The following is a 72089-nucleotide window of genomic DNA, read 5'->3' as shown; positions in this document are numbered from 1 at the left end:
CACAGCAGGTTAACATCAATACCTCTCTGGAGGCTGAGATATGTGACCTTTATCTCCTAAACAGACTTTGTAACACTGAGTGCATCTCTCTGACAGAAGACAATGCCTATTGCAGCGGGCATTGATCCACTGACTGTGAGATGGTTTATATGGAGGTGAGGGCTGGGACGTGATAACACATGTAGCCACAGGCAAAGACTCTGCTTGTTAATAAACAGGGGAGAAAGACAGAGAGACAGAGAGCCTTTGAAAAGGGCATTGTCTCCTGAGTGAAGCTGTATATGGGCTCTGGCAGAACTAACATGCCACATCCACATCACGCAAAGCCACACAGAGGCATCAGTATTCAGGGTCCATTGCACCCCCTTGCACCCTTCACTCCCCCTGAATCCCCTCCTGACTTCAGTAGTGAGCAGAGCACGCTGCCGCTGGGTGGATCAGCAGAGGCGCTCATTACTTTGGTAATATTATCTTTTTCAGTTAACCTCGGGCATTTGTGGGCTTTGCTGTCCTCACTGGGTTTGGCAGTGCCAGGGCTGGATTAAGATGCACTGTTCAGCCTCTGGACCTGGCGATGGAAACAAGACAAATGGGTCTGCAGGCATTCTGTGCTGCAGGACAAAACAAACAGATAATTGTTGTGTATTGATGTGACGTACTGAGATAGGACATACCACATCAGTAAAGTAATGTGGGTGTCACGTCCTGACCATAGAAAGATGTTCTTTTCTATGGTAGAGTAGGTCAGGGCGTGACAGGTTTTTTTTCCTTTTTTCTATGTTTTCTATTTCTATGTTTAGGTTCTAGTTTTGTATTTCTATGTTGGGGTTTTGTTTGGGATGATCTCCAATTAGAGGCAGCTGGTCCTCGTTGTCTCTAATTGGATATCATACTTAAGTAGGGGTTTTTCCACCTGGGTTTTGTGGGTGATTAATTTTGAGTAGTGTATGTTTCACCTCTGCGTCACAGTTTGTTGTTTTGTTTATTCAGTTTATTTATGTATTGCATAGTTTCACAGAGTAAATAAAATGTGGAACGACACACACGCTGCACTTTGGTCCGCTCATTCCTACGACGACCGTGACAATGGGTGATTACATGGATAGTGATGGAGTAAAGACATGCTGAAGTTTACCTCTGAGTCAGGTTGATTTAATTCAGTATAATATCTTAACTTAGCACGAGTTGTAAGTATAAGATTGAACAATAATCATATGACCTTTTTTTCCCAAGGTGAGTTGACGTTCCTGTGTTTGTCATGACAACCGAAGACAGGGCACACACCGTGTAGAACAGATAGCACACAGGGCCAACACACACTGTGTAGAACAGATAGCATACAGGGCCAACACACACTGGGTAGAACAGATAGCATACAGGGCCAACACACACTGGGTAGAACAGATAGCACACAGGTCCAACACACACTGGGTAGAACAGATAGCATACAGGGCCAACACACACTGGGTAGAACAGATAGCACACAGGGCCAACACACACTGGGTAGAACAGATAGCATACAGGGCCAACACACACTGGGTAGAACAGATAGCACACAGGGCCAACACACACTGGGTAGAACAGATAGCACACAGGGCCAACACACACTGGGTAGAACAGATAGCACACAGGGCCAACACACACTGGGTAGAACAGATAGCACACAGGGCCAACACACACTGTGAAGAACAGATAGCACACAGGGCCAACACACACTGTGAAGAACAGATAGCACACAGGGCCAACACACACTGTGAAGAACAGATAGCACACAGGGCCAACACACACTGGGTAGAACAGATAGCACACAGGGCCAACACACACTGTGAAGAACAGATAGCACACAGGGCCAACACACACTGTGGGTCATCAAAAAGCTGTTACTCTCCTTTGCTCATCATGCTGATGAGGTGCTGGGGCACATTGCCCCTATGACTCTGTCTGACCAGGCTAAATGAATGTCTCCTCTGGCTGAGGTTGGCAGTGGGCACTATGTTTTATATGTTGAGGGAATGTTAATACTACAGTCGCACGGACTGGCCTCTGTCTCTCTCAACAAGGTTTGCTGGATCTGTTCTAGGAACCCTGCACGGTTGTGAGAACTTCAGGACTCAATTTCTTAATGACCCAAATGTTTACACCTTTTGATATTCTCCCCCAAAAATTGCACCGCGGTTTAGCAGATGAAACACAAGGTGTCATTTGCCTGCTGAATCATGATGTGGTTGTTCAGGAAGAGAGAAGTGCTACCAGCAAATGCATCCAATTAATTAGACAATTAAACTAATTGAGTTAATGCAGAGCTGTCAGGACTGGCTTTAGAGATGCACGATGAAGCTAGGCTTCTGAATCTGCTCCTTTCACACAGAAAAAGAAGCAAAACTGTTTTTGTAAGCACACAGTCTTCGTGATTTACAGTGCTTCCAATACCAGAGACCCTGTCAGAAATGGATATTGAACCTAATGGAGAGAGAAATTACAGATGCTTACGCATACAGAGGTGCTAACTAATACATCTGGACCGATGGATCCAGGCTCACTAAGCTGGGGAAATGGAAGTATGCACAAGGCAAATAAACAACCTCATGCATGGAAAAACAGCCTGAAAATTGTCACACCTGGCTGCAACGTATATCTTATTTCCCTTGTTTCCTCACATACAACACTCATTTCAGTTCTTAACTCCATCTATCATTCCTGACTTAGCCTGTTTACTTGCTTGTCCTTTCTATGACTGTCTGGCATATCTTTTTTAACAGGGTGTTTTAAAAGCTCTCCTCTCCAGTCGGGCCTAAGCTAACTGTCACCGTTCAGGTTGAAGGAAGCAGCAGGGACTTCCACTGACGTGAACAATGAGGCCATCCTGTTACTCTGCTGTAAGCTCTGACAGCGAACACACTGTATCGACCACTGAGAGACAACGCTAACCGGACTGAAAACCACTTCCCCACTTAAAAGGGGTCCAAAACTGCAGCTAGCCTATTCCTAAACCCCTGAATGATGACCGGTGTTGTGTTCTCATCGGGGTTGAAAACTGGGTTAATTACGAGATGGCATCCCCTCTGGAGAGGCACAGAGAAAGTTCAGCTCAACATTTATCAAAGTAGGCACTAACTCGCTGCGACAGGGACCATACAACACTTGCCAGATTGGGTCTGCAGGGAGATGGCAGACAAAATGGGCCTATAAAATATTTGTCGGTGCCAGTTAGTGTTGTAGTCATTGTCTAAACATTTAGCTGTTGATTTACCCTAAAAAAGCTCTAGCATCCTCTTAATTTAAAACCAATGTGTTTCATTCAGTCCTCTTAACAAGAAGCCCTGAGCCAGTCATTTTGACACATTTACATTTAAAATGGAAATATCACTGCAATTTTTCCAGTCAATAAATCTATTTAACACACATGTTGTTAGAATTTCGATATCACAATAGAATTTCGTTATTATACTGAATACAAATATAAACGCAACATGCAACAATTTCAAAGATTTTACTGAGTAACAGTTCATATAAGTTAATCAGTCAATTGAAATAAATTAATTAGGCCCTAATCTATGGATTTCACATGACTGGGAATACAGTAATGCATCTGTTGGTCACAGATACTTTAGGGGGCATGGGTCAGAAAACCAGTCAGTATCTGGTGTGACCACCATTTGCATCATGCAGTGCAACACATCTCCTTCACATGGAGTTGATCAGGCTGTTGATTGTGGCCTGTGGAATGTTTTACTCCTCTTAAAAAGCTGTGCAAAGTTGCTGGATATAGGCGGGAACTGGGACACGCTGTTGTACATATCGATCCAGAGCATCCCAAACTTGCTCAATGGTGAAAATGCAGGCCATCTGGTGAGTATGCAGGCCATCTGGTGAGTATGCAGGCCATCTGGTGAGTATGCAGGCCATGGAAGAACAGGGACATTTTCAGCTTCCAGGAATTGTGTACAGGTCCTTGCGACATGGGGCTGTGCATTATAATGCTGAAACATGAGGTGATGGCATGACAATGGGCCTCAGGATCTTGTTACGGTATCTCTCTGCATTCAAATTGCCATCAATAAAATGCAATTGTGTTCATTGTCCGTAGCTTATGCCTGCCCATACCATAATCCCACCACCACCATGGGGCACTCTGTTCACAACATTGACATCAGCAAACCACTTGCCACACAACGCCATACACGTAGTCTGCGGTTGTGAGGCCTGTTGGACATACTGCCAAATTCTCTAAAGCAACATTGGAGGCGGTTTATGGTAGAGAAATGAACATTCAATTCTCTGACAACAGCTCTGTTGGACATTCCTGCAGTCAGCATATAGTGTAATGTTCATGCTGTTTAATCATCTTCTTGATATGCCACACCTGTCAGGTTGATGGATTCTTTTGGCAAAGGAGAAATGCTCACTTACAGGCATGTAAACAAATTTGTGCACAAAATGTTCCAAGAATAACCGCTGTGCCTTTGCGCTCCAGATGTGAGCACTCAGCAGGAGATCGCCTACAGTAACATAAACTAACAAAAATTCTATTGTGTTCTTTGAAAAACATAAACTAAAGGATTATTTTTCAGATAGCATATATGAAATCAAATGTATTTATTACACTGTTAGAATGTTGCAGTTAAAATGGCTGCTCATTGGCGTGGTGAGGGGGTAGCTAGGCCCGGCAGTTTAAGTGTTAAAGATTATTTTGCGTTGCATCTACTGCTTCCATGGACTCCACACTGGCTTGCCAAATGCTGCTGTTCACATGTCTAGACTAACTCAGGGCCTCATGCATAGCCCAAGCTTTGGAGCATTTATCTTCCTTACAGGAGTCGACCAAAATGCTCACGACAAGCAGACTTTAATACGCTCTCTGAATAATTCATTTCTTACACTCAATAATTTACTGTTCTCAGTTACATTAGGAGAGTTTGGTAGAATCAGAAACAGGCGATGTGATATCTGACTATATACTTGCCCTAGATCATAGACCATCCAAGATACATGACTTTCATTGTTGTTATAACTGAAAAGTATAGCCATATGAACCTTGCTTAAAAACTACAGCAGTCCCACACCACCATTGCTCCCTGTCTCAGCAGTGGTGGCAAGCTTACAATAGAACACTGCCTATATATTCTTCTCAAGGCCTGTTTTCTAGTGGGATGGAGAGAAATGACATATAGTCCAATAGTGTCAAATCGAAAGCACATGTAATGACACTACACAATACCGTCAATCCAGAGGTGTTAGATGGCCATGGGGCATGAAAGGGAGATCAGAGAATGGGGCTTATTGATGTGACTATGTCATTATGCTTTGAACATTGACACAATAGAAGTCACAGTCACAGTGGGTCGACAAGGCTTCCTCCACTTCAAAAGCAATCTCGTTCCTCTTAATGTAAAAAATGAGCAACGGGTCAGGGATGCTGGCCACATATGCACGCACGCACGCACGCACACACACACACACGCACGCACGCACGCACGCACGCACGCACGCACGCACGCACACACACACACACACACACACACACACACACACACACACACATACCCAGAGAGAGCGATAGAGAGACAGAGAGAGAGAGAGAGAGAGAGAGAGACACAGAGCGAGAAAGAGAAAGAGAGAGAGAGAGAGATGAAAAAGTGGACATTCATTCAGAAGTGACCTCAAACCTGATCCATTTAGATTTGTGTGGATTGGAAAACAGCTCTGGTGGCATTTTATACATTTATATTGGGCCGCTAGCATACCGCTATTGTGATTCTATCGCTCTAGCATACCGCTATTGTGATTCTATCGCTCTAGCATACCGCTATTGTGATTCTATCCCTCTAGCATAGCGCTATTGTGATTCTATCCCTCTAGCATACCGCTATTGTGATTCTATCCCTCTAGCATTATAATTAACAATGATATTTATTGATATTGAAAACCTGTGTGGCAATTCTCTGACAGTCTATGACTCCCACATTCTTATGCTTCATAAACATGGTATAAGGACTCTATTCAATCTATATCACTGAAGCATTAGAGATTTGGGATTCTATCCCTCTAGCTTACCGCTATTGGGATTCTATCCCACTAGCATACCACTATTGGGATTCTATCCCACTAGCATACCGCTATTGGGATTATTTTCCTCTAGCATACCGCTATTGGGATTCTATCCCGCCAGCAGAAAACCAATAGAACAGTCCAGTCCAGTCCTACCATCCCTACATTCTATTGAAGCTGTTTTTCTATTCATGGGTTGCACCGCCGCCACTCATCGCATTGCTGCCATTGTTATCAACGTTCAACACAGCCATATTGATGCCCAAAAGTAGGCTGATGGCCAATCATTCTGAACTGGGGCTAATGACTGTTTTGTCTAAATTACACTACACTAAAAAAATGTGCTATCTAGAACCTAAAAGGTTTCTTCGGCTATACCCATAGGAGAACCCTTTGAAGAACCCTGTTTGGTTCCAGGTAGAACCATTTTGGTTCCAGCTAGAACCTTCTGAGTTCCATGTAGAACCCTTTCCACAAAGGAGTCTACATGGAACCAAAAGAGTTCTACCTGGAACCAAAAAGGGTTCTCCTATGGGGACAGCCGAAATAACCCTTTTTTCTAAGAGTGGATTGGAAATACAATGACAATGCTAAAGTAGGCAAATCATTTGTAGGAAATAATTTTGCCATCATTATGATGTGGTCAAATGACTTTGGAGAGACAGCAATGTTGTCATTAGCTAGCAAAGTTAGTCAAAATAGTTATCAATTCTAATGTTAGCTAGCTCAAATTTAGTGCTGTCCCCTCAATCTTAGCTAGCTTAGCTAAATCAATCTGGTGACATCACAAGGATGACAAAAGGTTTTCCTAAATATTATTTGCCGCCTTCTGATACGCCATCGTTTATAAGCCACTGTGATGATTTTTTTATTAAATGTTCTTCAGCATCAGTCCAAAATTGAATGTTCAAAACAATATTGTGACGAAACATGCAACCAACGAATAGGCATTACAGAACATGATTCATGAGCAACAATGACAAAAGCTCTGACAATGGACCTGACGGTTTCATTTATGGAACTAAGCGAGGCTCACTTGGCTGGGTCGTGTCTGGCATTCTAACACACCAGCCTTAATTATTTCACTTATCATTTAAAGACAGCTCTGGGCTGCTTGGCTATTTACACAATCCAGTAGAGAAAGAGAATGCATACATTACACTAGTGTTTCAGTGGCAAACTTATTTCAAACATGATTAAACAAACCATCCATGTGGGATGTTGAGGAACACTTAATGAATGCAGGGACAGGGCTCTGTTATTTTCTCCCCAGAAAGATCTATATCTGTATTCTCCTAAAAAACATTCAGAAATACCCTAGAGTCATTCTCAAATCTAGCTATGGTGAAGGTGGTAATGTGGCAGTTTGGTGGAGTCAAATTATGAAAGTTCTAAATACTTCACTATTAAGTACTCTAACCGGACATGGACCATTCTCCTCACACTTCTGCTATGCTATGTAACACCAGCCCCCTGATTCCCCCCAGCCTAACCTCACAGTGCAGGGCAGACTGGCTTGTGCCCCAGACCTGCCCTAACCAGTAGCCTTGCCCATAAACAGCCAGAGTGACTCAGGTGCCAGACAGTTCTGAGCAACCAGTGAGTCAGGTGCCAGCAGAGCTGTGTGAAACCACAGAGAGAGACTGGCGCCTCCGTCTCAACACAGAACACGCTATTATGGACGTGTGTGTGTGTGTGTGTGTGTGTGTGTGTGTGTGTGTGTGTGTGTGTGTGTGTGTGTGTGTGTGTGTGTGTGTGTGTGTGTGTGTGTGTGCAAATGTGGACCAGCTCAATTAAATGCAATCCAATAATAAGTTACGCTTTATTAAGTTATTTACTCTCACTAACAGATTTGACTTTCCAAATAGCTTTCAAAGATCAACTGCTGTGCTTTCTATACCGAGATACACAAATGTATAAATGCTGTCTCGATGCAATATGTAAAACCGATGAGGACTTCATTTGCCTTTTAACCTCAAAGGCAAAAAAAATGCTAGTAGCTTCTGATGTCTCTTTCTGAAACAGCCAAGAGAAAATGAAACATTTAAATGAAGAAAAAGCACAAGATCACTGAATTTGGGATTCTAAAAAGTTTAACATTACATTTTTTGAGAGGACATTCACATCAAATGCACATCAAGTTAGTATTCAAAATTTGTGCATGCAAAGGGAAATGTGCTGACTTAATTCTGAGTGAAACAAGTTAGGGCGGAAGTTCAGCTTTAGAGCGTGATTGAAATTTAAAGGCAATTTCACACATTAGGGGAGACTACATTCACGGTTAACACTGCATATGTCGGCTCAATCAGAAATGATCTATACATTTCTATTCGCGCAATCTGTAATGCTTCAGTGATATAGATTGAATAGAGTCCTTATACCATGTTTATGAAGCGTAAGAATGTGGGAGTCATAGACTGTCAGAGAATTGCCACACAGGTTTTCAATATCAATAAATATCATTGTTAATTATAATTCTAAACCCCTTTCTCTGAGTAATGTTCTTGTCACAAGCTTCCCCAGAACAAAAGAGTAAGGGAGATTAAGAGGGAGAGTAGGTCTCTCAGGAGGATCATGCATGTTTTCATGGACAGTGTGTTGGAGTTCCTTGTACACTGTAATTCATTATTTAATAAATAAGGCATGAGCTACCTGATCGTGGTTAATATGCTCTCAACACACACTCAGTTCTGAGAGATTGGCCAGGGTAGGTCTGTCCTCTTGTGCACTGATGATAGAATTCAAATAATATTTCAAAAGTCCCTTCTTCAAAAGAGCCATCTCCCCCAACATCCTGTGTTCTTTTTATTGTTTCACTCTCAACAGATCCAAGTTTCCTGCCAACATATGTTCACTGATTTATGTCATTATTTCAATTTTTTGGGATGGCCTTCCTACAAGCTTCCTAGATAGCGAGCTCTGAGTCTGAATGACATCTTTAATGGCCAAACTGCTGGCCTTGCTGGAGTGGAAAGAGAGAGAGCGAGAAAGAAAGAGAGAGACTTTAAGTCGCCGGTTTTAAGTGACATGGCCACACCAACAGAAATGTTTTCTGGCTGCTCTATCCCTGCCTGCTGCTGCCACCAGTACCTACTACCTACTCCAACCTGACAGCCATAAAGAGAAGCGGACAGCGTGCCAGCAAGGAGACCTGTAAAATTGGACTGAAAACTAATTTGCCCCATGACTGGGTTGCTTATGAGCAAAGCAAAAAAAATAAAAAAGCAAAAAAAAAATAATCAAAGCCAGGAGCTGTAGCATTTAGGCTAATTACTATTGCAACAAGCCAGAAGATAGAACACAGCGTTCGATAGGTAGGAACATGAATGCACTCTTCTGACCAGAGGGATATGATTTATTCCTGTGTAGTACAGTCTGCTGTGCTTTAAATGACCTCCAGTCAATCTCAGAAGACAGAGAGGCAGGACAAGGTCACTGGGCATAAAGACTGGTTGTCAGATTAGGACTCCATTAATGTGCCTGACTGTCTTTTCCCAGGAGAGGTCCGAGACTGTATCATGTTTCAGGCATCAGAGCCAGCCCATAACCAATCTTCACACCGATTCACATTATGGTTTAATGTGTTTGTGTGAAAAAAAATAATAGCTTTTTATTCCAATCTCTAGCCATGATCCAGTCTTATGCCCATCTCTGTCTTGCAGCAACAGATCCTTGGCGTTGTCTAAAGAAATGTGGTAATGACCGTAAACAGTGTTATCTCAACAGTTATTAATGATATTGATTTTCTTAGAAGCGGTTTGACACGAGAGAAAAGTGCATGAACCACAAATGCCATTAAAGAGCAACTGAAGGCAATATACAACTTCTCTGGTACGGCCTATGTGGCATCAATACTAGACAGTAAGTTCAGACCCCTTTACGGTTCTGGCTCCATCTGTCTTTCCATGCACAGTAACACCCGAATGACTGAAGCCCAGATCCAATTTCGTCAGCAGAGAGATACAGTATGTCCAACCAGATAACTGCTGCCTCCTCTCCTAGTCTTACTCAGAGAGCAGAGCACGCTTCTATTCTTTGTGTGTAGAGTTATTCTTATAAGAACAGCACAACATAAATATACCCTACAACATCTGTTATGTCTTTGTGTGTGTGGTGGTGGCAGAGTGCTGGTATGGTAATGGTAACGGTGTGGTGGTGGTGTATGTGGTGTGTGAGCGCATCGGCTAGCTGGAAGGGGTGGTGTGTTTTTGTGAATGTTAAATCAGTGGTAATGTGTGTGAGGTGGTGTGTGTGCGGGCTAGCATATAGGGCAGCAACAAAGGCTCTCTACTTCTGGCAGTCTTATGCCATCTTCTCCACTGTGCGGCGTGCCCCAGCTCTGCTGATGTTGTTGGAGCTCAGTTTCGACGGTTCTGTGTCACATTGTCTTGGGCCTCCCCCTCTTCCCACAGGGACCGATACAAATAGGACAGATTACAAGATTTGTGAAATGCAGACAACCTTAAAAAGGAGTTGACTTTTTTTAATTGGTAGAACCCAACTTTAAAAAGTTAAGCACCAAACAGTATTAAGGAGCACCAGAATATACATGTATTTAAATCTACAGTATCAGTCAAAAGATTTGGACACACCTACTCATTCAAGGGTTTTTCTTTATTTTTACTATTTTCTACATTGTAGAATAATATTGAATAGATCAGAACTATGAAATAACACATATTGAATCATGTAGTAACCATGTTATATTTGAGATTCTTCAAAGTAGCCACCCTTTGCCTTGATGACCGCTTTGCACACTCTTGGCATTCTCTCAACCAGCTTCACCTGGAATGCTTTTCCAACAGTTTTGAAGGAGTTCCCACATATGCTGAGCCCTTGTTGGCTGCTTTTCCTTCACTCTGCGGTCCAACTCATCCCAAACCATCTCAATTGGTTTGAGGTCAGGTAACTGTGGAGGCCAGGTCATCTGATGCAGCACTTCATCACTCTCCTTCTTGGCTACTTTGAAGAATCTCAAATATAAAATGTATTTTGCTTGGTTTAACACTTTTTTGATTACTACAGGATTCCATATGTGTTATTTCAAAGTTTTGATTTCTTCAGTATTATTCGACAATGTAGAAAATAGTAAAAATAAAGAAAAACCCTTGAATGAGTAGGTGTGTCCAAATGTTTGACTAGTACTGAAGGTTTTTCAAACATTTTCCATTCTAAACATTAGGAATAAGCACACATATGGAAAATGGGTCTTGAAAAACTACTTAAATAAAATCAAACATTAATTTTGTTTAGCATATTTTATCATCTCAACCAATGCCATTTAGTAAAATGATCATGTGGTTTTCTATCAGGAATCAAGGTAAGACCCAGATGCAGACTGTCGAAGTAACAATGTTGATTATAACAACAGGGGCGGGCAACGACATGTCAAGGCAGGCAGGGGTCGATAATCCAGAGTATAGGGGCAAAGGTACAGGACGGCAGGCAGGCTCAGGGTCAGGTCAGGCAGAGGTCGGTAATCCAGAGATGGGGCAAGAGTGCAGGACGGCAGGCGGGCTCAGGGTCAGGACAGGCTGAGTAGTCGGGCAGGCGGGGTTAGAGACAGGACAGGGAAGGGTTAAAACCAGGGGGGCGAGAAAAAGAGAGACTGGGAAAAAGCAGGAGCTGAGAAAAACGCTGGTTGACTTGACAAACAAGATGAACTGGCAACGGACAAACAGAGAGCACATGTATAAATACACAGGGGATAATGGGGAAGATGGACGACACCTGGAGGGGGGTGGAGACAATTACAAGGACACGTGAAACAGATCAGGGTGTGACAAACGCGGCGACATCCGGAACCATCGTAGGCCACCAAAAGCATTGTCGCACAAAGGCCAGGGTCCGATGGAAGCCTGGGTGGCAGGCAAGCCTGGAGGAATGGGCCCACTCCAGGACCGCAGAGCGGACAGCGTCAGGCACAAACATCCGATTATCAGGGCTCCCCCCAGGGTTCGGCTGGGACCGCTGCGCCTCCCGGACCTGTTTCTCCATTCCTCAGTTGACTGGTTGACTTGACAAACAAGACGATCTGGCAACGGACAGAGAGCACAGGTATAAATACACAGGGGATAATGGGGAAGATGGACGACACCTGGAGGGGGGTGAAGACAATCACAAGGACAGGTGAAACAGATCAGGGTGTGACAGTTTTCATTATCGGACACACATTCAAAGATGGTTGAAAACCAGGAATGTTAGCAAAACCGAACATCATTAATCACACATTTTCAGTACTAATTGTGTATAAACTGGGAAATAGCAAGACCATAAAATATTGTTTACCTCTAAAACATAATTTTGGAATATTATTGTTTTATATTTTTAAGAACTCTTGGAAAATATACTCTACCAGCAGTTGAGTTGCCCATTAAAGGAATGCAATTTAGTCAAAGCTAGCTATTATGGACAATTTTTCTGTCTGTAGAAATAGAAAAATATTTTCATATAAATATCAGTATTTACTGTCTGCCTGCTATCTTTAATATGTTTCACAATATTATTCCGTACATGTGATTTTATAGATATTATGAGCATATAAAAAACAAGAATTTACATATATTTGAATATTCATATTTTGACACACAAATGTATCATATTTTATTCATATTTGATATCAGTCCTCATTTAACTAGACCTGTCATCCATTATAAGTAACTAAAGCAGACATAATGTTAATGAATGTATCATTTTTTGATGATATGCAAATTCTAATACAAAATTTGTTTACCCTAATTGGGCAACTCAACTGGCTGGTTGAGATGTTTGCGATGCGTTATCTATCAAATTTTAAGTCATGCAAATAAAAAATATGAATGTATGGCCTATATTAAGGTGAAATACACATATATTTTATAGTTGTATTTATTTATTTTTATATATGTATTTATTGGTGTGCCGTTTAAAGGGTTAAAAGGTATTAGAAAGCCATCAAAACACAATAATGTTGAAGTAAAGGACCCTGCCAACTAATATCGACATTTATATTTGGTTTCGCATTAATGATTTGCCTTCTGTAAGTTTAAAACCTCTCAGGGATAGGCGTCCCACTAGCGGGACAACTTCCGGTGAAACTGGAGGGCGCACAATTCAAATAAATAATCATAAAAAATCTATTTGTTACACTACATGTTATAGCTGGGACCCTTTGGATGACAAATCAGAGGAAGATTTTCAAAAAGTAAGTGAATATTTTTCCACCGGCACAGGTTTTATAAATTCACAAATAGCGATTAAATATTCACTTACTTTTTGAAAATCTTCCTCTGATTTGTCATCCAAAGGGTCCCAGCTATAACATGTAATGTCGTTATGTTAGATAAAATCCTTCTTTATATCCCAAAAAGTCTGTTTAGTTGGTGCCATCGATTTGAGTAATCCACTCGTTCAATATGCAGAGAAAGGAATACAAAAATCTACTCCTAAACTTTGTTTCAAGAAGTCAAAATACGTTTCTATTAAATCCTCAGATACCCTATAATGTAATCAAACTATAATATTTCTTACGGAAAGAAGTATGTTCAATAGGAAACTGATTTTAGCTGGTGCGTCTTGTCTTCATGGCAGCGAAAACACGAATTACCAAGATTGTGTCCTTCCACTAAAACTGTTATTTCTTATTAGTTTGGAAGTTACAAGCCTGAAACCTTGAACATCGACTGCTGACACCCAGTGGAAGCCATAGGAATTGCTTCCTGGGAGCTAGAATTGAGTATGCCCTTATACTTGCCATTGGAAGAGCATGGTCTCTCTCAACAACAACAAAACATTTGGTTGGTTTTTCTTTGGATTTTCTCCTACCATATCTATTGTTATACTCTCCTACATTATTTTTAGGAGAGTATAACTTCAAAGTGTTTTCTTTCCAATGGTACCAATTATATGAGGAAAAGATCATGATCATTAGAAAGCAAATTACAGACTCCTCTTTAAATCTGGGTATTCCTCCAAAGCTCCATTGTCCTGAGTCTGCACAACTCTGCCAGGACCTAGGATCAAGGGAGATACTAAAGTGTTTTAGTACTATATCTCTTGACGCAATGATGAAAATAATCATGGCCTCCAAACCCTCAAGCTGCATACTGGACCCTATTCCAACTAAACTACTGAAAGAGCTGCTTCCTGTGCTTGGCCCTCCTATGTTGAACATAATAAACGGCTCTCTATCCACCGGATGTGTACCAAGCTCACTAAAAGTGGCAGTAATAAAGCCTCTCTTGAAAAAGCCGAATCTTGATCCAGAAATTATAAAAAACTATCGGCCTATATCGAATCTTCCATTCCTCTCCAAAATTTTTGAAAAAGCTGTTGCACAGCAACTGACTGCCTTCCTGAAGACAAACAATGTATACGAAACGCTTCAGTCTGGTTTTAGACCCCATCATAGCACTGAGACTGCACTTGTGAAGGTGGTAAATGACCTTTTAATGACGTCAGACCTAGGCTCTGCATCTGTCCTCGTGCTCCTAGATCTTAGTGCCGCTTTTGATACCATCGATCACCACATTCTTTTGGAGAGATTGGAAACCCAAATTGGTCTACATGGACAAGTTCTGGCCTGGTTTAGATCTTATCTGTCGGAAAGATATCAGTTTGTCTCTGTGAATGGTTTGTCCTCTGACAAATCAATTGTAAATTTCGGTGTTCCTCAAGGTTCCGTTTTAGGACCACTATTGTTTTCACTATATATTTTACCTCTTGGGGATGTCATTCGAAAACATAATGTTAAATTTCACTGCTATGCGGACGACACACAGCTGTACATTTCAATGAAACATGGTGAAGCCCCAAAATTGCCCTCGCTAGAAGCCTGTGTTTCAGACATAAAGAAGTGGATGGCTGCAAACTTTCTACTTTTAAACTCGGACAAAACAGAGATGCTTGTTCTAGGTCCCAAGAAACAAAGAGATCTTCTGTTGAATCTGACAATTAATCTGGATGGTTGTACAGTCGTCTCAAATAAAACTGTGAAGGACCTCGGCGTTACTCTGGACCCTGATCTCTCTTTTGAAGAACATATCAAGACTGTTTCAAGGACAGCTTTTTTCCATCTACGTAACATTGCAAAAATCAGAAATTTTCTGTCCAAAAATGACGCAGAAAAATTAATCCATGCTTTTGTTACTTCTAGGCTGGACTACTGCAATGCTCTACTTTCCGGCTACCCGGATAAAGCACTAAATAAACTTCAGTTAGTGCTAAATACGGCTGCTAGAATCCTGACTAGAGCCAAAAAATTTGATCATATTACTCCAGTGTTAGCCTCCCTACACTGGCTTCCTGTTAAGGCAAGGGCTGATTTCAAGGTTTTACTGCTAACCTACAAAGCATTACATGGGCTTGCTCCTACCTATCTTTCCGATTTGGTCCTGCCGTACATACCTACACGTACGCTACGGTCACAAGACGCAGGCCTCCTAATTGTCCCTAGAATTTCTAAGCAAACGGCTGGAGGTAGGGCTTTCTCCTATAGAGCTCCATTTTTATGGAATGGTCTGCCTACCAATGTGAGAGACGCAGACTCAGTCTCAACCTTTAAGTCTTTACTGAAGACTTATCTCTTCAGTAGGTCCTATGATTAAGTATAGTCTGGCCCAGGAGTGTGAAGGTGAACGGAAAGGCTGGAGCAACGAACCGCCCTTGCTGTCTCTGCCTTGCCGGTTCCCCTCTTTCCACTGGGATTCTCTGCCTCTAACCCTTTTACAGAGGCTGAGTCACTGGCCTACTGGTGTTCTTCCATGCCGTCCATGGGAGGGGTGCGTCACTTGAGTGGGTTGAGTCACTGACGTGGTCTTCCTGTCTGGGTTGGCGCCCCCCCCCCTTGGGTTGTGCCATGGCGGAGATCGTTGTGGGCTATACTCGGCCTTGTCTTAGGACGGTAAGTTGGTGGTTGGAGACATCCCTCTAGTGGTGTGGGGGCTGTGCTTTGGCAAAGTGGGTGGGGTTATATCCTGCCTGTTTGGCCCTGTCCGGGGTATCATCGGATGGGGCCACAGTGTCTTCTGATCCCTCCTGTCTCAGCCTCCAGTATTTATGCTGCAGTAGTTTATGTGTCGGGGGCTAGGGTCAGTCTGTTACATCTGGAGTATTTCTCTTGTCTTATCCGGTGTCCTGTGTGTATTTAAATATGCTCTCTCTAATTCTCTCTTTCTCTCTTTCTGTCTTTCTCTCGGAGGACCTGAGCCCTAGGACCATGCCTCAGGACTACCTGGTATGATGACTCCTTGCTGTCCCCAGTCCACCTGGCCGTGCTGCTGCTCCAGTTTCAACTGTTCTGCCTGCGGCTATGGAACCCTGACCTGTTCACCGGACGTGCTTGTTGCACCCTCGACAACTACTATGATTATTATTATTTGACCATGCTGGTCATTTATGAACATTTTAACATTTTAACATTTTGACCATGTTCTGTTATAATATCCACCCTGCACAGCCAGAAGAGGACTGGCCACCCCTCATAGCCTGGTTCCTCTCTAGGTTTCTTCCTAGGTTTTTGGCCTTTCTAGGGAGTTTTTCCTAGGGAGTTTTTCCTAGCCACCGTGCTTCTTTCACATGCTTTGCTTGCTGTTTGGGGTTTTAGGCTGGGTTTCTGTACAGCACTTTGAGAATATCAGCTGATGTACGAAGGGCTATATAAAAATAAATTTGATTTGATTGATTTGATTTGATATGCATATCCTAGCTTCAGGGTCTGTGTGACAGGCAGTTTACTTTGGGCACGTAATTCAGGCGGAAATAGAGAAAAAGGGGCCGAGCCCTAAGAAGTGCCTAGTGTCTTGTCATTCTGTCACCAAAAACCCATATAGCTTCAAAGCTAGAATCCTTAGTTGCAACATTCATTTTTGGACTGATAAATTAATTATATATATCCATCAATTCTTGAAGAATTTAACTTCCAAATGCTTCATGAACTCAGTTCAACTGTCATACCCCATAAGAACCCAAAAAATAAGTTTGTTTTACTCCAATGTTTGTAAACAATGTATATGTAAATATACATTGTATTGCCTCAAATATGATTAAAACTATAATGTTGATATCATGGATGGTCAGTCCTTGCATCCATAGCTCTGTCTATGAACTTGAGAGTGGTTACATTTCTCTAGGCCCATCCCTCAGCTTTATACCAAAACAGAGGTGGGGTGAAGGCTTTGTTATTGTTTAAATTAAGGATTATAGCTTTAAATTATTTGATCATTTCTCTCCCTCATGAATTCAAACATACCTTTCTAGCTAATAGGCTATCTTGCTAGCGGAGAGAACATTTTGCTGTTGTAAAGCACATTTTCTGCAATTAAAAGAAAAAGCCATTAAGCTGATAAAAAATATTGCAGATTTGAAGCAAATTTTCATAAATTCTACACAGTTTGGCATGGAGTTGAGAGATCAATTTTGCAGGTTTAAAGCAAATTTCATGCTATTGTATGCATTTTTCCATGGCTAATGCTGTGTTCCTCGGCTCATTATAACAAAAGCAATGGGCCCTGAATGCCATTATTTATTTTTATTTGTTTTATTCTCCCTGACTGTCTAGGTTTTATTTGATCGTTAGTTCTCAATGATGGTATTATTAAAAAAATATGTATACAGTATAGTTCTTTATGATTTCTATCTGGTTTTGATCATTTAAGTTGACACTGGAACTAAGAATTTATACGGAAAAACCCCCTGTAATTAGCTCCAATGACTATAATTTCCTCCACATTAAAGGGAAAGTTTGAGATTTTGTTAATGAAGCCATTTATCTACTTCCCCAGAGTCGTATGAACAGCTAGCATGCTAATGGTTACTGTAGTAGTATTGTAAACATCCAGTCAAAGCTAGTTAGCATTTACTCATGAAACTACCTCTTAACTTCCTTCATACTGGACGCAGAAATAAAAATGGTATCCATGATGGTATTCTGTTGTAGCTAGCGATATTCATAAAAATATTTAAGAAAATACAATAAAATATTTTTTCAAAAATAAACATCACTGACCCCCTGCATTACCTCAGATCCCAGTTTGAAACCGCCTGATTTAAAAGACAAATTAAACAAATTATCACTTGGCTCTACCTTCAAGTACACAAAATGTGGAAACATATTGTTGATAACTTGGTGAGGCTTTCCCTCTACTGGCCAGTTAAACACATTGCACTATTCTGACACAACCAACATACAGTAAGTAGACCTTTTTCTGACAGAAATGTTTGTCCCACCTCTGGATTTAGACCTGTAGGGCCTATGTTTGCTTGTTAGTATCTGGAATAACATTGGAAAAAGAAGCTCAGAAATTGGCAGGAATTTGTCCAGTTTATTGGTTTGTAATATATACCAGGGTTGGGGTCATTACCATTTAAATTCCAGTCAATTCAGAAAGTTAACCAAATTCCAATTCCAAATTTACCTAACTAATTGAAAAGCATTAAAGAGAATTGGTATTTCAGTGTACTACTTTCTAAATTGACTGGAATTTAAATGGAATTGACCCCAAGCATTTCGCTACACCCGCAATAAAATCTGCTAAATATGTGTATGTGACCAATAACAACTGATTTGAACATTGATATACACTGAATGTACAAAACATTAAGAACACCTTCCTTATATTGAGAAGCAGTAGTATTTCTTATAAGAATAAGAAATAAAAGTAACAAAAGTAACAACTAATTAAAGAGCAGCAGTAAAATAGTCTTCCCTGTAGCTCAGTTGGTAGAGCATGGTGCTTGCAATGCCAGCATGGTGTGTGCAACGCCAGGGTTGTGGGTTTGATTCCCACGGGGGGCCATTACAAAAAAAAATGCATGAAATGAAATGTATGTATTCACTACGGTAAGTCGCTCTGGATAAGAGCTGCTAAATGATGTCTGCTAAATGACTAAAATGTAAATGTTAAATAACAATAGCAAGACTATGTACAGGTACAGAGTCAATGGAGGTAATATGTACATGTAGGTAGAGTTAAAGTGACTATGCATAGATGGTAACAACAGAGAGTAGCAGCAGTGTAAAAGAGGGGGAGGGGGGCAATGCAAATAGTCTGGTTTGCCATTGTGTTCAGGAGTCTTATGGCTTGGAGGTAAACGCTGTTTAAAAGCCTCTTGGACCTAGACTTGGTGCTCCGGTACCGCTTGCTGTGTGGTAGCAGAGAGAACAGTCTATGACTAAGGTGGCTGGAGTCTTTGACCACTTTTAGGGCCTTCCTCTGACACCGCCTGGTATAGAGGTCCTGGATGGCAGTAAGCTTGGCCCCAGTGATGTACTGGGCCGTTCGCTCTACCCTCTGTAGTGCCTTGTGGTCGGAGGCCGAGCAGTTACCATACCAGGCAGTGATGCAACCAGTCAGGATGCTCTCGATGGTGCAACTGTAGAACCTTTTGAGGATCTGAGGACCCATGCCAAATCTTTTCAGTCTCCAGAGGGGGAATAGGCTTTGTCGTGCCCTCTTCACGACTGTCTTGGTGTGCTTGGACCATGTTAGTTTGTTGGTGATGTGGACACCAAGGAACTTGAAGCTCTCAACCTGCTCCACTGCAGCCCCATCGATGAGAGTGGGAGCGTGCTCTGTCCTTTCTTTTTCCTGTAGTCCACAATCATCTCCTTTGTCTTGATCACGTTGAGGGAGAGGTTGTTGTCCTTGCACCATACGTCCAGGTCTCTGACCTGCTCCCTATAGGCTGTCTCGTCGTTGTCGGTGATCAGGCCTACCACTGTTGTGTCATCGGCAAACTTAATGATGGTGTTGGAGTCGTGCCTGGCCGTGTAGTCTTGAGTGAACAGGGAGTACAGGAGGGGACTGAGCACGCACCCCTGAGGGCCGCCTGTGTTGAGGATCAGCATGGAGGATGTGTTACCTACCCTTACCACCTGGGGGCGGCCCGGCAGGAAGTTCAGGATCCAGTTGCAGAGTGAGGTGTTTTTTCCCAGGGTCCTTAGCATATTGATTAGCTTCAAGGGCACTATGTTGTTGAACGCTGAGCTGTAGTCAATGAATAGCATTCTCACATAGGTGTTCCTTTTGTCCAGGTGGGAAAGGGCAGTGTGGAGTGCAAAAGAGATTGCATCATAAGTGGATCTGTTGGGGTGGTATGCAAATTGGAGTGGGTCTAGGGTTTGTGGGATAATGGTGTTGATGTGAGCCATGACCAGCCTTTCAAAGCACTTCATGGCTAAATTACCTTAGTGTTCTTGGGCACAGGCACTATGGTGGTCTGCTTAAAACATGTTGGTATTACAGACTCGGACAGGGAGAGGTTGAAAATGTCAGTGAAGACACTTGCCAGTTGGTCAGAGTACACGTCCTGGTAATCCGTCTGGCCCCACGGCCTTGTGAATGTTGACCTGTTTAAAGGTCTTACTCACATCGGCTGCGGAGAGCGTGATCGCCCAGTCTTCCAGAACAGCTGGTGCTCTTATGCATGTTTCAGTGTTATTTTCCTCGAAGCGAGCATAGAAGTAGTTTAGCTCGTCTGGTATGCTTGTTTCACTGGGCAGCTCTCGGCTGTGCTTCCCTTTGTAGTCTGTAATGGTTTGCAGGCCCTGCCACATCCGAAGAGCGTCAGAGCCGGTGGAGTAAGATTCGATCTTAGTCCTGGATCTTTGCCTGTTTGATGGTTCGTCGGAGGGCATAGCGGGATTTCTTAGAAGCTTCCGGGTTAGAGTCCCGCTCCTTGAAAGTGGCAGCTCTAGCCTTTAGCTCAGTGCGGATGTTGCCTGTAACCCATGGCTTCTGGTTGGGGTATGTACGTACAGTCACTGTGGGGACGACGTCATTGATGCACTTATTGATGAAGCCAATGACTGATGTGGTGTACTCCTCAATACCATCGGAGGAATCCCGGAACATATTCCAGTCTGTGCTAGCAAAACAGTCATGTAGCTTAGCATCTGCTACATCTAACCACTTTTTTTATTGATCTAGTCACTGGTGCTTCCTGGTTGAATTTTTGCTTGTAAGCAGGAATCAGGAGGATAGAATTATGGTCAGATTTGCCAAATGGAGGGTGAGGGAGAGTTTGTATGCGTCTCTGTGTGTGGAGTAAAGGTGGTCCAACGTCCCCCCCACCCCCATTTTCCCCTCATTTAACATGCTGATAGAAATTTGGTAAAACGGATTTAAGTTTCCCTGCATTAAAGTCCCCGTATACTAGGAGCGCTGCTTCTGGGTGAACATTTTCTTGTTTTTTTTATGGCGGAATACAGCTCATTCAATGCTGTCTTAGTGCCAGCCTCAGTCTGTGGTGGTATGTAAACAGCTACGAAAAATACAGATGAAAACTCTCTAGGTAGATAGTGTGGTCTACAGCTTATCATGAGATACTCTACCTCAGCCGAGCAATAGCTCGAGACTTCCTTAGATATCATGCACCAGCTGTTATTTACAAAAATACATAGTCCGCCGCCCTTTGTCTTACCAGACGCCGCTGTTCTATCCTGCCGGTACAGCCTATAACCAGCCAGCTGTATGTTGATAGTGTCATCGTTGATATAAGATATTACAGTTGTGAATGTCCCGTTGGTAGTTTAATCTTCCGCGTAGGTCATTGATTTTATTCTCCATAGATTGCACGTTTCCTTGCAGAATGGAAGGAAGTGGTTTATTCGATCGCCTACGAATTCTCAGAAGGCAGCTCGACCTCTGGCCCCTTTTTCTCCACCTCCTCTTCACGCAAATCACGGGGATCTGGGCCTGTTCCCGAGAAAGCAGTATATAATTTGCGTCGGGCTCATCACACTCGTTCAAAAGCACTTCAATCTTTTGTCTTACCCATTCACCCTCTGAATGGCGAACATACACAGTCCATGTCTCAACTGTCTCAAGGCTGGCTGTAAAAAATGTCTGTAAAAAATAATTTTTTAACCTGTCTCCTCTCCTTCATCTACAGGGATTGAAGTGGACTTAACAGGTGACATATAATCTAAAAGGAATCACAGTTTTCACCTGCATTCACCTTGTCAGTCTATGTCATGGAAAGAGCAGGTGTTCATAATGTTTACACTCAAATCAAGCTTTATTTATACAGCACATTTCAGACATGGAATGCAACACAATGTGCTTCACAGGTGAGAAAAAAAAACTGAATAAAAACAATGAAACATTTACTGCACAACAAACATAGGAGGATAAAAAACTGAAGAATAACAATACAAACTGAAGGACTAAAAAGCACCCTAAGGAAAAGCAAAGCTAAAAGGTATGCTTTAATACCTCTTTTAAAAATGTCCACAGTTTAGCTCCCCCTCAGGTTCTCTGGCAGGCTATTCCAGAGGCTGGGGGCACAGTAAGTAAAGACTGACTCTCCATGCCTCTTGGTCCCCCTCAGGTTCTCTGGCAGGCTATTCCAGAGGCTGGGGGCACAGTAAGTAAAGGCTGACTCTCCATGCCTCTTGGTCCCCCTCAGGTTCTCTGGCAGGCTATTCCAGAGGCTGGGGGCACAGTAAGTAAAGACTGACTCTCCATGCCTCTTGGTCCCCCTCGGGTTCTCTGGCAGGCTATTCCAGAGGCTGGGGGCACAGTAAGTAAAGACTGACTCTCCATGCCTCTTGGTCCCCCCTCGGGTTCTCTGGCAGGCTATTCCAGAGGCTGGGGGCACAGTAAGTAAAGACTGACTCTCCATGCCTCTTGCTCCCCCTCGGGTTCTCTGGCAGGCTATTCCAGAGGCTGGGGGCACAGTAAGTAAAGACTGACTCTCCATGCCTCTTGCTCCCCCTCGGGTTCTCTGGCAGGCTATTCCAGAGGCTGGGGGCACAGTAAGTAAAGACTGACTCTCCATGCCTCTTGCTCCCCCTCGGGTTCTCTGGCAGGCTATTCCAGAGGCTGGGGGCACAGTAAGTAAAGGCTGACTCTCCATGCCTCTTGCTCCCCCTCGGGTTCTCTGGCAGGCTATTCCAGAGGCTGGGGGCACAGTAAGTAAAGACTGACTCTCCATGCCTCTTGGTCCCCCTCAGGTTCTCTGGCAGGCTATTCCAGAGGCTGGGGGCACAGTAAGTAAAGGCTGACTCTCCATGCCTCTTGTTCCTACGCTTTGTGATAGTTAAAAGGCCAGAGGACCTGAGGGACCTACTGGGTACATAACTTAAAAGTGTGTCTGACATGTATTGGGGTGCACAGTCGTGGATTGATAAAAACCAGTAGAATAATCTTTAAAGTAATTCTACAACTCACAGGCAGCCAGTGCAGAGACCTTAAAACCGATGTAATGTGTGCTCTCCGTCTGGTCTAGGTCAGTACCCGTGCTGCAGCGTTCTGTATGGTTTGCAGTTGACCAATGTTGTAATAAAAGCATGGATGAGTCTCTCTGTATCAGCCAGTGTATACAGTCATTGATTGGTACAGTTCATAAGGGACCTTACAGATGTGGACACATGCTGCCATTTTCTCAATAACTTCCATTGCCACTGGCTGACATTTAGTGTGTTACTACAGCGTATATGATCCTGCCCAGATGATAGGTGATGATGCTACACTACAATATTGGTTGTATTATGGAAAGGTCTGGCTGGAGATAAAGATGTCACTGGGATCTTCCACAGCTTGGTTTATTTGATCTTCTGAGCCTTCTGGGCTGACTTGGTGACCTTGCCAGTACAACCCGTTTTCTTCTCCATGTTTTTGATGATGCCAACAGCAACAGTCTGCAGCATGTCCAGGACAGCAAAATGACCTGTTTGCACACAAAAATACACAATGCACGCAAGCACGTGTAAGGGGCTTAATACAGTTGTATTCCAGCCACTAGGGGGTACTGTATTCCAGCCACTAGAAAGTGCTGTAAACTGCTGTTACATGTGCTGACATGATTTAAAGTCTAGTAAACAGTACCTTTCACGTTGTAGTTTATATTATAAGTTCATAGAAAGGATAACACATTTGGAGGCTCCGCTGAGATTTATTTTCATGTGAGCACCGGCCCATATTCCTGGAACGGATGAGTGAGAGACATTGGGAGAGTAGCTAGCTAGCTAACGTTAGCGGGCTAACCTCCTAACGGATTGTAGCTATCTTGCCATTGCCTGCATTGTCGTTGTTGCCACGTGAGTAGAACAATATGAGTCGAGAGAGGAAAACGTTGTTGGATGAAATCGAACAGAGTTTATGGACTTTAACTGAGGATAATTTACGGCACTTATGTGTACGTTGTGGAATAAGAGGTGTAGCTGACTCTGAAGTCAAAGGAAAGAGCCATCGCGCTTTGCGGCGCAAATTGATGGAAGATTACTGTGAGAAGGAGGATTTAATGGAATCAGAGGATGAGGGAATGTCTTGGCTGCTTCAACTGAAAGACAAAATCAAAGGAATATTGGATTCTGAGGATACTGCAAAAAGTCTGCCTACAAGACTTGGAAATACATGGACCGATAGGAAATCAGAATCAGAAAGATAAGCTCAGGTTCAGCAGCCTAGAACATCAGATTGAAAATGGACGGAGAAAAGGGTACCATGAATTAGAAATCCTAGAAACAGTAATCAGAGCTGTGAGCCCAGGGTTTAAGATGAGGAGTTATCTGGAGGGAAAAACAGACATGACACTCTACACACTAAGGCAAATCTTGAGGACACATTATGCAGAGAAGAACCGTTTCACAAGTTGACTAAGGCAACACAAGAGCCAGGAGAGTCTGCCTTGGACTTCCTAGTCCGAGTCTTTGACCTGAGACAGAAAGTGTTATTAGCCTCAGCTCATGTCCAATCAGGACTGAAATATGGTACAGAGTTAGTCAAGAGCCAATGCCTGCAGGCCATTCTTACTGGATTTTCAAATGATAATGTCAGGGCAGAGATGAGAGTGCATCTCCAGAATATTAACATCAGTGATGAACTTTTGCTTGAGAAAATCCAAATTGCCTAGGGCAATGAAAGCGAACGCATGCAAAAGGCCAGGATTTCACGTAAGTTCACACCCACACGAGTGAAAGCTGTACAGAGTGAGGATAATGGGGATAGCGAAGGGGAATGTGCTCAGGCAGAGCCCCAACAGACCACAGTCCGAAAACAAAAGAACTACAATCCCCTCCTGAGTAAAATTGATGCGAGCAACAAAGCAATCAAAGAACTGACCTGACAGGTAGCCTCATTAGTACAGTTAGTGCGGGGCCAGGGTGACAGTTCAGTTAGGAATCAACCAACAGAAAACCAAGTCCAACCAACAGAGAAAAAAGAAAATGCAAAAGTTGTTATGAGACTGGTCAACAGACTTTCCATCATTGCTACAAATATGGCAGTGATAGCCATTTAGCAGTAGGATCAGGGGCAACGCACATCCATCGGGAAACACCTGGGGGTCACAACCATGGAACGGGGAGTGACCTCAGATACATCTAGTTCCATCCAGTGTTGCAGTGGCTGCAGTGCAAAGGTAGAGAGAACCTCAGAGTTTAAGTTGTGTTAATTGTGTCATAAAGCTGCCTATTGTTCCAGAGTGTGCCAACAGAATCATTGGAAACAGCACCAACCTACATGTAAGACTGCCCACAAGACTGACCGCAACAAAGTGGGGGGCAACTACCCCAGCTACCACAGGACATTGTAATATAGCACAGCTCATTGGTAAAAAAAAAGTCAAGTGTGGTGTTATATGGAGGGTGTAAAGACCCTAGCACTATTGGACACAGGGGCTCAGGTATCCATCATAAGTGAGGAATGGAGAAAACGTAATTTGCCAAGCACACAAATTTGACCACTGGCAGAAATCATGGGCAATACAGAGAAACTGGATCTGAGGGCAGCCAATGGCACTGAAATTCCCTTTCTGGATTGGATGGACATTTGTTTTAGTTTGCTTGATCCCAAAGCTGATGTCATTGTAGGAAAACAATTGAGGGTTCCGATATTAGTCACAAATGAAAGACTGGCGAAACCAATCATTGGGTTTAATGTAATTGAAGAAATAGTTAAATCAAAAAGTAACAATGAGCCCTCAGAGCTGATATATATACAGTAACGATGCTAAGAAATGCACTTAAGCTAGGACAGGGAAAGGCAAAGACTCTACTCAATCTGCTTCAGCACTCATAGTACACGAAGGAATGCTTGCTTACAGCAGGCAGACGTGACATTGTCATTCCAGGTGGAAAAACAAAATGGATTCATCCCTGTATCCCAAGAGAGGCCCCCATTCAATGATGAAATTGTGCTATTTGAACCAGACTTGAGAATGGTCTGGGGCCTGGACCTACAAAGTTAGGTCGTGAAAACATCAAAACGGCCATCTCGTAAAGTTGACATTGCAGTAGTGAATACTACAAAACATGACATAACCTTACCAAGACAAACAGTGATAGGGAAATTACAGAGAGTAGTAGCGTGTCACATGGTTCCTGTGCCCAGTGGAGAAAAGGTTACTGTAGCACAGGTTCAGGACAGATCCCCACTGGAGCCTGGCCCTGACAACAGTCACATAGAGTGGTAGATGTTGACCTGTAGATGTTCAGCACTTGAGCCAAGAACAACAAGAATTAGTCAAACAGATGCTCAGAGAGGAATCAGCCATTTTCGGCAAATATGACATGGACAGATGGTGTATTGAAAATCGCAAAATGTAGATAACATTGACTGATAACATACCAGTGGCAGAGAGATACAATGGTGTGCCACGCCCCTTGTATGCTGAGGTGAAAAGCCACCTTCAGGGGCTCCTGAACAAAAACTTAATCAGGAAGTCAACTTCATCATACGCATCACCTCTGGTCTGTGTATGCAAAAAGGATGGGAGTTTAAGACTTTGTGTAGATTATAGGGGATTATACAAGAAAACTTTTCTGGACAGGCATCCCATACACCGTATACAGGAAATACTTAATGGTTTGGGAGGAAACTCATGATTTACAGTTTTAGATCAAGGAAAGGTATACCACCAATGTTTTGTGGGAGAGGTGTCCAGAAAATACACTGCCTTCAGCACCCCTTGGGCCTTATGTGAATGGAATATAATTCCCTTTGGCTTATCAAACAGTCCCTCTGCCTTCCAATTAAGCATGGTTGAAAGTTTAGAGGGTATACGAGATAGAATCTGTATACCATATTTGGATGATGTTCTTATTTTTAGTCAGTCATTTGAGCAACATGTGGAAGATGTCCGTCAGGTACTCAGGTAGCAAAATAAATGGGGTATTAAACTCAGGGCTGATAAGTGTGACCTATTCAAGAATGAGGTCCATTATTTAGGAAAAATAATTTCTGCTGAGGGTTACAGAATGGATGTTAAAGAAATTGTAGCAGTGCAAGAACTGGTAAACAGGCCACCAACAAACGTGAGAGAGCTGAGGAAACTACTGGGGTTTCTAGAGTACTATAGGGGTTATGTACAGAACTTCTCACAACATGCATAATGTCTCTATGACTTACTAGCAGTGAAGTCGGAGACCCCAGCCTCCTGGACGAGAAGGACCAAGATAGCGATGCAGTCGGGACAGGCTCTGCCCCACCAGAAAGTTATATGGGAGGATGCCACAGAGAATTAGAACACTTGGGGAGTGTGTTGACTAATCCACCTGTGCTTGCTGACCCAGATTTCAAGGACCCTTTTATCCTGCACGTTGATGCCTCTGAAGAGGGATTGGGAGGTGTGTTATACCAACGACAAAGTGGCAAACTGAGGGTCATTGGATATGTCTCCTCACCCTGACACAAGCAGAGAAAAACTATCGCCTTCACTCTGGGAAACTGGAATTCTTGGCCCTCAAATGGGCAGTGACTGAGCGGTTCCAAGATTACCTATTTTATGCTCCCTTTGTGACAGTGTACAGTGATAATAACCCCTTGACATAAGTACTAACTACAGAAAGACTGAATGCCACCAGTCATCGCTGGGTGGCGGAGCTGTCTGACTTTAATCTCAAACTGAAGTATCATCCTGGATAGATAAACACTGACACAGACTTTCTGTCACGTCCTCCTTTGCATGCTGAATATTACATGGAAGAATGCACACAAAAAACACACCTGAGACGGTTAAAGCAACGCTCAATACTGTTCAGACACAACAGAATGACTGTGTAACTTGGATATCCACGGTCACACTAAGGCCATCAGAGCAAGATGAGCTGTCATGGTGGGGGGGAACAGTTACAGCGACTGTCTCCACATGATCTCATGCAGGCTCAGTTAAAGGATGCAGCTGTATGGAGAATCTTGGAACTGAAAAGTCAAAGGACTAAGCCTAAACAAACACAATGTCAACAAGAGTCATACAAAGTGAAACAGTTACTGCAAGAGTGGAACAGGTTCCATGTCTCACCAGATGGATCATTACAAATGAAAACAGAAAAAATGACACAAGTTATGGTACCAAGTCAGTATAGAACACTGATTTACAAGTACTTACACACTGAAATGGCCCATCTAGGAACAGAAAGAGTGTTGAACTTAGCACAAGAATGCTTTTATTGGCCGCGCATGCAACATGACATTGAACACTTTATCACTAAAGTGTGTAAGTGTATCAAACAAAAGAAACCCAGTGTAATAACTAGGGTCCCAATGCAACATGTACGAGCTACAGCTCCTTTCCAGATTATTTCAATTGACTATATGCATTTGGAGAAAAGCCGAGGGGGCTACGAGTACATTTTAGATAACTTGCACAAGCCTACCCCACCAGAAAAAGGTCAGGGAAAACTGCAGCAAAAAAGCTTTTCGATTTTTTTTTCCCAAAGTTTGACTTTGTGTCAAAATTCCATCATGATCAGGGAAGAGAGTTTGAAAATCAGTTATTCAGAGCCTTGCAGAACTGTACGGAATAGCCAATTCTAGAACCTCTCCATATCATCCACAGAGGAATCCGGTGGAGAGATTTAACCGTACACTATTGTTAATGTTGCGCACACTAGATGAAGAAAAAAAGGCCAACTGGTGTGATTATCTGAACAAGGTCATTCATGCATATAATTGTACCACCAGTGATGCTACTGGGCTCTCACTGTATTTCCTGCTATTTGGAAGGGCTCCACTGCTACCTGTTGACCTTGTCTTTGGTTACAGAAAAAGGAACAGGAGAAATCATACCAGGATTATGTAGGGATGTAGGGATGAAGAGAGCAGACAGAGTAGCACACAGCTAGTATCAGATAATAGTGAGGAACGGGGTCAGACTGATAGAAACTTCACTGTGAAGGAGTGCCAGCCAGTCCTCAGAGAGAGCCCAGAGAGGACGGGGGTAAATATGGAAACAGCTGAGGGCTCAGAGACTCAATCATCTCATGATGAAGTGGACACTGATTCATTGGGGTCACCCATGACCTTCCCCTGCCGTTCAGCCCGGCAAAGGAGGCCCAGAGACATTCTAACCTTTAACACTTTAGGGCTGCCAGGCTCTTATCAGGATACCAACTAGAGATGTTCAGATGTGTATATATTTTCTTGTTTACCTTTACTAATCACAGTGTGATAATGTTTAGTGGGGGTTGCGTCTTTGCCCATAAAGGTAGACCGGGCATGTCTATATAGTTGTATGGCTGTTAGCCCAGTTTTCTCAGGTGTTCTCATGACCTGTACTTACATCCTCTGTGTTTGTTTTGAGGCCAGTGAAATGTTTGGGACAACATTTCGTTTTTGGAGGGGGGGTGTTGAAAGGGGCTTAATACAGGTGTATTCCAGCTACTAGGGTGTACTCGGGTGAAGCCCATGGAAATAAAGAAATATAGTTCAAGTGAATTGGGGAGAGGAAGAAAAATGAACAGAAAGTGCTGTAAGTTGCTGTTACGTGCTGACATGATTAAAAGTCTAGTAAACCATACCTTTCACGTTGTAGTTTATATTATAAGCACATAGAAAGGGTAACACACACACACACAATGAAACATAAATTACTCAATATTGTTGTTTAACATCTCAATAATGATAACTTTCACAATGATTTGATTGGCTCCTCATCCTTAGTATTTAATATTGTTTCAGTATTCTGCTCTTGTCTTGTATGATCTCTCTGATACTAAGCAGGCCTGTTAAAACCCAGCCATGCAAAAGGCTGCTTGTCCCCAGGTACCACTCACAAACTGATGGATTCTGTTCAAATGTAACATGTTTCAAGTTAAACTGTAGTTTGTTTGTATCCTGTTTAGCAAATGTTTACTGTGAGTATTAATAGAGTTTAGACCATGAAACTGCGAGTATGCTAATTTAGAAAGGTTGACCTAATCAGATGAGAGGAAATTGCTTAGGATCAGAGAGAGGGCTAGGATGAAGATGGACGGGGTGTGATTCTGACATCTAGCTGAACAAGAGAGGACCATGGACATTGTCACGGTTTTCGTCGGTAATGGAGGACCAAAACGCAGCAGGTATGTGTAAGCTCATCTTGAGGTTTATTTACTTCCCAAAATAACAAAACAAGTGAACGAACGATATACAGACAGTCTGGCAAGGCACAAGGCTAAACACAGAACAATCTCCCACAAACACACAGACAAACACACCCAACTAATATAGGACTTCCAATCAAAGGCAACACCACACAGCTGCCTTCAATTGGAAGTCCACCCCAATTAACTCTACATAGAAACACACTTACTAGACTACACATAGAAATACATAAACATAGACCATAAACCAAAAACCCGGAAATACTAAATCAAACACCCTTTTACCAAAACACCACCCCGGACCACATAAAACAAATACCCTCTGCCACGTCCTGACCAAACTACAATAACAATTAACCCTTATACTGGCCAGGACGTGACAGACATTCCACAGGGGAAAGGAGGGAAAATCATTGGGGTCATAAAATGTATAGCTGGGGAGGTGACGCCTACAAGGGAAGAGTATAAGACGTTTTGTGAGCTTTCTAAATGCATGCCATCGGCTGATGGCATCCTTGGTAATAAACACTTAAAACTTCTCTTGAGCTTTTGGTCTCAATTCCTTACTGCATAGAGGTTGCAATAGCATTTTTCTTTTTAACAAAACAATACTCCCTCACTCCACCATTCTGGGTCTAACACACATGGGAGGCCAAGGCCCATTGGTTTCACAGAGGACTGTGATTTCACACTTCAAAAACACATGCAATTATTTCCTCTGTTGTTTGCAGACAGAACTGCAGCAAATATATTCAATCACGCCCAGAGAAATCCACCAAACCGCTCCCTGGACTGCGTTATGGTTGCTTAATGAATCCATGTTACAACCTCACAATCAGCAGAGAGAGAGTGTTTGAGATGAACCAGATGTCCAAGGGGGCTTCACCTTGGTGACTTGTCTGTTTGTGTGTAACCAAAACAGCCTCCCTTTTGGAACTAGAACAAGATGTGGAAGACAGCATGCCAGCTCGCCAAACAAAAGGTGGATTCTTACAAGTACGTCAGTCCCTGAGATTTGATTATAACCAATGAATTGATCGCACATGGGCTGCTGAGGGACATGAACGAATTAGAGGGCAGCTAGCCAGGCAAGTCTGGAAGAGAAATAGAATCCATTCTCTTGCTATTGGTATATGGCTGCTGTGCTGTAGATGGCTGAGGACAGTGGATGTTAGTTAGTTGAACAGTTACGGTTAACATGTGTACGTATACTAACCCAGGGGTGGGTATTTGCAGAAGCTCTCCACGCACATGGGCTCCCAGGAGCCATCTATACAATGGCAGCATCCCCAGCCATCAGGGCTTTGGGGTTGTCTTCCAGCTTTTTCACAGAGCAGTGGTTTATGTTCTCTTTGAGCTCAGAGAACTTACAGGCGATCGTGTGGCAGTCAATGACTGGGGAAAAGCCTGCACTGATTTGTCCTGGGTGGCTCAGGATAATCACCTGAGAGAGGAAGGGAATGAATTCATGTAAATAGGTCAATTAAATATTTATATCAGGCTTTAGTACTGTATGTGTCTGAGATGTCCAGAGGGATGGCCTTTGACCTTGACCTGAGCTGTGAACCAAGCGGTCACTTGGGGCGGGTCAGACTGCTGTCCCCACACATGTTCCCTCTGCGGATGCCCTTCACAGATACTGTGCATTCGGAAAGTATTCAGAACCCTTGACTTTTTCCACATTTTGTTATTTTACAGCCTTATTCTACAATTGATTAAATACATGTTTTCCCTCATCAATCTACACACAATACCCCGTAATGACAAAGCAATTTTTTGCAAATTTATTACAAATAAAAAACAGAAATACTTTATTTACAAAAGTATTTAGACCCTTTGCTATGAGACTAGAAATTGAGTTCAGGTGCACCCTGTTTCCATTGATCATCCTTGAGATGTTTCTACAACTTGATTGGAGTCCACATGTGATAAATTCAATTGATTGGACATGATCTGAAGGTACCAAAAAATGTCTGCAGCATTGAAGGTCCCCAAGAACACAGTGGCCTCCATCATTTTTAAATGGAAGAAGTTTTGGAACCACCAAGACTCTTCCTAGAGCTGGCCGCCTGGCCAAACTGAGCAATCGGGGGAGAAGGGCCTTGGTCAGGGAGGTGACCAAGAACCCGATGGTCACTCTGACAGAGATCCAGAGTTCCTCTGTGGAGATGGGAGAACCTTCTAGAAGAACAACCATCTCTGTAGCACTCCACCAATCTGGTATTGATGGTAGAGGGGCCAGACAGAAGCCACTCCTCAGTAAAAGACACATGACAGCCCGCTTGGAGTTTGCCAAAAGGCACCTAAAGGACTCTCAGACCATGAAACAAGATTCTCTGATCTGATGAAACAAAGATTGAACTCTTTGGCCTGAATGCCAAGTGTGACATCTGGTGGCAGCATCATGCTGTGGGATGTTTTTCAGCAGCAGGGACTGGGAGACTAGTCAGGATTGAGGCAAAGATGAACGGAGCAAAGTACAGAGAGGTTCTTGATGAAAACCCTAAACTCCCTAAATGCAGGTGTGCCAAGCTTGTATCGTCATATCCAAGAAGACTCGAGGCTGAAAGCGCTGCCAAACGTGCTTCAACAAAGTACTGAGTAAAGGGTCTGAATACTTATGTAAATGTCATATCTCAGTTTTGTATTTTTAATACATTTGCTCAAATGTCTAAATACCTGTTTTTGCTTTGTCATTATGAGGTTTTGTGTGTAGATTGATTAGGGGGAAAAACTATTAAATCTATCTTAGAATAAGGCTGTAACGTAACAATATTTGGGGGAAAAAAGTGAAGGGGGGTGCAACTCAATATTAGGAAGGTGTTGTAAACTCAGTATATATTTATATATATTTATTTCCGGCGGCATACAAAAGGGGGGCCACGGGCCGCATGCTTCCCGCTAATTGCACATCCCTGCGAGACTAGCCTATTACTTTTGTTTAGTGTTAGAGTAGCAATCCTACCTCCTATCTTCTAAACGTCCTGCAGGGGCAGGCAGAGGGGTTTGTCTGCGGGCTGTGTCGGAGGCATGATGGTGTCTAAAGTTTCCAGGAGACTCCGTTGCTGTGGTGCTCCTTCCTGTCCAGCTTCCAGATTTTGAACCAAGGAATGAGGACAGAGTGACAACACAGAGAAACAACATGAATTTGTTTGGAAGTTGGGGTATCAGTTGATTGAGGAACAGGAAAATTCATTTTACATGAACATGAGGACATCTTGTGGAGTATTGAGGAATTACACACTGTCAACCAACTATAGCTCTGAGAGGGGGACTGTTCCAGCATGTTGTCCCCACAGCTTTGGAGTTGTAGCCAATCTTCTTGTTGTAGGCACTGACTTGCTTTTCTATCTCATCATAGTGCTTCTCACTGTAGAGCTGCTATGTGGAGTCCATCCTGTTGATCCCTACAATGAGCTGCTTGACCCCCAGAGTGAAGGACAGGAGGACATGCTCCCTCGTCTGACCGTTCTTGGAGATGCTGCCTCAAACTCTCCCACGATCAGCAAGGCACAGTCCGCCTGTACAACACAGCAGGCATGGGGATTGTTTAGGCTCAGTGAGATCAATGAGTCAGGGTTTAGAAGAATGGTTAGGGTGAGGATGAGGAATGGTAACATTATGGTGAGGTTTTTAACCTCCTTACCTGGGATGTTCCTGTGATCATGTTGTTGATGAAGTCTCTGTGCCCTGGCGCGTCAATGATAGTAATATAATACACTGAGTGTACAACACATTAGGGACACTTTCCTAATATTGAGTTGCACCCCCTTTTGCCCTCAGAACAGCCTAAATTGGTCGGGGCATGGACTCTAGAAGGTGTCAGAAACATTCTACAGGGATGCTGGCCCATGTTGACTCAAATGATTCTAACTTTGGTTGGTTGGATGTCCTTTGGGTGGTGGAACATTCTTGATACACATTTGATACACACAAGAAACTTTTGAACGTGAAAAACCCAGCAGTGTGGCAGTTCTTGACACCTTCAAACCGGTGCGCCTGGCACCTACTACCGTACCCTGTTCAAAGGCACTTAAATATTTTGTCTTGCCCATTCACCCTGTGAATGGCACATTCCATGTCTCAATTGTCTCAAGGCTTAAAAATCCTTCTTTAACCTGTCTCCTCCCCTTCATCTACACTGATTGATGTGGATTTAACACGTGACATCAATATAAGGGATAATAGCTTTCACCTGGATTCACCTGGTCAGTCTACAATACATGACCAAAAGTATTGGGACGCCTGCTTCTCGAACATCTCATTCCAAAATCATGGGCAATAATATGGAGTCGGTCCAAACTATGCTGCTATAACAGCCTCCACTCTTCTGGGAAGGCTTTCCACTAGATGTTGGAACATTGCTGTGGGGACTTGCTTCCATTCAGACACAAAAGCATTCGTGAGGTTGGGCACTGATGTTAGGAGATTAGGCCTGGCTCGCAGTTGGCGTTCCAATTCATCCCAAAGGTGTTCGATGGGGTTGAGGTCAGGGCTCTGTGCAGGCCAGTCAAGTTCTTCCACACCGACCTCGACAAAACATTTTTCTATATGGACCTCGCTTGTGCACGGGAAAATTGTCATGCTGAAACAGGAAAGGGCCCTCCCCAAACTGTTGCCACAAAGTTGGAAGCACAGAATTGTCTAGAATAACATTGTATGCTGTAGCGTTAAGATTTCCCTACAATGGAACTAAGGGGCCTTGCCCGAACGCTGAAAAACAGCCCCAGACCATTATTCCTCCTCCACCAAACTTTACAGTTGGCACTATACATTCAGACAGGTAGCGTTTTCCTGGCATCTGCCAAACCCAGATTAGTCCGTCGGACTGCCAGATGGGGAAGCGTGATTCATCACTGCAGAGAATGTTTCCACTACTCCAGAGTCCAATGGCGGCAAGCTTTAAACCACTCCAGCCGATGCTTGGCGTAGTGCATGGTGATCTTAGGCTTGTGTGCGGCTGCTCGGCCATGGAAACCCATTTCATGAAGCTCCTGACAAAACAGTTCTTGTGCTGACGTTGCTTCCAGGTGCAGTTTGGAACTCGGTAGTAAGTGTTGCATCCGAGGACAGACTATTTTTACGAGCTATATCACTCGGCAGTCCCATTCTGTGAGCTTGTGTGGCCTAACACTTCGCAGCTGAGCCGTTGTTGCTCCTAGACATTTCCACTTCACAATAACAGCACTTACAGTTGACCGGGGCAGCTCTAACAGGGCAGAAATTTGAAGAACTGATTTGTTGGCATCATATGACTGTGTCACGTTGAAAGTCTTCAGTAAAGGCCATTCTACTGACAATGTTTGTCTAAGGAGATTGCATAGCTGTGTGCTCCATTGTATACACCTGTCAGCAACAGGTGTAGCTGAAATAGCCAAATCCACTGTTTTTGAAGGGGTGTCCACATACTTTTGTATATATAGTATATGTCATGGAAAGAGCATGTGTTCCTAATGTTTTGTACACTCAGTGGTCTCAAACTTCCACAGCGAGATGTCAATGGTGATCCCCTGCTCCCTCTCTGCCTTCAGCTTTTCCAGCACCCACACATACTTAAAGGAGCCCTTTCCCATCTAGTGCAGAGAGATAGGGTAAAGATAAGTTAGAATGAGAATCTGGTCAGGTTAGAGAGAAATTATTTATCATTGAGTCATGGACATGTTATACCCTATAACCCCTTGTTATAATAACAGTGAATCATAGATGAAGACAGTCTTCCTCTTCATTGTGTGGTTTAGCAGAGCTGTCAAGCACTGATTATGCAGAGATACTAATCCACACTGGCCTCACCTCTACAGCCTGTTTCTCAAACTTCTCAGTGGTCCTCTTGTCGATGCCCCCACACTTGTAGATGAGGTGTCCAGTGATGGTGGACGTCCCTGAGTCCACATGACCAATCACCACAATGTTGATGGGACTTTCTCCTTTCCCATCCTGGAATGTCAAGGGATGGACTGCAGTAGAGGAAAGAATGGATATTGAACACATTAAACATTACAAATGTGACAGGGAGAACAACTAACACGAGGGGAAAGAGAGGGGGTGATATCAAATATCATACTGGAAACTCAAAAACTGTTATAAAGTAATTCCTTATTAGCCATGTAAAATCTGTTTTGAATTCGTATGAATTCATTACAATGACATGGCGCACTACAATTAGAGTCCTAACAAACAAACCTACTTAAATATTCTGCTGCAATGTGATGGGGTATCAAAGATTCATGTGTGGTACAGAGAAGTGTTTAGTCACTGGCCTATCACTCTGACAGATACTCGTTTAATAAAAACAGTCATGTTGCTTAGTAAATGCCTCCCGAGTGAGCACCAGGAAGTTCAGAGCCAAGACATACTAAGGGAAATCCTTTTTGGGAGATATCAATGAACAAATACTACACATCATAACACTCCATTAGAGTACACTGTTGAATTAACGAACCATTCACAAACTTAGTCCAAAATCATATTTAATGGGACATATGCCTTAAAATGGAACATGTCAAATAAATAGACAAACAAAATAACATATCTCACATGGATGGAGACTAGAGCTACACATTGTTTTATTTGATTCTGAAAAGTCAGTCATTGACAGACCCAAAAAAATATTTTGGAGCAATTACCAAAACATGCAGATTCAATAATCCCCAAGGACAAAATTACATCAACTAAAAAGAGGAAAATTACAAACATTTTTCACCACTGGCAACTACAGTTTATACAGATATAAGGAGGCATAATGACAATCTGGTTGGCAGTCACTGGAAGAGGTGGACCAGGTACACAACCATGAGTAGCTCTATACATTTGTTTATAACCACTTGTAACAGTTCAGAACTAAAAATGACAATGACAGTCAATTAATCAATCAAATGACAATCAATTAATGCAAGCGTCCAGCCAGTCACATACAGTGTATTGATGTGATTTAGTAGTCCAGCATTTCTCCAAAGCCAAACAAGAGAACTTCACATAACACAAGCCTGAACACAAGCACTAGTACCATTACACTTATTCTGACGTCAGTGAAGAAGCATTGATATGCGTCAGCTTGAATTGTGTCAATATTAGTAAACTGTCATGCTGGCCTCTGATCCACAGCACAGCTGAGGACTGGAGGGACGGGATGGTCAAAATGTACCAGATGCTGTGACAGTATATTGATCATCATGACCGATACAATTCAGTGTTGTAGTCATCACACTGCTTTTGCGGTGTGGTTTTCAGAGATTGTGTGGCAACAGGGAATGCTACATCTTTCTAGTTGTTCTGAGAAAACACAACATACTAAAATTGCAGCTTCTGTGGGCTTAAACGTTCTCAATGAGGTATCCAGGATACCTATCCACAAATTCAGCATTGTCCAAATAGCTCTTATCTATTACTCATAAAATGTCACTCTCCTATCATTCTCTCCCCCCCTCTTCCCTCCAGGCTTCACAGATGAGTCTCTCCAGTCCCAGGTCTCTCCTGCTCTCTGCAGTGGATGATATCTCGACGGCGCCTCCTGGTGGCTTGGCCTACGTCCTTCTCCGCTTGGCTCCACCGGGGCTGGAGGGGTTGCTGCTGGAGTTGAGCACCTTCTCAGTGGCACGGTTCCTCTTCCTCTTGTCTGCTGCCTCCTTCCCCGGGCCGCCCTCAGCCCAACCCTTCTCTCTGTCTCTTTCTCTGTCCTTGTCTTTGCTGCCCACCCTCTCTGTCATCTTCACCGAGGAGTTGCTGCCTGAGAGAGACAAAAAGGAGAAAAAGAGAAGATGAGAGGGAGTTTTCAGGTAAGGGAGGTTTTGCAAATTATTGACAGTTTAAAAGATTCTGCATCACTCAGTCCAAGTTCCGAAATCTTCTCTCAGGTCAGTGAGGAAGGCATCAAGTGACTGCTACTACTAGGGCTGGGACAATACCAGTATCACTATATTTTTTCCATGGCAAAAATGAAAACACGTAGAAAAACAAACTCTTTGGCCCTTTAAAAACCTGCTGTATGTAAAAGATTGTGTGCTATAGCTTTGTGCTGTTTTCCTAAAGAAGTTAAATCCGCTTTGTGTTTTGTTTCCTTGCCACGATACTGTTGCGATACTGGTAGCGTTCTGGCCCTAGCTACTACAGTGACTTGGTAGAGTATGGTGGACTCAAATTAAACCAGTTGTTATTCTAGTGTCAGGCGATACTGTTTGCTGGGTACATCCAATAATGATATCATGTACAATAGACCAAGGGCACAGTGGTGGATAGAGGACCAGAGTGGAGTTCAACAGACAGGTGACATTCAAATAGTCTTAAGAAAAAGAATGATGATAGAAGAGAGAAAAGGCTGGTTCAAGAGCACTAAGTCATAGCCTCCATTTCCCATCACCACCCATTTGAAGCATGCAATTATATCTTCTGTCTTATGTCATCAAATTCCATCAAAACAAAATAGAACTATAACAAAAATTGACATGCCATGCTTGAAAACGTCTTCAAAACAAACAAAAAAAGTTAAAAGGAGAGAAAAAGAGAAACTGAGAAAAATACAGACGCACATTTTTTTGTGCACTAGGCGGGTGGTCACTCTAAAGAAGCCTCTGGTTATGAGCTGGTCTGTACTGGGGTCAAGCTGGAGTTTTGGAACAGATCGAAAGAGTCCTTCTGTCCATACCTCTCAAAATCCTGGCCAGCAGCCATACTGGGACTCAGACCTTTAAAAACGAGACACAAACGACCAGGGTGAGGGATGTCGCTTTTTTGTGCCAAAGGAGAAGAGATGCACGGACTCACGTCAGAGAGAAAGAGGAGAGGAGAGGAAGAGGGGGGCAAAGGAGGTGAAACATAGCTGATGTAATTTAATGAGAGAGAGAACCTTCTTCATGCATGGCTGGGGGGTCTCGTTCTTCTTTGAAATCGTCTTTCATGTCGTCCTCGGATACCAGTTTACCTGTTTGAGGCGGAAAGAGAGATAGTATGGACTTTCCAGTAGTTCAGCATTTGAGTAAGTATAGTGGATTCTGAAAAAAGAGACTTTACCTTCTTTTACTTGTTGAATAATCTCGTCTGGAAGATTGAAGCTCTTCTCTGAGTTGGGAAACGGCAATATTTCAGACTCATGCTGCAGTGGACAGAATGTGTGCCTTTATCATTAGTATTCAGTGTTACATAACAACGGGCTGACTGTCAATCTATAACAATCTATTACAAATGCCAGACAAAGATCATGATGCTCTACTCACCAAGGCTGACATGTCATACATAGTTCCCAGGTGGTCCCAGATCACCTTTGATGACACTTGCCTCCCAATATTCTGGCTGAATTTATCCCGGATACAGATCATGTGAAAGTGACGATTTACCCCTACAGAAACAAATTCCGGACCAAGTGATAGGTTGACTGTCTGATACAATATTCTATAGTCAGACCATTCAAATCTAGTTATGGATTATAACAAAGAACAATATGTTGGCCAAAAGTAAAACTAGAGATAGCTAGTTTACTTCTTCTTTAGCTAGTACAATAAGCTAACGGCAGGTTAAAACAAAAAGAAAAGGCAAAGCAATTGATTTTGGGAAGAGAAGCTGTTTGTGTTATGATTTTCACATGTGTATGCAGACCGGAAGTTCAATTGGCTCGCTAGCGAACGCTCTCTCAGTGAATACATTTGACCAACACACTTTGAGAGAACATGCAGATGTTTAGCTAGCTAGCAAGCTAAAATGTTAAATGATTGTGTGAGTTCATTGAGATGTGTCATTGTCTGGCTATGAGTAGATAGCTAGCTGTGAATAAGCTGGCTAGCTAACTTGTTGGGGGTTTGTTGTGATTGTGGGTGGCGGGCTCTTGTCTCGTCTTCTGCGTCACGTCTCCACTACAACCTGGAGATTTCAGGCCTACACGATCAACACACAGCTCGTTAGCTAACGTTGAGTTAGCAAGCTACCATACGGTTGGCTAGCTAACTTTATATTCTTACCTACGGGTTTGTGACCTAGCATTGCATGGAACAGGCACACCTCGACTTCTTGACTCCATACCACCGAGTCTTCGATGGGACTGATCCCAGAGTCTGTCTGTTTTTCGTCGGCTGGAACAACCTCGGCTTCCCCCATGCTGCTGTCCTCTTTCAATAACAGAAAACTGCAAGCAGGACAGAGAACAGCGCCCCTATCACTCTGCTAAAACGGTTATCCAACTGGGATGCACTTTCACCCAGAGATGTTTGATACAATACTTTGATAGGCTTGCTATAATAATATCGTTTTTTAAATGTCTTATATTGCATGTGTACAAACGGAGGTAAAGTAGGCCTAAAATGTGTATATGTGACTTGGATACAGCAGGCTACATTTAGACAGGGCATTCCATATTTGAGGCCGTCGTCGTGCACACAAACTGGACAGAGGGCATGTCTGGAGCTCTGGGGTAGCCGCATGCCCCTGCTTACGGTTACAATGTTGCACTGTGTCCAGTCTAGACTCGATACATTGTATCACTCACTTTATTACCAAATTATTGGTTATGGAATAAAGATAAGGGGCTGCCTGTACGATCCATGTATCATCACAAGGGAGCGCTACATGACCTTGCGTCTTCTTGCTTCACCAGGCTTCAGCACAGTAGAATGAAATACAATGATATAGACACTATTCAATAGGACTACTCATAATACGGTAGTATGATAAAATTACTATTGAACAGAGAAAAAAATACTATTGAAAAAAGGACCTGCATGTCAGATGTATTGAACAATGTATAATGATTTAGTTTTAATGCCACATTGCTTTTTATTTTAGATTGATAATTGGCTATATTTCTTAGTTATGTTTGTATCCAACAGGGTAATATTATAGCCTACAAAGAGTAAAGAGTTATGCCAAGTGTAAAATTAACATTCATTTTTCTAAAGTCTCATGGTTGGCATTAGATAAACTAACAAACAAGGTTCACTTGTAATTGGCTATGCTTACTATTGATATTATCCAGTAATACGAGAAGTCATTTATACGATTTATTTTTCACAGTTTCAGCATTTCTATCACAGCACCTTATAATAACACATTAGTTTGTCATGTTCATGCCTCATTCATGGATTTCAGTAACACGAGTTAAATAGCTCAGGAGACTCAGGACAAATATATGGTAGATAGTAGGCTCTATTCAACAGTTGTATTTATTTCCACTCCCAGATGTAACGCGGCTCTAAATCCCCTGCAGTGCAGTGTGCACAGCTGCGGCGCTAATGTTTTAAAGCCGAGTCAGTGTGGGATTGTGTTTATGTGATAGCATCGTGCCAAGGGCAGGAAAGGGCAGGCGGGCCCAGACTGAGCGGCGCCGCCGCACACCTGGGGAAGTTCAGGTTAAATAGCCTAACATTCCTCGGCGCACAGCTGATTGAAACATTAACAAACAGTAATCCGCGAGCCAGGCTGCAGATGGACCGGGATCGCAGCCAAGAAAGGAGACTCGCTGTGTGTGTGAGAGAGATCGTGAATAGTAGGCTAAAGTTATAACTGAATATGAGAACATAAATAATACTAAATGTTGAAAATGAATAATTCTCAGTCTAAACCAAATTAACCACTTTTGAGTGCTATGTTGAATGCCTTGGTGGGTATTTCAATTAGGCAGTTTTATAGTTAAATTAAATTATAAGTAGGCCTATAGAGGTACACAACGGTGTAGGTATATTATGGAAACCTCAAATAGTTTATGTTGAATGCCCACTTATTAATTTTAGAATAGTTTGGATAATATCCAAGTGTTATAAGCTATGTAAGTAACATTAAGCATATATGCATCTCATTAACGTTGCCATACTCTGAATTAGTGGGAGTAAAGATCCATCGATTCAAAATGGCAGTGAGTTGTCAGAATGACATGTTTTACTCATACTTGATTACTTCCATTTGACAAATTATATTGATATTTGTACGGCACTGTTGAGGGAATTTGCAAGTAAGCGTTTCGCTGTACTGTTTATACCAGTTGGAAACTGAACGCGACAATTAAACGTTGGTGTCAATGCAATAATTGTCATCACCTTCATAGTGCATGTTCAACAACATACTGTTGTCATGATTTGGTTGCTTAGTAGATCCAAATACATGGTTCTGTTGATTGAACTCATTGTAATTTTCCATGCCTGCTAAAACGACGCTCTGTGTGGAAATGTAACTGCTAAAAACGTGTGTGTTGTGAATAAACAAGGTTCAAACTAAAAGAATGAAGAAAAAAGAGCAGGAAACACTCATCTACCATATCTGTTTTAATAAAAACACCATAAGTACATTGTTATAAAAACAATATTGGGATCACATCTGCATCATTGTAATATACAATACAAATATAGCTCAATCTGAGAAATTGACTTTTTTTTTGCAAAAAATATATACATATTTTCTAGGTATGACTTGAAAAAAATACAGAAAATAGAAATCGAACATGGAATGAAAGATTCTTTCACATAAAGTCCAACATGTATCAACATCTAAGAGCTCGTTGGGTTAGGATGCATTGTTGTTGATTGTCATCCTCAGGTCGACCAGCACACTTGTCTTCATGGCGCGCACCGCTCTTCTTGGTGACAGCAGGACACCTGTGGCTGCTTGGGGACAGCGCCGCTGACCCGACACTTCGTAGTTTCAGCTCCTGAATGTCTATCTACGCACATCATGGACTATCACGTCGTTCCACTGCTGGATGTAAGACATAAGATTCGACGACATGTCATGCATGGCTGGCAACATCGTTCTTTCTGCTAATGATTCGTTTTGTTGCTTCCTTGATCAACGGCAGAGAATTCTGTCATCAGCGCAGCCGTTCTGTGAAAAATAAGAGGAATGGATAATGGTAAGTTTTATGACACAGAACTTGATTATAACACAGGAATATGCAGTGGTCTCATTTTACACTTGAATCTGTAACAGGCAACAACAATACATTTGTTGCAATTGTTTTGTACACATACCTCCACAGAGATGCTGGAGAGTTCTGCATTGAGGGTTGTCAGAGGAGTGCGGGTTGCACCTGAGATCTGCTGCTTGCCCGGTGTGTCCAGCTCGACCTGCAGGTCCCAGATATAATCGATGACATGCTGCAGAATCTCCATCTTACTGGCTTTCTTGTTGGCTGGCAGAGTGGGCACCAGCTCCTTTAGTTTGCTGTAGCAGCTGTTCATGTCCTGCAGAAATACACTCATCTGCTCGTCCAACAGTGGGATCTTACACTTGGAGATGGCCATACTCTGCTCCGAGAGACAACGGACCACATCCTCGGTGTTTTTCAGGGCGCAGGTAGATCCGACAACTTTCATTTTCTTATTTTGTCGTCTTGAAAAGCTAAAATATAGGCTATATATTTCTGCTACAATGTACAACAGAAAATAGGTAAATACCTGCTAGTTCTGTTAGAAAAGTTCAGGTGATATCCTCGTGAGCGTTTCAAGCGTTAAGTTTGTAGCGTACTTGACAGTTTGTTGCGGAGGTGAACTCGGGCTGAATTTATCTTTCCAGAGGGTTCGGGGAGTGACCAAAGCGGGAACATTTGAAGGGTTGGACCAATGAGAAACTCCCAGCTGCATGGGAGGGGCGGGCTTCCAGTCCTCTCTCTAGCAATAGAGACTGGGTGTTATCAATCTTTACAATCTGCTAAATGATGGTGTTACAAATGGAAACAAATGTGTGCTTTTTTTTCATGGTGTCCTGTGTGGGAACCCAGCTGTCCGTCGCCCGCGGACTCTGCAGGTGTAGAGACCGCCCGGAGACATGGGTGGGGGGCATATTCATGAAGAATGCTGCAATTACTAGATGAATAGGTTTTTAATTGTAGCCTTAACTGAGTAGACCGATTGAACTCAATCATACGGTAAATGGCCAGACCTGTCACAACAATATCGTTTATTTTATTGGTGATTTCTTTATATTTTTTAAATTCCAGTTCATTTATAATCTCGATTAAATAAAGTAGCCAACCTAAGCATTCTGCTCATTCCAACTGTGCATAATCATGTCCAACCCCAAATCAAAGTGCTTATTTTTTTGATTTGCTTAAGTAGAAATATTACGTTTTTATCAAATGGAAAAGTGCATAATAATATAAAATCTTATTATAAACTAAAGTTGCATCATCATATGGCCGTTCAACAAAGCGTATCCTATATAGGCAAAGGAATCAACTAATTTGGCAGCTTGATTTTTATTTTATTTCACCTTTATTTAACCAGGTAGGCCAGTTGAGAACAAGTTCTCATTTACAACCGCGACCTGGCCAAGATAAAGCAAAGCAGTGCGACAAAAACAACAACACAGAGTTACACATGGCATAAATAATCGTACAGTCAATAATACAATAGAAAAATCTGTATACAGTGTGTGCAAATGAAGTAAGGAGGTAAGGCAATAAATAGGCCAAAAGTGGCGAAGTAATTACAATGTAGCAGTATTTTGTAGTATTGTATGCAAATTATGACTTGAATTGTAGGATAAAAAAAGTTGAAATCTATTAAAACTTGCATTTCATTAGAAGACGAATCTCATGGAACCACATAGCTTAGTATTAAAACTTGCATTTCATTAGAAGACGAATCTCATGGAACCACATAGCTTAGCCTATGCAATAAATCTTTCAATTTACAAATTGCATATTTCACACATTAAGCCTAAATCCTCCCGTTCCTCTTAAATTAGTCTTCCAATGAATCATTTTACAGATTCCTTCACATGTTCCCACTGTGCGCTGGGCGATGTGTTGAGTGCGGCATTGAAATAGCATTGCTCTGCTCTGAACTGAATCTTCCCCAGATTGTCCAAACAAGCCGAAGCAGACTGGCAGGCGCCAGTGCCATGACGTCACCCATTCATGAAGTCCCTGACGGCTGTCAACCTGGCGCCGCGCGGGCGGTGTGCATGGAGACCACAAACAACGGGCTTGCACTCCCCCATTCACCTGCGCAGCGCAAACCCTGAGAACTGGCTGCCCAAGATCGGCATTCATTTTCATTTATCAAGTTAAACCACTCTGAAGAGATTACCGCCCCACACCTGCAAACTGCCATTGTCACTAGCTTGCTCAAATTCCAAAGGCTAGTGAAATACAAAAAGACAGAAGGCTTTGAATTTGCGTTGATAGTTCCTAAATTCCTTCAGTTGGGTCCGCCCCTTAATTTGTCAAATAAAATTCCTCAAGTAGAACGTTGTATCCAGGCATAGGCTACATTGTATCTTTCACACATACATAAAACACATTACAATGTTGCTATTTCAGTGTCTGTCTCTGGCTGGCTGTAGAGTCCAACAGAATGAGAGGTCTGCATGATACATTTAAAAAAAAAAAAATACATTGATATTGTGCTGTTTGCAACAAACTTGCAATTCATTTGGAGACAGAGAACAAAACAAGAGAAGCGATGAAAATACAAAGTGAAAACAGAAAATTGTTAGCAAAAAAAGCTATGGTTTGAATGAGTTTTTTTTAACCAAAGCATGCATCCTTATAATGTGCATGTAATTGATTATGGAAGTGTAATTAATATGTCAGATTTTCTCCCCTGGACAACCCTCTTTTAAACAAATTCCCTGCTTTTGCTTATACTAGTTGTGTAAAACTCTTCTTCGCCAGCATGCAGAGAGCTGTGCCTGAGGAGAGTGACATCCTGTTCTTCATCGTCCTATTTCTCATGTCATGTTGGGGATGGGGAGCGCCAGTGGTCTGAAACAATGGGAGTGCAGAGCAAGGATTGTGGGGGGAAATCTCGTCTGGAGCCAGTGAGTCTGGAGCGCCCCCTGCTCTCTCATCCAGCTTTTGTTCAGCTGCAACAGCTATCAGCACTTCCTACTGACACCAACAATAACTCCACACAGCTGGGCACTTTTAATCTTGTTTACTGCACATCAAGGCGAGGGGGAGGGCCAGAGGAGGGGGACAGAGAAAAGTGAAACAGATTAGATCCTGATTTTAACTGACAGAGAGGAGGTTCTTTCTGTAGTGATTCATTACAACTGGCTACTACTAATTGAGGTGTAAAAAATGTTTTCTCGCCCTTCTCGCTCACTTCCCTGTTGTTGGAGCCTCCCAGATTTGTTGTGACACACTGTGGTTTGGAAGCAGTTGGTTGTTAGTTGAATTATATGAATTGTCAGTGGTGGAAATGTGGGGACTTTTGATCTCTCAACCTCTTTATTTCAGATTTTTTTTTGAGGGAGTAACACCCGGCTGCAGACTGTGGACAGGAAACAGAGAGCGAGAGAAGCTAAAAGCATCCACCATGCTTCCCAGCCGAAACAGTTTGGAAGAGTTTGTGCATATATTCTGACAACATTTTTGGAGTTTTTTTGCTGTTTGAGCACACAAATATTTTTCTGGAGGCAAGCTGAAGTTCGGAGCCGAAGTCTACACCCCTTCGTCAGTGATTGGTCAACAGTAGGGATTCTTCAATAATGTCTTTTGTTGTCATTCAACGAGAGACAACTCTTTTTCATGCACATTTTTTCATTGAGAAATACTGCACCAAACATCTTAGTTAGATGTAAAATTGTGCTACTAAGATCTCTGCAAAAACTTCAAATTAATGACAGATTTCTTGATTCATTCAGACTATTTTGAGGAAGTGATTACTGGGTACGGCTTCTCAAAATGGACAAACAGTACTTCTGCCGTTTTTTTCTCCTTATTTCAAGCAAGGTATTATGGAGTATGCGAGGGAGTATGCGAGCACACTAGTTCGGTTTGGCTTGTCGAGTTCAGCTAGGCGCCAGCCGAACTGTAGCATTCTTAAGCAACAGGTTTGTTAAATTATTTTTTAAATGTAACCTTTATTTAACTAGGCAAGTCAGTTAAGAACAAATTGTTATTTACAATGATGGCCTACTCCAGCCAAATCCAGCCAACGCTGGGCCAATTGTGCACTACCCTATGGGACTCCCAATCACAGCCAGATGTGATACAGCCGGGATTCAAACCAGGTACTATAGTGACACCTCTTCCACTGAGATGCAGTGCCTTAGACCGCTGCGCCACTCAGGAGCCCAATAAGGAGGAAGGACATTCCAGGAATGTTTTGCCAGTTGCCACCTTCTCCATTCACAGCCATTTGTGTTGGCCCTATCTATTACTTTCACTGCAGTGATACCTTTTGTCCACAGCCTTAGTTTGTGTTCATATTTCAGCATCATTTCAATAAATCTAATGGAAGGCAATATGTTTTTGAACACAGGTGTACTGTAGACTGATGATGCTTTGCTAGTGTAGGAATGTAGAAATAGGCCCTTCCTGTTGCATAGACTTATCTAGCTCCTTATGTGCTGAGTGACTTGTTGTGGAGTGCTGTGCTGGGGTACAGGCACGGATGTCTGATATACAGAGTGACATACTGTAGGGCTGCTGGGGATGAGTGGGTGTTTGAGGTCATACGGTAATATACAGTGAGGGAAAAACATATTTGATCCCCTGCTGATTTTGTACGTTTGCCCACTGACAAAGAAATGATCAGTGTATAATTTTAATGGTAGGTTTATTTGAACAGTGAGAGACAGAATAACAACAAAAAACTTCAGAAAAACGCAAGTGAAAAATGTTATAAAATGATTTGCATTTTAATGAGGGAAATAAGTATTTGACCCCTCTGCAAAACATGACTTAGTACTTGGTGGCAAAACCCTTGTTGGCAATCACAGAGGTCAGACGTTTCTTGTAGTTGGCCACCAGGTTTGCACACATCTCAGGAGGGATTTTGTCCCACTCCTCTTTGCAGATCTTAACCAAGTCATTAAGGTTTCGAAGCTGACATTTGGCAACTCGAACCTTCAGCTCCCTCCACAGATTTTCTATGGGATTAAGGTCTGGAGACTGGCTAGGCCACTCCAGGACCTTAATGTGCTTCTTCCTGAGCCACTCCTTTGTTGTCTTGGCTGTGTGTTTTGGGTCATTGTCATGCTGGAATACCCATCCACGTCCCATTTTCAATGCCCTGGCTGAGGGAAGGAGGTTCTCACCCAAGATTTGATGGTACATGGCCCCGTCCATCGTCCCTTTGATGCAGTGAAGTTGTCCTGTCCCCTTAGCAGAAAAACACTCGCAAAGCATCATGTTTCCACCTCCATGTTTGACGGTGGGGATGGTGTTCTTGGGGTCCAAACACGGCGAGTTGAGTTGATGCCAAAGAGCTCCATTTTGGTCTCATCTGACCACAACACTTTCACCCAGTTGTCCTCTGAATCATTCAGATGTTCATTGGCAAACTTCAGATGGGCATGTATATGTGCTTTCTTGAGCAGGGGGACCTTTCGGGCGCTGCAGGATTTCAGTCCTTCACGGCGTAGTGTGTTACCAATTGTTTTCTTGGTGACTATGGTCCCAGCTGCCTTGAGATCATTGACAAGATCCTCCCGTGTAGTTCTGGGCTGATCCCTCACCATTCTCATGATCATTGCAACTCCACGAGGTGAGATCTTGCATGGAGCCCCAGGCAGAGGGAGATTGACAGTTATTTTGTATTTCTTCCATTTGCGAATAATCGCACCAACTGTTGTCACCTTCTCACCCAAGCTGCTTGGTGATGGTCTTGTAGCCCATTCCAGCCTTGTGTAGGTCTACAATCTTGTCCCTGACATCCTTGGAGAGCTCTTTGGTCTTGGCCATGGTGGAGAGTTTGGAATCTGATTGATTGATTGCTTCTGTGGACAGGTGTCTTTTATACAGGTAACAAGCTGAGATTAGGAGCACTCCCTTTAAGAGTGTGCTCCTAATCTCAGCTCGTTACCTGTATAAAAGACACCTGGGAGCCAGAAATCTTTCTGATTGAGAGGGGGTCAAATACTTATTTTCCCTCATTAAAATGCAAATCAATTTATAGCATTTTTGACATGCAATTTTTGTTGTTGTTATTCTTTCTCTCACTGTTCAAATAAACCTACCATTACAATTATATACTGATCATTTCTTTGTCAGTGGGCAAACGTACAAAATCAGCAGGGGATCAAATACTTTTTTCCCTCACTGTACACTGACTATACAAAATATTAACAACACAATTTTGATGGTGGCCACAAAAAAATCTGAACTCATCAGGAGCGGCTACAGTGGCTCGCTAGACTGCATAGCCACAACCCTCTTGACAGTGAAGATAAAAAGTTGAAGTTTTAAAGATAATATCCTGCAATTCTACACATTTTGACATGGGGCGTAGAGAAAATGTTGAAATTTTATGACTTATTTCATGCAATTCTACTAATTTTGCCATGGGGTGGAGATACATGTTTGCAGTTTCTAGTATGATATCTGAGGGAAAGTGACAAACAAAACAAAACAAATATATATATGTTAATATACAGTACAAGTCCAAAGTTTGGACACACTCATTCATTGTTTTTTCTTTATTTTTACTATTTTCTACATTGTAGAATAATAGTGCTGACATCACAACTATGAAATAACACATGTGGAATCATGTAGTAAGCAAAAAAGTGTTAAACAAATCAAAATATATTTTATATTTGAGAATCTTCAAAGTAGCCAGACTTTGCCTTGATGACAGCTTTGCACACTCTTTTTCCATCCTTGAGATGTTTCTTCAATTTGATTGGAGTCCACCTGTGGTCAATTTAAATAATTGGACATGATTTGGAAAGGCACATACCTGTCTATATAAGGTCCCACAGTTGACAGTGCATGTCAGAGGAAAAACCAAGCCACGAGGTCAAAGGAATTGTCCCTAGAGCTCCGAGACAGGATTGTGTCGAGGCACAGATCTGGGGATGGGTACCAAAACATTTCTACAGCATTGAAGGTCCCCAAGAACACAGTGGCCTCTATTATTCTTAAACGGAAGACGTTTGGAACCATCAAGACTTTTCCTAGAGCTGGCCGCCCGGCCAAACTGAGCAATCGGGGGAAAAGGGCCTTGGTCAGGGAGGTGACCAAGAACCAGATGGTCACTCTGTCACTCTGACAGAGCTCCAGATTTCCTCTGTGGAGATGGGAGAACCTTCCAGAAGGTCAACCATCTCTGCAGGACTCCACCAATCAGGCCTTTATGGTAGAGTGGCCAGATGGAAGCCGCTCCTCAGTAAAAGGCACATGAGAGCCTGCTTGGAGTTTGCCAAAAGGCACCTAAACGACTCTCAGACCATGAGAAACAAGATTCTCTGGTCTGATGAAACCAAGATTGAACTCTATGGCCTGAATGCCAAGCGTCACATCTGGAGGAAACCTGGCACCATTCCTACGGTGAAGCATGGCGGTGGCAGCGTCATGCTGTGGGATGTTTATCAGTGGCAGGGACTGAGAGACTAGTCAGGATTGAGGCAAAGATGAACAGAACAAAGTACAGAGAGATCCTTGATGAAAACCTGCTTCAGAGCGCTCAGGACCTCAGACTGGGTTCACCTTCCAACAGGACAACAACCCTAAGGACACAGCCAAGACAAGGCAGGAGTAGCTTTGGGTCTCTGAATGTCCTTGAGTGGCCCAGCCAGAGCCCGAACTTGAACTCGATTGAACATCTCTGGAGAGACCTGAAAATACCTGTGCAGCGACGCTCCCCATCCAACCTGACAGAGCTTGAGAGGATCTGCAGAGAAGGATGGGAAAAATTCCCCAACTACAGGTGTCCTAAGCTTGTAGCATCATACCCAAGAAATCTTGAGTCTGTAATCATTGCCAAAGGTGCTTCAACAAAGTACTGAGTAAAGGGTCTGAATACTTATGTAAATTTAATATTTCAGTTTTTTGTTTTTAATACATTTGCTCAAATGTCTAAAAATCTGTTATAGGGTATTGTGTGTAGATTGATGAGGGGGGGAAAAACTATTCAATAAATTTTAGAATAAGGCTGTAACCTAACAAAATGTGGAAAAAGTCAAGGGTTCTGAATACTTTCCGAATGCACTGTTTATCCACTGAGTGTACAAAACATTGAGGACACCTGCTTTTTTCAATGACATAGACTGACCAGGTGGTGAATCCAGGTGAAAGCTATGATCCCTTATTGATGTAACTTGTTAAATCCACAGATAAAAAAATGATTTTTAAGCCTTGAGACAATTGAGACATGGATATGTGCTATTCAGAAGGTGAAGACAAAAGATGTAAGTGCCTTTGAACGGGGTATAGTAGTAGGTGCCATGCGTACCGGTTTGTGTCAAGAACTGCAACGCTGCTGTATTTTTCATGCTCAACAGCTTCCCGTGTGTATCAAGAATGGTCCACCACCCAAAGGACATCCAGCCAACTTGACACAACTGTGGGAAGCATTGGAGTCAACACGGGCCAGCATCTCTGCGGAATGCTGTCAACACCTTGTTGAGTTCATGCCCGATGAATTGAGGCTGTTCTGAGGGAAAAAGGGGGGTAGAGGGGTGCAACTCAATATTAGGAAGGTGTTCCTAATGTTTGGTATACTCAGTGTATTGTATATTAGACTAGCCTTGGGGAAAATCCCACTTGACTGCACAGCAAGCTGTGACATTGAGAGCTGGTGTCAGCCAGACTAATCTCATGCTTGCTTATCATATCTGCATATTATTTATTGTGGATGTCTGACTTTCTCACTCCATAATTGGTCAATGTTCAACCCCAGCTGTGACGTTACCACAGTTTAACCTCTGTGTACAGTATATCAACATGTCAGTAAACAGCTGTGACAGAGCTGCTAGGCATAAAGATGCGTTTTGAGGCATGTCCCATTTAACTGAAAGCTACATCTGTGTTTTTCCTTTTCTCACCATTCCTTCTTGACTGATAACATCTCCTGTGAGCAGGTGTGCTGAGCGTTCCGAGGGGGTAGGGCCTTGAGCCTCGCCCATGGCCAAACTGAGGCCCTGGGAACCTGGACTTGGTGGAGACAGCATTAACATGCTGGCATTACTCACTTCAGTTTTAGCATATTACTCTGACTGAGCAAATTTCAGGTCTGCTGAGCGCAAACTTCAACATTGTGAGTTACTATGAGCACTGAGGCTGTACCCGCTTTAAGTTACTTTTTCAAAGTGGCCAAGTAGGCTACTTTGGCTATTTGATCATAATGTGAATGGCCTACCATCAACAACAATGAAGAAAAATGCATCCCATAACATGTTTACATGGAAATAGCTGTTCTATCATTTAGCCTACAGGAGCAGCGAATGTGTGGTGTTCAATGTCGGTCTACATTCCATGACACTTTTGAAAAAACATGCAAGGCTTGACATTAACCTGTTTATCCACTTGTCCTTCAGACAAGGAAGTGACTGAAAATGCTGTGTTGTTTGATGCAAGAACCCACTGTACAAAATAAAATGCATTATTATTCCCATACCATTATTACATAGAATCAGACAAATTATGTTACCCTCTGCCTATTGGCTACTTAGCTTCATCAAGACCATCTCAAAATACAACACTGCCCCTTTTTAGACAAAAAAAGCTCTTTACCTGACTTGCTTTCAAAGATGGCTAGAAATGCACACATTTTGTGCTCTTGTATGAAGCAATCACTCACCCATTGTTGACTAGAAATTAGCTATAAATGGGCTAATAACTCACTAACTAGTGAAGAATATGAACAAATGTGCACACGTGGCTACATGCAGCTCTCGCTTTGATCTCAAAACAACCGCATCTACCCACGACCGCTCATGCTCTAAACACAGTATAGTTTAACTTCTTTGGGATCGGTGTCCCTTCCACAGGATGGTTGAGCTAACATATGCTATTAGCATGAGGTTGTAAGTAACAAGACAATTTCCCAGGACATAGACATATCTGATACTGGCAGAAAGCTTACATTTTTGTTAATCTAACTGCACTGTCCAATTTACAGTAGCTATTACAGTGAATGAATACCATACTATTGTTTGAGGAGAGTGCACAATTTTGAACATGAAAAGTTATTAATAAACAAATTAGGGACATTTGGGCAGTCTTGATACAACATTTTGAACAGAAATAGAATGGTTCATTGGATCAGTCTAAAACCTTGCACATACACTGCTGCTGACTGGTGGCCAAAATATATATATATTGCAACTGGGCTGGAATAATACATGATGGCCTTTCTCTTTCATTTCAAAGATGATGGTACAAAAAAATACAAAAGAACGGTTGTTTTTTTCTTTGTATTATCTTTTACCAGATCTATTGTGTTATATTCTCCTACATTCCTTTCACATTTACACAAACTTCAAAGTTTTTCCTTTTTAAATGGTACCAAGAATATGCATATCCTTGCTTCAGGGCCTGAGCTACAGGCAGTTAGATTTGGGTATGTCATTTTAAGCGAAAATTGAAAAAAGGGGCGGATCCTTAAAGTGAATGACACAGATCCATATATGGCAATGGCTATTTGCATATAGGCCTACTGCAGCTCTGATTGGTTATTGCACACTGGTCTGTGTAGAGTACAGGCCTGAGTCGTGCCTGTCAATACAATTGAATCCTACTCAAATGTGCTCTGCCTACAAGAAATCTCTTGTACAGTTAGTTTTGCATAAGTCTTGCATAGTTCGTCTTGTTTTCGTATGTTACATTGAAAGTGGCTAGTATGGCGTTGATTTGAGCACAATTCCCACAGTAGAGCAAAACATTGATGGTGTTAAGTAAAGGGGAATACTTCTTCTCTGCGTGGGCTGATGCTACGCACCAGCACACAGTGCAGCTTGGAGGGGGATGTCCCACACCGGGGGTCTATGTTCCACAGGTCAAATTGAGATGGACACCAGCCATTGACATCTGGTGTCAGAAACACATTGTGATGGTCATTTAGGTTAGGGTCAGAAGATTATAAGGGCTTTCAAGATCTCAATCTTCACTAAGCCTTTCACTTTTCACATTTCACCGCACCTATCCGGTGTATGTGACAATAAAACATGTATTATTATTATTTGAATTTACATTTTTAATAAAAGGCCTGCAAATATAGGATAGGATGTGAACATAATACTGCATAGCTTTCTGTCTTTATAGTACATTACTCCCTGTGTATGTCAAATAGAATAGTCTCATCCAGGACAATTTCTTGGTCTGCATTGATATTCATCTCTGTCCCACAATACACTCTGGTGTGAATGACAGGGCATAACAGGAATCTACAGCTCCCTAACCAGTTATTAATTTGTATTACGTAAATCAGTAGTTGAGTATAAGCCAGGCACAGAGGTGTAAAGTAACAAATTACAACTACTCTCGTTACTGTAATTGAGTAGCTTTTCCGAGTACTTGTTCTTTTTAGAGTATTTTTCAAAGTCAGTCATTTTACTTCTACTTGAGTAAAATTTCAATAAAGTAACAGTACTTCTACTTGAGTAGGATATTTCCGTACTCTTTCCACCCCTTGTGAGTGAGTGAAAGAGGGAGTTTGTGAGTACTGAAGTACAGTATATTAAAGCCTGGCAACTTTATTTTTAATGCACCTTATTTTGTATTTCATTTTTATTGATCAATAAATAGAATTGATTTTAATGTTACATTTATTTTCAAAGTTTAATAGTATATTTTTGACAAATCTTTAGTTTTCTTACATACAGATGTGCCTTGTAAGACATTAACTTAGTTCCTACTATACATACATTTTCTCTCTTCCTTTTTCAATGTAATGCATGGAAAAGGTAATGTGTAACAACGTTCAGGTAACCGTAGCGAAATTAGCTAATTATCAAGGTCAATGTTTTTATTTTTAAAGTAACTAAATTACTTTTACTCTGAGTACTTTTGAAATGAGTTACTTTGTACTTTTACTTTAGTTTTTTTTTCACTAGTAAATTTGCTTCTGCTTGAGTAAAATGTCATTAAAATAGTACTTCTACTTGAGTGGGATATTTCAAGGTAAATCCAAAAAAGGAACATGTATTATGTCCAATCTTATCATTCATGCCAAGTTTAGACTTGAATAAAGTTATTCTATCAATCTGAGTTCTTCAGCAATCTGATATGCTTTAGAATTGTGCATAAATGCCATGGCATTATGACATTAGATGCCATCTTCAGCTGAATTTGATGCCATTTAGCCTGGTAATCAGTTTGTTTGAGTTATTATTCCACTCGTAGATTTCAGGCTAATGCCATTGCCAGCGTATAGATTATAGTTTTCCACTGAGCCCTGAGAATCACCATGCAGGCAGCAGGCTGCCCTCTGAAAGGCAGTTAATGAGCATCCTCCTGTGGCTGTGCTGTGACCCTTGACCCCTGCCACCCATCTCACTGATGCGGTCTTAGTGGGTCAAGCCCAGTTCAGACCCACACAGCACAGCACATCACCTCGCCCTCACCCCCCGAGAGCTATGTGATGCAGGATATATTATACTTAGGTATGTGAAAGTATGCAACACCAACTTTCTCCCCCACTATGGCACTCACTCAGGCATAATACAAAAACCATTGTCCATTTACATTGTCACCTGGTCTTCCCAGGGTGCCCCCTCTCTCCCCATGGTGCCTGGTTCCACAGGGCTGCCCCCTCTCTCCCACACCCAGCAGGGCGAGGCTTTGGTTGGGGCAGTGGCCACAGCTTGAGGGCCCCTCCAACACACTCTCAAAGCCCTTAATAGCTTCTAATTAGCTCGCCATCTGCTAGTGACAGTGCACCGATGGCACGCAAAGATCTATTGAGAGCATAGACATTGTGCAGTGGGATCCTTTCCACTCCAATGGCAAATGCTTGGAGAAGCCCAGGACCTGAGAGCCATACACAGTCAGGGCCCACACAATAGGAGACACTGTTATAGCTTGTAGAAAATCAAATAATGCCTGGGGCCTTTATAATGCTCTGGACAGCCCTGCCCAACCTACCCCTCTGCTACTTCTCTCTGACCCCCTCCTCAATCACCCCAGCATGAGCTAAAGCCCTGACTCTTCCTTCAGTCAGTGCATACCATGTAATATGCAGTGGAATGTGCCAGACAGACCTGGCCTCATCTGCATGTTTATAAGTTGTTACCAGTTCCTCCATTGCAGCTTCTGGTGGCATTTATGGCATTTCAAACCCATTCAAACCCAGATGGGTTGTCATTGTAGACATGGTCCTCTGTGGCTCTGTTGGTAAAGTACAGTACTTGCAATGCTAGGATTGTAGGTTCAATTCCTGCTGAGGTCAACCATGTAAGTTGCTTTGGATGAAATGTTCTGCTAAATGGCATATATTAGATGTGGAGGTGTTGTAAAGTGGTACCCTTCCATTGATGCAAGTAGCTTGCAGTCTATTATTCAGCCCTACTGCTAAAAATGCTAATTCCTACTGCCATTGGGTTCAAAAAGGAGGGAAAGAATCCCTTGCTCAAAATTCTCCTTTTCATCCACAGCTCCATTCTGTTTTTGTTAGCAAACGCTCCTTTGAAATTGAAACATCCCTTTCAATATCCACAGATGTGAAGTGGGAGAGGAACGGTTTCAAAATCAGATTTGAAGACTGCTTATAGCCCAGAGACAGAAAAGATACACACAACCTACTCAAGAAGCTTAAAGATTTTCTTCTTTTTATTAGGTAAGAAGTTCAAAAAAATAAACAAACTCCAACCAAGTATAGCTTTACATTTTTTAAAAATGATTTCCATAAACAGAATACTCTTAGTTTCCAAAAATGTGACAACAGATTTGTCTGGGTTAAGTGACTCTGGAGACATGTTAACTAATTTACACTGAGACAATGATCCTGGTCTAACAAGGCCCCTTTTTAACAACTGTTTTCCCAAACACCCCCAGATGAGCTCAACAATGAGGCCGTGTCTCTTCTGCTGCACCCATAGAAAGTCCCCGGGAAGTGCAGGGGGTGCAGGGGCTTCCCTTTAGAGGGACCAGCTGTTCACAGCTGGCCAACGGCACCACAGCGCCTCATCCTCAACCTGCCTGAGATTAACAGCCAGTCGGCAGCTGTCACCCCCTAAAGAGACAGGGAAGGAAAGATGAAGAAAGAGAGGGAAAACGATGGAGAGAGACAGACAGAGAGGCCTCCCCTCTCATCACATTCCGTCTCAGTCCTCCTCTGGAGAAAAAAGGGAATTGCCCATGTGGAGAGCACCAATAAACTAGAACTGGGGCGGCAGGTAGCCTAGTGCTTAGAGCATTGGGCCAGTAACCAAAAGGTTGCTAGATCAAATCCCTGAGCTAACAAGGTTCTGCCCCTGAACAAACCCATTGTTCCTAGGCTGTCATTGTAAATAAGGATTTGTTCTGAAACTGACTTGCCTAGTTAAATAAAAGCTGTAACTGCCCCTGTGCTCACCACAATAGTACTTTAGTGTTCAGAACTTTTGAACAAACCCCCTTAAAACCCCACAGTTGATCTGCTCACTCACACGCAGAGCAAACAACCTTCATCCAGGCTGACCTACATAGCTTGAATTTTTACACATCATCCATTTAATCAGCTGGACACACATTACACAGGCAATAGGTGACCTCGCCAAACCTTCACAAAAAGCACCAAGTATCCCACCAGGGATGGGAATCAGTGGTCCGTGTTTAGTTGGGCCATAGAACAGGTGTTTTAAGGTTCTAGACACAAGAAAGTTTTCCCCTTGAGAAAAGACTGCTGCAGGCTGATAGGTAGTCTGTTGTCTCTCTGGATACTGTGGTGTCTCTGGATACTGTGGTCTCTCTGGATACTGTGGTCTCTCTGGATATTGTGGTCTCTGGATATTGTGGTCTTTCTGGATATTGTGCTCTCTGGATACTGTGGTCTCAGGTGCTCTGGCAACCATACAGATCACATTCTGTGATCTGGCATTCACTCTGACCTTCCTGTTGCTGAGAACGGCCGTACACACACACACACACACACACACACACACACACACACACACACACACACACACACACACACACACACACACACACACACACACACACACACACACACACACACACACACACACACACACACACACACAAACACTCCTCAAACAGACCGAAACCAGCCGTAGGTACACTGGGGTGTGTCCCAGGATGTGGTGAGGCTGCAGGTGTGAGTGGGTTTGGCATGCTGCAGCACTGACAATAGACCCACATTGTGCCTGTTTGTTATCGCTTCTCGTGTCACTGCTGTTGTTTTGTATTTTTCTGTGTCTTTTTATTTTTTTATTTTTTACAAACATGACCTGGCTGGGCAAAGTGTTAAAACGGCCACCACACAAAAACAAAGCTGAAACCCTCTATAATGAGGCCATGGGAAAACACAGTGCTTTTGTAGGCTGGTGCAGGGCCACCTGCCCAGCTGCTGTATGGGCTGCTTTGTGAGGTGACTGGACCTCAACAATGTGCACAAAGCCCCACCCTCCATACAAACCCTGGGAACAGACAACAGGTGTTTAGTCCTGGCCAGTCGCCTGCATCATGGGTACATAGTACATAGTACATAGCACCCAGCACACAGCACACAGCACACGGAGGGAGGGAGGGAGGGAGGGAGGGAGGGAGGGAGGGAGGGAGGGAGGGAGGGAGGGAGGGAGGGGAAAGAAAGAAAGAAAGAAAGAAAGAAAGAAAGAAAGAAAGAAAGAAAGAAAAGAAAGAAAACGAGAGAAAGAAAATGGGGAAGGAGAGAAAAGTGGAGAGATAGACAAATGGGGAAAGAAGAGGAACAGGGCCAGTGGGAGAGATAGAGACCATATGGGTCAGGAGAGGAACAGGGCCAGTGGGAGAGATAGAGACCATAGGGGGCAGGAGAGGAACAGGGCCAGTGGGAGAGATAGAGACCATATGGGTCAGGAGAGGAACAGGGCCAGTGGAAGAGATAGAGACCATATGGGGCAGGAGAGGAACAGGGCCAGTGGGAGAGATAGAGACCATAGGGGGCAGGAGAGGAACAGGGCCAGTGGGAGAGATAGAGACCATATGGGGCAGGAGAGGAACAGGGCCAGTGTGAGAGATAGAGACCATATGGGGCAGGAGAAGAACAGGGCCAGTGGGAGAGATAGAGACCATATGGGGCAGGAGAGGAACAGGGCCAGTGGGAGAGATAGAGACCATATGGGGAAGGAGAGGAACAGGGCCAGTGGGAGAGATAGAGACCATATGGGGCAGGAGGAGAACAGGGCCAGTGGGAGAGATAGAGACCATAGGTTGCAGGAGAGGAACAGGGCCAGTGGGAGAGATAGAGAGCATAGGTTGCAGGAGAGGAACAGGGCCAGTGGGAGAGATAGAGAGCATAGGTTGCAGGAGAGGAACAGGGCCAGTGGGAGAGATAGAGACCATAGGTTGCAGGAGAGGAACAGGGCCAGTGGGAGAGATAGAGACCATAGGTTGCAGGAGAGGAACACTGGCCGTGTGAGAGATAGAGACCATATGGGGAAGGAGAGGAACAGGGCCAGTGGGAGAGATAGAGACCATATGGGTCAGGAGAAGAACAGGGCCAGTGTGAGAGATAGAGACCATAAGGGGCAGGAGAGGAACAGGGCCAGTGGGAGAGATAGAGACCATATGGGTCAGGAGAAGAACAGAGAGCCAGAAAGAATGTTGATAAAAGGGTGACCGTTCAATGACACTCATGACAGTTGAACAGCAGTGGCATTCCATTCTAGCAAGTGCCATCTGTACTGCTGCTGCGCATCCAAACACATCTATGATGATGAGGCAAAATCAAGCCTGATGGTCAATACCAAGGCCTATGTGTTTTACTACCAGGACACACAGTGGCTACTGGCAACAAAAAAAGAGCCATCTGTCGCAGTGTGTTCCCGCTCAGTGTTCCAATGTGCACCCCGCCTGTGTTCTCATAATAAAGGCATTAGTGCCCTCTGTCTATATCCTGCTACCTCCCTCAGCCCCCCTCTCTAAATGGGCAGCGTATCTCTCTGAGCTACAACTCTGTTTCATGTAGAAATGATTCATTAGCCATTCCTTTGTTGGAATAATAAAATATGCCTTATTTTTTTTCTCTATATAGAAAAGTGGAAGACCTGAGGATGGGAGGGGATTAAAATAGGAAATTTAGCCCAGAGGGATGAAGTGATAGAGAGAATGACAGGAAGGCAGGGAAAGTAGGGTACAAAAATGTCTCCTTGCGCCCTACTGAAGCACTTATCCTGCCCTTTTTGTCCCTGGCAAAATCAAACAGGTGGTTTGCGCCTGACTTGCAAGCTGCTGTGGCCATAGGTGGGCTGGCCCAAAGGCTCTGGGGACGAAAGGACTTCAGGCCAGCTGTAGGCCCACAAAGATTGAAAGAGTAATGGCTTGATTATCATGTGAAATCTGGGAACTACAGTCCCTTCAGAAAGTATTCACACCCTTTGGGTTTTGCCACATTTTGTTTTGTAACAGCCTGAATTTAAAATGGTTTAAATTGATGTTTTGTCACTGGCCTACACACAATACACCATAATGTGAAAGTGGATTTATGTTTTTAGACATTTTTACAAATTAATTACAAATGAAAAGCTAAAATGTCTTGAGTCAATAACAATTCAACCCCTTTGTTATTGCAAGCCTAAATAAGTTCAGGAGTAAAAATGTGCTTAACAAGTCACATAATAACTTACATAGACTCACTCTGTGTGCAATAATAGTGTTTAACATGATTTTAGAATAACTACCTCATCTCTGTACCCCACACATACAATTATCTGTAAGGTCCCTCAGTCGAGCAGTAAATTTCAAACACAGATTCAACCACAAAGACCAGAGAGGCTTTCCAAGAAGTGCAGCTATTGGTAGATGGGTAAGAAAAGAAAAAAACAGACATTGAATATCCCTTTGAGCATGGTGAAGTTGGATGGTGTATCACCTCTCTGATCCAGAGGGGTTGGGTTAAATGCGGAAGACACATTTCAGTTGAATGCATTCAGTTGTACAACTGACTAGGAATCCCCCTTTCCCTTTCCCAATACACCCAGTCACTACAAAGATACAGATGTCCTTCCTAACTCAGTTGTCGGAGAGGAAGGAAACCGCTCAGTGATTTCACCAGTTTGCTCCCAAGTGGCGCAGTGGTCTAAGGCATCTTAGTGCAAGAGGTGTCACTACAGTCCCTGTTTTGATTCCAGGCTGTATCACATCTGGCTGTGATTGGGAGTCCCATAGGGCGGTGCACAATTATTGGCCCAGTGTCGGCCGGGGTAGGCTGTCATTGTAAATAAGAATTTGTTCATAACTGACTTGCCTAGTAAAATAAAGGCTACATTTTTAAAAATGAAGAAAATAAATGAGGCCAATGGTGATATTAAAACAGTTACAGAGCTTAACGGCTGTGACAGGAGAAAACTGAGGATGGATCAATAACATTGTAGTTACTCCACAATATTAACCTAAATGACAGAATAAGAAGAAGGACGCCTGTACAGAATACAAATATTCCAAAACATGCATCCTGTTTGCAACAAGGCAATAAAGTAATACTGCAAAAAATGTGACAAAGCAGTTCACTTTTTGTCCTGAATAGAAAGTGTTATGTTAGGGGCAAATCCAACACAACAGATTACTGAATACACTGTCCATATTTCAAATCAAATCCAATTGTATTTGTCACATGCGCCGAATACAACAGGTGTAGACCTTACAGTGAAAGCGACCTTACTTACAAGCCCTTAACCAACAATGCAGTTTTAAGAAAAATAAGAGTTAAGAAAAATATTTATTAAATAAACTAAAGTAAAAAATAAAAGTGCAATGATAAAATAACAATAACGAGGCTATATACAGGGGGTACCTGTACCAAGTCAATGTGCGGGGGTACAGGTTAGTCGAGGTAATTGAGGTAATATGTACATGTAGGTAGGGGTAAAGTGACTATACATAGATAATAGATAATAAACAGCAAGTAGCAGCAGCGTAAAAGGGGTGGGGGTCAATGCAAATAGTCCAGGTAGCCATTTGATTAGCTGTTCATCAGTCTTATAGCATGGGGGTAGAAGCTGTTAAGTGAGGCCACAGCTTCACTATGGAAGTGTCCATGATCCCTTCCCCTAGCCACCCAGATAGAGAGGGGGCCAAGGGATATGGGCAGCTACAAAGTGTCACTTTGAGGCGGGGTGCAGAGGCGGATGTGGGGTTGGAGAGGGGGGGGTTTAGGAATGATAGGTTCTCTCTTTCTCCACTCATACAGTGCCTTCAGAAAGTATTCATACCACTTGACTTATTCCACATTTTATTGTGTTACAGCCTGAATTCAAAATGGATTAAATAGATTTTGTTTCTCACTCATCTACACACAATACCCCTTAACGACAAAGTGAAAAGATGTTTTTAGACATTTTGGCAAATTTATTGAAAATTAAATACAGAAATATCCATTTACACTCCTGAGTCAATACATGTTAGAATCACCTTTGGCAGCGATTACAGCTTTCAGTCTTTCTGGGTAAGTCTTTAGGAGCTTTGTACACCTGGATTGTACAATATTTGCCCATTCACTGTCTTCTTGGTAAGCTACTCCAGTGTAGATTTGCCATTTTTTAAGGTTATTTTGGTGAATTCATCTCCCAGTGTCTGGTGGAAAGCAGACTGAACCAGGTTTTCCTCTAGGATTTTGTCTGTGCTTAGCTCCATTACATTTCTTTTTTATCCTGAAAAACTCCCCAGTCCTTAATAATTACAAGCATACCCATAACATAATGCAGCCACTAGCATGCTTAAAAATATGCATGTGTATGTGTGTGTGTGAGCCGATGTGAGTAAGCCCTTTAAACAGGACAACATTCACAAGGCTGCAGAGCCTGAAGGATTACCAGAACGTGTACTCCGAGCATGCACTGACCAAGTAGCAAGTGTCTTAAATTACATTTTCAATCTGTCTGAGTCTGTAGTCCCTGTGCCCGAGAACACCAAGGTAACCTAACTAAATGACTACCGACCCGTAGCACTCACGTCTGTAGCCATGAAGTGCTTTGAAAGGCTGGTCATGGCTCACATCAACACCATTATCCCAGAATCCCTAGACCTACTCCAATTTGCATACCGCCCCAACAGATCCACAGATGATGCAATCTCTATTGCACTCAACACTACCCTTTCACACCTGGACAAAAGGAACACCTACGTGAGAATGTTGTTCATTGACTACAGCTCAGCGTTCGACACCATAGTGCCCTCAAAGCTCATCACTAAGCTAAGGACCCTGGAACTAAACACCTCCCACTGCAACTGGATCCAGGACTTCCTGACGGGCCACCCCCAGGTGGTAAGGGTAGGTAACAACACATCTGCCATGCTGATCCTCAACACGGGGGCCCCTCAGGGATGAATGCTTAGTCCCCTCCTATACTCTCTGTTCACCCATGACTGCGTGGCCAAGCACGACTCCAACACCATCATTAAGTTTGCAGACGACACAACGGTGGTAGGCCTGATCACCGACAATGATGAGACAGCCTATTGGGAGGAGGTCAGAGACCTGGAAGTGTGGTGCCAGGACAACAACCTCTCCCTCAATGTGATCAATACAAAGGTCTGAGTGTGCCAGAGCGCAGAATTATTGATGAATTTATGAATGCTCAACACCTGTTGAATATGGCCGGTGTCAGTAAACATCGCCAAAAAGGCGTAATTAAAATGTTGCCAGCAGCACAGTTATAGTCACCAATGCTCTGGATAACATGAAAACAGCCTAACCAGCTCTGCTATGGGGAGTAAAATGGTCAGAGTGAGGTGTTCTCTCATTTGTGCCTGGATCTGAATTTGCGATCGCCTAGAGTGCAATCACTCCAGATTGAATTTACGAACACAATGAAATTATAAAATTGGGCTCCCTGCATCTCAGTGCTTGAGGTGTCACTACAGACACCCCTGGTTCGATTCCAGGCTGTATATCACAACCGGCCGGAGTCCCATAGGGCGGCTCACAATTGGCGTCGTCCGGGTTTGGCCGGTGTAGGCCGTCATTGTAAATAAGAATTTGTTCTTAACTGACTTGCTTAGCTAAATAAATGTAAATAAAATTCGAGGTAGTAATTTGTTATGCTAGCAAGAGGCTGCATAGCAACAGCATCAACTTCCGGTAGACAGGCGTAGCGCTGCGCTAGTATGCTCAACTGAAAGGATACCGTTCGTTTACAGTATACTAATAGTATATAGTATGTTGTATATTCTCATTAAGTATGTAGTATACAGTATATTAGTATGGGTATTTGAACACAGCCATAGACTGTTCTCTATGCTACCACATGGCAAGCGGTACCGGAGTGCCAAGTCTAGGTCCAAAAGGCTTCTTAATATTTATATCAAAGGAAGAGGGTCAAGACGTCCCAAGTCCCAGTGTCTTAGCACCTGCTCCACATTCCACTGACAGAGGCCTGAAGGACCACACAGAGGAGGGTAGGGTGGATGGTCACCACCGATGCCTGGTTAATGTGGCCCTCCAGACCCTCAGCACCTCTCATCTGCTTTGGTGTCGTGGATGTTTTGGTTGTTTATTTGTTTGATTTGTCCTTTTTGGAGGTAAGCACTCTACTCCGCTCTTGCAAGCCTAACCATATAACATTTACATTTTAGTAATTTAGCAGACGCTTTTATCCAGAGCAACTAACAGGAGCAATTAGGATTAAGTGCCTTGCTCAAGACATATTTTTCACCTAGTCAGCTCGGGGATTCAAACCAGTGACCTTTCAGTTACTGGTCCAACACTCTTAATTGCTAGGCTACTTGCCGCCCCAGACACACATACCTCTCTCTCTCTCTCTCTCTCTCTCTCTCTCTCTCTCTCTCTCTCTCTCTCTCTCTCTCTCTCTCTCTCTCTCTCTCTCTCTCTCTCAAACACCCATATACACACACACACACACACACACACACACACACACACACACACACACACACACACACACACACACACACTTTCTTTCTTACTCTCTCTCTCTCGCTCTATCAGCAGTCAATTCAGGAAGTGATTTGAATGTTTGACCTTAAAAGCTTCTCCAGTTGGGGTTAATTGAGAAGTCATTAATAATAGATGCCCCTTTTCAGTGATTGAATTGGAATATCAGTTGACTTCCTGAATTGACTGCATTCAATATGAAACGAACCTAACCATGACACACACACCACACACACACACACACACACACACACACACACACACACACACACACACACACACACACACACACTCAGACACTCAGACACACACGCACGCATGCACACACGTGCGCACACACACTCACACACACCACACACACACTCCCTCTCTCACACACTCTCTCACACACATACACACACACAACTTATACAGTTGAAGTCGGAAGTTTACATACATCTTAGCCAAATACATTTAAACTCAGTTTTTCACAATTCCTGACATTGAATCCCAGTGCAAATACCCTGTCTTAGGTCAGTTAGGATCACCACTTTATTTTAAGAATGTGAAATGTCAGAATAATAGTAGAGAGAATGATTTATTTCAGCTTGTATTTCTTTCATCACATTCCCAGTGGGTCAGAAGTTTACATACACTCAATTAATATTTGGTAGCATGGTCTTTAAATTGTCTAACTTGGGTCATATGTTTCGTGTAGCCTTCCACAAGCTTCCCACATTAAGTTGTGTGAATTTTGGCCCATTCCTTCTGACAGAGCTGGTGTAACTGAGTCAGGTTTGTAGGCCTCCTTTCTCGCACACGCTTTTTCAGTTCTGCCCACAAATATTCTATGGGATTGAGTCAGGGCGTTGAGATGGCCACTCCAATTCCATGACTTTGTTGTCCTTAAGCCATTTTGCCACAACTTTGGAAGTATGCTTGGGGTCTTGTCCATTTGGAAGATCCATTTGCGACTAAGCTTTAACTTCCTGAATGATGTCTTGAGATGTTGCTTCAATATATCCACATAATTTTGCTTCCTCATGATGCCATCTATTTTGTGAAGTGCACCAGTCCCTCCTGCAGCAAAGCACCCCCACAACATGATGCTGCCACCCCCGTGCTTCACGGATGGGATGGTGTTCTTCGGCTTGCAAGCCTCCCCCTTTTTCCTCCAAACATTACGATGGTCATTATGGCCAAACAGTTCTATTTTTGTTTCATCAGACCAGAGGACATTTCTCCAAAAAGTACGATCTTTGTCCCCATGTGCAGCTGCAAACTGTAGTCTGTCTTTTTTATGGCGGTTTTGGAGCAGTGGCTTCATCCTTGCAGAGTACCCTTTCAGGATATGTCGATATAGGACTCGTTTTACTGTGGATATAGATACTTTTGTACCCGTTTCCTCCAACATCTTCACAAGGTCCTTTGCTGTTGTTCTGGGATTGATTTGCACTTTTCGCACCAAAGTATGTTCATCTCTAGGAGACAGAACGCATCTCCTTCCTGAGCGGTATGACGGCTGCGTGGTCCCATGGTGTTTATACTTGCATACTATTGTTTGTACAGATGAACGTGGTACTTTCAGGCGTTTGGAAATTGCTCCCAAGGATGAACCAGACTTGTTGAGGTCTACAGTTTTTTTTCTGAGGTCTTGGCTGATTTCTTTTGATTTTCCCATGATGTCAAGCAAAGAGGCACTGAGTTTGAAGGTAGGCCTTGAAATACATCCACAGGTACACCTCCAATTGACTCAAATGATGTCAATTAGCCTATCAGAAGCTTCTAAAGCCATGACATCATTTTCTGGAATTTTCCAAGTTGTTTAAAGGCACAGTCAACTTAGTGTATGTAAACTTCTGACCCACTGGAATTGTGATACAGTGAATTGTAGGTGAAATAATCTGTCTGTAAACAATTGTTGGAAAAATGACTTGTGTCATGCACAAAGTAGATGTCCTAACCGACTTGCCAAAACTATAGTTTGTTAACAAGACATTTGTGGAGTGGTTGAAAAATGAGTTTTAATGATTCCAACCTAAGTGTATTTAAACTTCCAACTTCAACTGTATATATACCCAATATATACATATAACTTATACAGTATACCCCTCCCCTTTCCCAAATGAAATCACTTTTGTATAACTGGTTGTGGAAATGTGTAGGTGTCACAAATGTACTGTTTGTATATGGAACAGTGCATGACTGAACCCAGCTACAAGAAAACTCTCAACCGGACTTTCAACTCTTAACTGCCAGCCAGCTGCATAAAGAAAAGGTCAAGTGTTTCTATTCCTTACCCCTAAACCTGCTCCACTGGTTTGAGGTGACATCATGTTACACACACTAATAATAAACCAAGCTGCGTTCCCTCATGTAGAGAACACACACACCATCTGCTCTCGAGAACAGACCGCCTGTAAACCTGGTTCCACACCAGCGGCAATTGTTGCCCAATTAAACCCCTAATATTCTAGTGGTTTTCTTCTATTTGTCACACAGAGCAAGACAAGGCTTGGCAGACTTTCAACCCCCATATCGCTCTACAATGAACAAGGCAGGAGCTGTTTTTTGTTGTGATAAAGCATTTATGGAAGCTTATACATTTGATTGCATGCATGTGTGTTACTTTGTTTGAAGGCATGAGTCATGTTTGTGTGCATGAGTGAGGGACTGTATTGTGGATGTGATGTTGATGTGTACACAGACAGTCAGACCTCCATGGAGCACCTGCCAGCTGGTTAGAGAAAGGCCCAGCAGCCCATGCTGCCTCTGCCTGACCCCCACTGTGCTGAGTGCCCTCTGCTTTGCTCTGCTCTACACACACATCTTGGAGACAGCTGGGCCACAGGACGGGAGGCCCATGTATCTACCACACAGACAAGTATGCACGCACACATACACATACATACATGCACACACACACACACACACACACACACACACGCACACGCGCACACGCGCACACACGCACACACGCACAGACACACAGACACACACACGCACACGCACACGCACACGCACGCGCACACACGCACACACACACACACACACACACACACACACACACACACACACACACACACACACACACACACACACACACACAGATGCACAGTCATCGGTTTTAATGTTTGGTGTAAAGATCTATGGTAATTCTGTTGCCATAACATACAGGTGTAGGATCTTTGTTTAATCTATTATTTGTATTAAAACAACAATACTATACAATACAAAGACAATACGAATGACCGTTCCCATCTGTGGGTGCTCCCGCCCCCCACCCGCCCCGAGACGCCGGCAGGGTGAAGCCCCCACCCCTGGCCCAAAGGGATTTTCCAAGACCAAGCCCCTCCCGATGCCAGGGCAGGCATGGAAACAAGCGCACCCATAAGCAGCAGGACCAGCAGACACACCACTCACAGCCTGAAACCAAAACACAAAACATCCATAACTAAACACAAAACATAGCCCCTGATTGGAGGACCTCAAACATTTATACTGTGTGTGTGTGTATGTATTTATTCTAACTCTCATTAATTCCAACCTTCAGACAGCCGCAGATCAACCTATTTTTCCCAATAAATCTTCATTCTACCATTTCATTCTACCATGGTGTCTCACTAAGGACTTCCCATCTGCAACATTTCTGACGAAATTGCCCCAAAAATTAACATTTTACCCAAGAGCACAATGATATTGGCTGACTGTGGGTGGTCCTTCAAATCCCCCAACAATACAGTTTACTGTATATTATGACATATCAACCATTCCTGGACTTGACTCCAAAAACAAGCCACCGATGGACAGTACCAAAAGAGATTGGACTAAAAATATATTTAAAAAACAAGATAACTAATGTAAAATATACTGTGTCTGTAAAATGTATGTAGATTGTATACGCTGGAAGTAGAAGCCAAAGTATTGTTGTCCATTAGTTTATTTCAATTAGGGGAGGGATGGTAGGGTTAGGGGAAAATAATGAAGGAAAATATATAAATATACATATAAACTCAGCAAAAAAAGAAACGTCCCTTTTTCAGGACCCTGTCTTTCAAAGATAATTTGTAAAAATCCCCAAAACTACACAGACCTTCATTGTAAAGGGTTTAAACACTGTTTCCCATGCTTGTTCAATGAACCATAAACAATGAATAAACATGCACCTGTGGAGCGGTCGTTAAGACAGCTTACAGACGGTAGGCAATTAAGGTCACAGTTATGAAAACTTAGGACACTAAAGAGGCATTTCTACTGACTCTGAAAAACACCAAAAGAAAGATGCCCAGGGTCCCTGCACATTTGCGTGAACGTGCCTTAAGCATGCTGCAAGGAGGCATGAGGACTGCAGATGTGGCCAGGGCAATAAATTGCAATGTCCGTACTGTGAGACGCCTAAGACAGCGCTACTGGAAGACAGGACGGACAGCTGATCATCCTCGCAGTGGAAGACCACGTGTAACAACACCTGCACAGGATCAGTACATCCGAACATCACACCTGCGGGACAGGTACAGGATGGCAACAACAACTGCCCGAGTTACACCAGGAACGCACAATCCCTCCATCAGTGCACAGACTGTCCGTAATAGGCTGAGAGAGGCTGGACTGAGGGCTTGTAGGCCTGTTGTAAGATAGGTCCTCACCAAACATCACCGGCAGCAACATTGCCTATGAGCACAAACCCACCGTCGCTGGACCAGACAGGACTGGCAAAAAGTGCTCTTCACTGACGAGTCGCGGTTTTGTCTCAACAGGGGTGATGGTCGGATTCGTGTTTATCATCGAAGGAATGAGCGTTACACCGAGACCTGTACTCTGGAGCGGGATCGATTTGGAGGTGGAGGGTCCGTCATGGTCTGGGGCGGTGTGTCACAGCATCATCGGACTGAGCTTGTTGTCATTGCAGGCAATCTCAATGCTGTGCGTTACAGGGAAGACATCCTCCTCCCTCATGTGGTACCCTTCCTGCAGGCTCACCCTAACATGACCCTCCAGCATGACAATGCCACCAGCCATACTGCTCGTTCTGTGTGTGATTTCCTGCAAGACAGGAATGTCAGTGCTCTGCCATGGCCAACGAAGAGCCCAGATCTCAATCCCATTGAGCACGTCTGGAACCTGTTGGATCGGAGGGTGAGGACTCAGGCCATTCCCCCCAGAAATGTCTGGGAACTTGCAAGTGCCTTGGTGGAAGAGTGGGCTAACATCTCACAGCAAGAACTGGCATATCTTGTGCAGTCCATGAGGAGGAGATGCACTGCAGTACTTAATGCAGCTGGTGACCACACCAGATACTGACTGTTACTTTTGATTTTGAACTCCCCTTTGTTCAGATGCAGATTATTCCATTTCTGTTAGTCACTTGTCTGTGGAATTGTTCAGTTTATGTCTCAGTTGTTGAATCTTGTTAAGTTCATACAAATATTTGCACATGTTATGTTTGCTGAACATAAACGCAGTTTACAGTGAGAGGACGTTTATTTTTTTGCTGAGTTTATATAACCCAAAAATATATGGGTGATTGGAAATGATACAAATAATTACATTGATGGAAGCCACAATCTATCAGCAATACTAAAGCTGATCTACTCCCTATAAAAACGAGAAAAAAACCTAAAAACGACTGAGAAATTCTCTTTTGATTCTGTTTCCGCATGGCATAGTCTGCACAGGGCTGACTGTTCAATACTGTACACTGAACATTATTTTTGTAGTGAGAATTTTATATAATAGCTTAAATTGAGTAGAACAAATTGACGCGTCAATTGTTGTTTTGTATATCAGTTCATAAACCCGATGCCATGATATTGAGATATCTGTTCCCAACTATCTTGAATTGTATGAGGCATTCTTGACCGTAAGTGAAGCTGATACATGTTTCGATTTCTATTGGTCATTTTAAGCAATTTCTGATTTTTAAATGGTTATTCGTTCATTTTTCTTTTAAGTAATTGCCTCTTCCATTTTTGTGGCAGAGCTGCGATGACTTAGTTATAATTCTGCGTTGAGCATACATCTCCATACACTATGATGAATTGCTTATGTGACATAATACTACCGTCGTTGTTTACAATGTCATTCATAAACATTATACCTTGTACATTCTTTCCAAGAAAATGTGTTTGTCCTCTATCATTACATTGGAGTTTAGCCGTATTATTTGCTGCAATATATGTCCTGCCTCTTCTGTAGGATAACATTGGAATTGTAGCCAATTCTGGATGGCTTCATTTAAAAATAAGGATACTTTAAACAGGGTTTCATTGTCAATCCACTGGAAATTGATAGTTTTATTCTGTATAATAGCAAAGAGCCTTAATTTGATTTAATTTAATTTGATCACCCTGCTGAAGGATAACTTTTCTGCTATGCAGGACATTTAACATTTGTAGTGTATTTGAGGTTAAAAAAGGCTTCTGAAATTTGTAATTTCCACTTTGACATTTCAGAGTTGATTTTCCCTTACGAAAAATTTATCAAACCTGACAAAAAATTCCATTAACTATAATCCACATAATAATTCACATTTCCTGTTGCTGCAGGATTATTTTCCTGCTGTAGCAAACGGGCTCAAATTAAGATCCTACATCTGTACCCTCTGCTGCTATTATGCATTGTTCAGTCAAACCTAAGAATAGCGTGAGAAGCTATCATGACATCACATGCTGCTAATGCTATGGTTGGCTACATGTGCTTTTGGCAACGTTGAGCAAGAGCTTTGACAGGATGTCTAAGACGCTTCAAGAATCAGACAGAGGTCGTACAGTACATGCTGCCACACTGCCTGAAAATAGAGTGAGTCCTTTCTTTCATGCGTGGGCCTCACTCTCTCCCTTGGACTATTAATAAGAGCACAGCTGAACACAGCTGCCCAATGGCTCTCTGCATAATGCATTGTTGATCAGCCAGCCCTAGAGCAGCCCAGAGGCCCTTAGTGACGTTAGCTGTGGAGGGTTATAGCTCCTGGCTGAGGAGCAGAGAGGAGAGTAGGCGAGAGGAGAGAAGAGGAGGGGAGAAGAGCGGAGTATACCACCCTGCAATCCACTGCTGGCTTGCCTCTGAAGCTAAGTAGGGTTGGTCCTGGTTGGTCCCTAGATGTGAGACCA

The 72089-nt window shown here is 42.9% G+C and overlaps 2 protein-coding genes, 1 long non-coding RNA gene and 1 pseudogene across 3 annotated transcripts; 1 reads left to right on the top strand and 3 right to left on the bottom strand.

The window, feature by feature from the left end:
* Positions 1-23572: 23572 nt before the first annotated feature.
* LOC106572287 (elongation factor 1-alpha 2-like) lies at positions 23573-36390 on the bottom strand (annotated as a pseudogene).
* Positions 36391-36883: 493 nt separating this feature from the next.
* On the bottom strand, positions 36884-40436 carry mrgbp (MRG-binding protein; the record flags this gene model as incomplete). Its single annotated transcript, NM_001165282.1, is given in 5 exon segments — positions 36884-38054; positions 39171-39245; positions 39335-39416; positions 39538-39659; positions 40276-40436. Coding segments are annotated over 5 exon segments (618 nt in total). The 3' UTR covers positions 36884-37851.
* A 2116-nt stretch (positions 40437-42552) lies between these two features.
* LOC106572086 (DNA-binding protein inhibitor ID-1) lies at positions 42553-43794 on the bottom strand. Its single transcript, XM_014145909.2, has 2 exons — positions 43270-43794; positions 42553-43123 (listed from the first exon to the last, which is right to left on the bottom strand). The coding sequence occupies exons 1-2, from the start codon at positions 43612-43614 to the stop codon at positions 43088-43090; spliced, it is 381 nt and encodes a 126-aa protein (XP_014001384.1). The 5' UTR covers positions 43615-43794; the 3' UTR covers positions 42553-43087.
* A 95-nt stretch (positions 43795-43889) lies between these two features.
* Positions 43890-58634, top strand: LOC106572088 (uncharacterized). The gene is made up of 3 exons (XR_001321053.2): positions 43890-47080; positions 56631-56748; positions 56967-58634. It is a non-coding gene; the product is annotated as an uncharacterized lncRNA (long non-coding RNA).
* The last annotated feature ends 13455 nt before the right edge of the window (positions 58635-72089 follow it).

Source organism: Salmo salar, chromosome ssa15 (genome assembly GCF_905237065.1).
Source record: "Salmo salar chromosome ssa15, Ssal_v3.1, whole genome shotgun sequence".
In the NCBI taxonomy this organism is placed as follows: domain Eukaryota; kingdom Metazoa; phylum Chordata; class Actinopteri; order Salmoniformes; family Salmonidae; genus Salmo; species Salmo salar.
The sequence above is the reverse complement of the archived record's forward strand: the minus strand, read 5'-3'. Positions and strand labels throughout refer to the sequence as shown.

Bases quoted from the DNA above. Each gene is read 5' to 3' on its own strand.
- LOC106572086 (XM_014145909.2), bottom strand. From the start codon at position 43,614: ATGAAAGTTGTCGGATCTACCTGCGCCCTGAAAAACACCGAGGATGTG. The intron at 43,124-43,269 runs GTATGTGTACAA...TATTTTTCACAG, and splicing joins TCTCCAGCATCTCTGTGGAG to AACGGCTGCGCTGATGACAG.